Raw genomic sequence first — 72,089 nt, forward strand, 5'->3', positions numbered from 1 at the left:
GCTCATGGATACGTGCGGGGTGGAGTGAAATGTCTTGGTGAATCCAACCGAGGATACGGCCACTGGAGCGGCTGCCACTACGGCATGGCCGTAGCCACTATGGTCCCCGTAGCCGCCATGTCCATAGCCATGGCCATGTCCGTAGCCGCCATGGCCGTGTCCATAGGCACCGTGGCCATGTCCGTAGCCGCCGTGGCCGTGTCCATGGGCACCGTGGCCGTGTCCGTAGCCACCGTGACCGTGTCCTCCGTATCCAACATGGCCAATGACCACGGGGACTGAAGCGTAGCCGGCGTATGTGGCGACGACGAGACCGCAGAAGGCGATGACTGTCTGAAAACGACACACAGATTATTGCCGCGTTTTTTGTGAACGCACGTTTTATGTACCATGAGTTGTGAACAGTTTCGGTTTAAGTGCGTAGCTCTAGACAGTCTTAATACAAAATACCATGCTCATAAACCAGAATATGAAACTAAGCGCTCGTGTGCATTGTTAAATAGGAACTAGATAATATAAACCACTGTAGGAAATAGGGAATGTAAAGAAGTGATAATGGACAACTGCTTCTAAGACGGTTCCGTGAAGCATTCAAGTTTCTTAAGCACTTGATCCTATGCTGCCGTGGATGGGCCATTATTTCATTTTTAAATATTTCCAAGGAAAATTATATTACAACAAAATTGTTACTATACTTTTACTATTTAGACTATTTTAAGCCAACTAATGTTTTTGGATAATAAAAAACGTCTTCTTCTTTGACATTTTTGTTATAAGAAAGGTTTACATTTCATAATACTCAGTATAAAGTATGTTTGATAACAATTAACGTTGCAAAGTATCTACGTGGACTTCATATTAACAAAACGAGGATTGAGCTCGACTTGATCTTAAAAGTAGGGACAATTTAAGAACGCCAGTCTTTAAATTCCAATTCATTGCTGCGTTCGTCACGTAGACTCGATTACTCACAGCGACGGTCACGTGCTATGTATGCAAGAAACATGTGCAGATAGTAACTTTTCTTCAGACTCTCATTAATACTTTATCATCTAGACATTGTCAATCGCAGTAGCGGTTGTCTGCTAACCGGCATTTTCAATAGTGTTTGATTGGTTACGCTGTGATCTTATTTGATGCGCGATATCAATGGGAAGATTGAGGCTGTAGTAACTCAAATTTCGTGAAAGAATATGCAGCTGACTATGTTCGAGCCCCTTGCTTCATGATTTGGTTTTGGCGTTGCGGTGGATGTGCTATAGACCTGTAGCTCTCAAGTACTGAGCAGCGCCCCTGGCGAAGAAAATCGGATACTTAAGGTCGCGCTTGCGTTGTGCGTTGCGATGCACCCTTTCAAACGCTCTCTGTTAGTGCCCGTGGACGGACACGGAGGGACGCTGACAGACGTTACTTGGGAATTCTATTAGACCGTTTTTCTCCTCCGCTACGGTATCCGTGAAGAAAACGCCGCAGCTGCGCATGCGCGTTGCCAGCCTTCTTTGTATAGTTCAAGGTCTTGTGGCGGATTACGGAGCACTATCCAGGTGCTTAGCGGGCTGCGGAAACGGTCTACTACAATTCCCCAATAAACGTTCGTGGTTCGTACATAAGGGGACGCAAGAACGCTACTTTACATCTGCATTGAGTGGTGGCGTCTGACGGACGCTGGCGGTGACGCTACCATTGAGTGGTAGCGTCACATGAACGCTACAACGCCCCTTGGCCAATAAAAAAAGAGACACATGGCGTCTATCTCAATGACTGCGCACTGATGGTAAGATGCTGGGAGATTCCCATGCCCTTCGTTACTTAACCTGCCAGTTACTGTAACATTGACAATGGATGACTCAGCATTATCTTTAAATCTTATAAAACGCTCTTTCAACCGGTCTGAAGACAGAAACAAGAAATATTAAAACAAACGACGGGCCTGACCAACTCACTAGAGCGTTCATGGTGTGGCTGATGGATTCCCGAGGAGACAGGTTTTTGGCGTCTTAAGAAGCTGAGAGGCTAGTTTATATACTCTCGTATCGCATGCAGACGAGGGTCTTTATAAAATTGCACCCCCCTCTCCTTTCCCAATCCGGGCGAAATTTCGCGTTTCTTCGTGCTCGCGGGAGAGAGGAGACCGGAAGAATTCTTGCGGTATTTGTGGGTCATTCTATTCATGGTCCAGAGTTGCTCTTCGGAATGTACCGTCAGGCGTGAGTTTCAAATCGGTCGCACCGTCGCGGGACTCTCTTCATTCAGTCTAGTCTACTGAGGTGTGAACGGAAAGTAAACTTTAAGTTTCGTTGTAATAAGATAACGTGGATTTATTTGAACTTTAGTTCCTGATCAGAATTATAGTACGCGGTTTCCATGGTATTTCTTTCTTTTCACGACGTGGCCAAAATTAAACGTGAAAGCAGTGTATATAAAATACGTAATTCATGTCCTAATATAAAATAAGTGATACGATATAAAACCTTGAGATGCAATACAAGACTCTACTGACTGCAAAACTCCGTTGCTGAAGCTGTCTTAAGAACAACGTCCTTTTACTCTGATCACTGGCAACAACAATCAATTTTCATTTTTAACCATAGAATTAATTAAATATTTGATCTTTGCTGCAGTGCTTATTCTTATGCTACTACAGTGTAATTCAAAAATAAAAATAACGTGCAATGCGCGTTGGTAAGTTTGTAGAAATGGCAAATAATTAAATATCCCTTTAGCAGGAATAAATAGCTAAACATAATACACCCGAATAAAGTCGTCGAGAATATTAAATTACTAAAGATATAGCTTTCCACCAATTGACGGTTATTAAACGCTTAACTTTCAGGCTCCCTACAATACGTGCTGGAAATGGCAGCTCTTCTATTGCCGTTGCAATTCGACACAACACCTATATTTTACAAAACAATTTTAAATATTTAGGTACACGAAATTAGCAAACAAACAGGCAACTGTGTTGTGTAATAAAGCAAACCGCTGTTCACAAAAATCAACGTGAACGTGGCGTGATTCCACGAGAAAGTATTTAGGGGATTACGCCTTTGTGCTCATATCTTCGAAGATAGCACGCACTTGAATGACCTTTTCCTACAATATGGGCCAGCACGTGAATAACGCCACGCCGATGGATGCGGCTCTACTGTGGACAGGAAACATCCGCAGACGGCTCACCCACTTCAGTCTTTCTTTTTTTCGCACGCGCAGTGCCCATACCTGGTGTGGGCGAACGCCGCCATGTTTGTAAGCAGCACGTTGGTCTACACATTTCGTCATAAGTCAGAGTGCAGTCAAAGCCAAGGGTACACGCATACGGGACACGGGACACGCATACTAAAACACACCTCACGCCAGTCTGGTTCAGCTCACATCAATCTGGTTTTTGCGCAGGGCGCTGTGCCCCCACCTGGCGTTTAAAAACGCAGGCTTGTTTGTAGGCAGCAAGTTGGTCTACACTTTTCGTCATGAGTGAGAGGGCAGTCAAATTCGAGAATGAACACAAATGCGACACGCATACTAAAACTCACCTAACGTCAGTCTTATTCTTGCGCAGACGCAGTGTCCACATCTGGTGTGGGCAAACGTCTCCGTGTTTGTAAGCAGCACGTTGTCTACATGTTTTTCATAAGTCAGAGCGCTGTCAATGGCAATGGTACACGCATACCTTACACGCATACTGTAAGATATTTCACGCCAGTTTGGCTCAGCTCACATCAGTGTGGTTCCTGGGCAGGGCGCAGTGCCCACACCTGTTGTGGGAAAACGCCGGCTTGTTCGAAGGCAGCACATTGGTCTACACGTTTCGTCTTAAGTCAGAAGGCAGTGAAATGCGAGAATGCACACAAACGCGACACGCATACTAAAACTCACCTAACGTCAGTTTTATTCTTGCGGACACGCAGTGCCCATACCTGGTGTGGACAAACGCCTCCGTGTTTGTAAGCAGCACGTTGGTCTACATGTTTTTCATAAATCAGAGCGCTGTCAAAGGCAATGGTGCACGCATACCTTACACGCATACTCAAAGATACCTCACGCCAGTTTGGCTCAGCTCACATCAGTGTGGTTCTTGGGCAAAGCGCAGTGCACACACCTGTCGTGGAAAAACGCCGGCTTGTTTGAAGGCAGCACGTTGGTCTACACGTTTCGTTATAAGTCAGAAGGCAGTGAAATGCGAGAATGCACACAAACGCGACATGCATACTAAAACTCACCTAACGTCAGTCTTGTTTTTGCGCACACGCAGTGCCCACACCTGGTCTGGACAAATGCCTCCATGTTTGTAAGCAGCACGTTGGTCTACATGTTTCTTCATAAGTCAGAGTGCAGTAAAAGGCAAGGGTACACCCATACATGACACGTATACTGAAACATACCTCACGCCAGTTTGGCTCAGCTCACATCAGTGTGGTTCTTGGGCAGGGCGCAGTGCCCACACCTGTCGTGGAAAAGCGCCGCCTTGTTTGAAGGCAGCACGTTGGTCTACACGTTTCGTTATAAGTCAGAAGGCAGTGAAATGCGAGAATGCACACAAACGCGACACGCATACTAAAACTCACCTAACGTCAGTCTTGTTTTTGCGCACACGCAGTGCCCACACCTCGTCTGGACAAATGCCTCCATCTTTGTAAGCAGCACGTTGGTCTACATGTTTCTTCATAAGTCAGAGTGCAGTAAAAGGCAAGGGTACACCCATACATGACACGCATACTGAAACATACCTCACGCCAGTTTGGCTCAGCTCACATCAGTGTGGTTCTTGGGCAGGGCGCAGTGCCCACACCTGTCGTGGAAAAACGCCGGCTTGCTTGAAGGCAGCTCGTTGGTCTACACGTTTCGTAATAAGTCAGAAGGCAGTGAAATGCAAGAATGCACACAAACGCGAGACGCATACGAAAACTGGCCTAACGTCAGTCTTGTTTTTGCGCACACGCAGTGCCCACATCTGGTCTGGACCAACGCCGCCATGTTTGTGAGCAGCACGTTGGGCTACATGTTTCGTCATAACTCAGAGCGCGGTCAAAGGCCAGGATACACACGAAGGAGAGAACTCGCACGAAATTAACATGCGTAAATAAAGCGCCATCTGGCAGCGTCCGATAGGATACGAACGTCCGACTAAATTTTCTTTTACGTTTTAGGCTGAGCTCGTACCCCGTAATAATATAGCAATATAAAAAAGAAAAAAATCCTTTATTTTTTTTATTTACGCTTACATAAAAAAACAATTACAGACAACAAAATCTGTTGTCTCTGCTCTCTCACAAAGCACTTTGGAAGGCCAATAGCTGCAATCTACAGAGGACGCTTGGCGAATGACAAAAATGAATGAATGAATGAACTAATCAATGAATGAATAAATAAATGAATGTTTATTATTTTTAATAAATAATAATCTTTCCATCAAAAACCGAGCAAAAGAACTGTGATCGCTATGACGGGGGTCACGGTGAAATGTATGCTCAATGCCACACTAGAGAGTTGTTTTTGCGTAGTTACTACGTGTTTGTCAAAGTCGCGAGTCGATATCGCTAACACTAGATTATGGAAAGGACATCAGTTGACGTCGGGTGACATGACTTCAATTTGGCCATTAAATTTACGGGGAACTAAATGTGTGTATAGTTCACGTGACGTGAGGTCACATGACATTATTTCTTCTGCCAAATTTAGCCGAGAAAACGAAGGGGCATGTAGGTAACATGACGCCAAGTCACATAAGGTCAGGCCAATTTCCTCGCTAACTTTTGCGGGGAAACTGATTTGGTCTATAGATCCTGAGATGTCTGGTCACGGGACTTCGCGTATGCCCTATCCACGGGCATTCACCTCTTGCGCAACCACTAACGTTATGCGGCGCGAGCTCGTCCAGCTGCCTGAAACAACACGCATGGGACCAGTGAACGAGGCGCGGCTTCTCATACATCACACAGTCTCATTGCCTGAGCCACCCACAGGTAATTTTATGGACACTTATGCAGCATTGTGCAGCTATTCACCGCCCAATTTTTTTGTTTCATTTTTAAACAAAATTATCATCCCCGTCAGTCGCCAAGATCTCTGCGCAGAGTGTGACGATTGGCTCTGCCACTTTTTTGCGTGAAAGCAGACGCTACATATTACTGAGACCGATAGGTATAAGGACGTGTGACATGCCATGTCTACTACGAGCTGCATTTAATTATATTAAAAGGTGCGAACGTCCTGCAAGATTTACTCATTGCGTTCTATACTATAGCTGCTCACTGTTAAGTGAGCAGCTATAGTGTTTCGAGCACAGAATAGCTTATTATTCTGTGCTCGAAAGTCGCTGCACCGTACGCCGGCAACACCGCGCGAAAGTTGCATGCTGGGAACTATAGTTGGCAAGGGGCGGGCGAAGTGGCGGACCGTATGGTTTTGGTCTGGGTCAGCGCATCGACGCGTGCGGCGCTGACGGTAAACCGTGCACAACCTGCCGATTATATCGAGTGCTGATTCACAAAGTACCCCTTTAAGTACTCAAAACCAAGCTGTGCTGCGTGACTTCTCTGACAACCACGTGGTTACGCCGTTTCAGTTGTTTCAATACTAAATTCAAAGACAAAGTCTGTCCGGAACCTATCGAAATCGTCGTTTCACGAGGGAATCAGCGCATTTAGCGTTTGTACGCATACATGGCAACAACGTACACTTGTGTGAAAGTGTTTCTCTTTGACGAAATTATCATGCAAGCTGCAGCGGAGATATATATATATATATATATATATATATATATATATATATATATATATATATATATATATATATATTGTAAAACATAGGTTGACACTATAGCAGCCGCTTTTGATCTTTCAAGTAGTGTGAAAACAGCCGTGATTGATAGGATGGTTCGCACACAATCGTGTTTCCTGTTGCATTTCAAACCTCTATATGAACCTCGTTGTGCTAGCACGGAATAGTGAGTTCCAGATCGTTTTCAGAGGCCCCTTATCGCTCCGGCGCGCCTCCGGGCAGCGCGACCTCCCGCTACACATAGTGTTGCCTGAAAACACAATCCACGAAAACTTCCTCTCATGCATTGTGAATTTATACTTCGTAACGTGGATAAGCGCAAAGTCTACTAGCGCGAGCTCGTAGCCTTTGCGATGCGACGAAAAACCGTACCCATACGACGCGACGACGCCAACGACTCCACACAGCCCCACCGCCCCACTGGTACAGCGATCGAAACCAAAACTCCACGGCCAACTAGTTCCCTGCATGCAATGCGTGGACTTGGCCCCAGTGAACTGCTTCATGTTTGGGAAGAAGTCTATTTATTAGCTTGCGGCTTGAGGCGGTACGAGCAGCGAAGAACGAAACACGAACTAAGAGGTGTGAACATGGCAGGTAGCGCCCTGTTCATCCTAAGCTCTCATTGATTATGATTTGGAAGAAGAATATTTGCCCTAAAACTAACGGTGCCTTTCTGTTGGGGATCTTAAGCCTAATCCTGCATTGATATAGCTCTTAAGAGGCCATCCGGTGCCTTATTGGTGCACAGCGAAATACGATCGCAGCTTGATGCGGATAGAGCCTATACGGAATGCAAGTCGTCTGGTTCTTGAGCAGGAGTTGAGGTGACGTCCGAATGACACAGAGCTCTGATTGGCTTTCATTGAGAGGATAGTGGGTAGACCTTAATGCTAGATGCCTTAAGGTCTATCATCTGTTTTCTTTTTCAGTGAGTCAATAGGAACGCGGTGTTCTGATATCATCGCAACCCGTGTGCAAGAAGCAGGCGAACTTCCGCTCAGCATACTTGGTTCACCTTTGCCTTGACAGGGCGGTGGGAGCTGCATGCTCGCCGGAACGACCAACAGCCTTCCTTGTGTCATCGGAGACCAGATTTCCGAAACTTTCTTGGGAAAAAAAATTTATTAAATTTATCTTACGACAAAGTTACGAACTTTCGAGCATTCAAGAAGCAAAATGTTCGCAAGGTTTGCGTACGTTACGACAAAATCCTACGAGCGGGGTGATTTCGTCTTAACTTACGCAAAACTTAAGAACATTTTTCTTCGGAAATACTCAAAAGTTCGTAACTTTGTCGTAAGATAAATTTACGAACTTTTTTGTCGTAAGAAAGTTTCGGAAATCTGGCCTCTGGCTCTTAAGTGAAGTCGGGGTCCTTATTTTAGTTACAACATGTTGGAAGAAATCTGTTTGACTGAATATTTGAGACGATCAAACATTATGCTCAGTGATCGATCAGTTTCTTCATTATTGGGAAAGGGTGTTTGGTGGGCAACGTAACTGCACATACCTTTCCAGCGTTTATCATGCATGAAACAAAATTCCGTATGACTAGGCCATGCACTCATACGCGTCACGTGATAGCCCGCAGAATAATTGTACTCCGCATGCTGAGAATGCGTTCCACAGTCCAGGAGGCAAATATGGCCGCGAGGATTATGGGAATTGTCTCTGAAGCGCCTTTGTCAGTTGGTGTGATTTTCTCCGAGTATCTTACTTTCACGGAGAGCACTGAGCGACTGAAAAGATTGAATGATAATATCATTGAGTCAATACCAAAGTTAATTCGCATGGTTCTGTGTGTATGTGTATGCGCCAGGGTTTGTAAGCAAAAATGACTGACGGATAACAGGCTTTTGTTGTATAAGATAAATATAAATAAATAAAAAATAGCCAAACATACCTTTTTCGATGTGTATGTTGTTCAATTGCATTTACGTTTATTTTGTTTGTTCTGACTGCAGATTTCGCTGTTTTTTATATTCTAAACTTTGGAGCCTCTAAGATCTTTGCAGAACATTATGGGAAAAAAGTGAGATTCAGTTAGACTATACCCACTTCAATACCTGAGGAGGAATAAAAACTGTAGGACATTTTATATTGCTTCTTCAACGCAGCAGTTTAAAGATCTGCTGTAGGGCGCGTGCGTGGGTGGCAGCTTCCTAAATCACGCTTTCATGCACATCCATGGAAATATTAAGTCGACGAAAGACTCTAAGAAAATCCTGCGAGTCCACGTTTCCGCAGAACGCGGAGACAGCCGATCCCCGGCGCAGACTAGAAGTGTCCCAACCAATGGGCAAGACTAAAGACTTGGAGGGTACTTAAGCCTCGCCTTTAAGAGTGGACGTTATCGGGCCCCGTTTGCAAAGTCTTCTCATATAAACCTCCGCTCGTTCCCATGCCGACAAGCGTAGTACATATGTGCGTGGCCTACTCGGTAGCGTCACGTGTCACGTGTGACGTCACACGTGAGCGTTGTGGGTGGTTTGAAATTCCCGCTTAAAGTCACGTTCGTGACGTCACACATGTTTGTGACATCATGACTCTATCGACCAGTCAGGATTTTCCAGTCCCACCGACGCCGACGCCGACGCCGAATTTCCTGCGACAGGAGCTCGTTAGGGCTGTCGCGTTAAAATTAGACTGGACCTGAAAGGTGCGCTGTGCGTTGAGGCAGTGTTGAATTTTCAATGCTCAAAGTTCAGTGTTTATTTGTCACGTGCTTATCAACAGCTCGAAGGCCTTCGCTACAAAACACAAAACACAAGATACATTTTCGCCACAAATGTACGTGCTTACAAGTCATACACAAGCTTAAACCCTTACACATGTACTTTTATTCGAAAAGTAAAAAACAAATGTGTACGATTCTAAGCTTGTATGTGACTTTTAGGCACGCACATTTTTAGTGTATATGGATCTTATGTTTAGTGCTTTACAGCGAAAGCCTTCGAGCTGTTGGTAAGCACGTGAAAAATAAACTTTGGACCTTGAACAAGGGGCACATTTTTACAAGAAATATCAATCTGCAGCGAGCATGACGTTTCACTTGCTTATTGTCCCTAGTCTTCTCCTTAGTTGTCCCTAGTGTTAGTGTGTTCGTATTTCATGCTTCGTAATAAGTCCTTGGACGTTGTTATCAGCTAGCATCAGTACCTCATTAAGAACAATTATCGGATGCAAGGAGCCCTCCGCGCACCGTGTTTCTTTAGGTGTCCTTGACTGTAGCATGCAGAGCACAATCATTTCTAGTTTTGTATCCTAATTACGTACCTCTTTTTACGATAGACGGATAGTGCAGAATCGCGAGAAACAAAATCATGCTAAAGGTGTTATGGATATTTAGCACAATGTCAGAGACGGATTGAACATGTACGAGGTATCGATGACACACACTATTTAGGTAGGTACAGTGGTACAGCACACATTTCAATTTGTTTTTGGTTTCAGTGTCAGAGACGCTGAGCAATACAGACTGTTTTTAGGCCACCATTTTGTTTATGGAGGTGACACCAGCATTCAGTGCTGCTCCTTTAGTATTGTCTACCATATCTGCCCATTTGTGGCATAGTGATTTCTGGTGATAAAGATACAAATCGCACCGGTATATTTTAGGAAAGCCGAAGTGAAGTATACTAGCGAAAAAAAGTTTTCTGCGGTCACATATAAAGGAGGATGAAAAAAGGCTTTGGTCAGAGTTAATATTACCTTCTTCACAAATGACTCACTGAAGTTGAACTCGCTTTAGATGAAAAAGTTAAAATCAACCAATGTTTATACCAGACCCCCCCCCCCCCCCCCCCCCTTCAAGGCAAAAAATATTTTACAGGGAAGCCGTATACGACTCGTTCGGGTTATTCGCGTTCGTCGACAGAACGGAAGTCAACAGGATAGTCTACAGCAAAAGCACCGTGCTCACCTTATCGCCGCTCGCGCGCCCTTTATCCCTTATTGGGTGGTTTTGACACTTGTTTCAATAAGAAAACCACAAAACAACTGTCAAAGCCACGTGATAGATGATAAGCACGTAGCGCGCCCCGCATGCGTTTCACGGTAATGATTGCGGTTCCATAAGCTGCCGCGGCAACTGTAACGTCTTTCATATAAAACAAAAAACAATTTGGTACAGTGCATTTATTTTTGTTTCGACAATTACTTGGTACAGACCCTTTGCTGTTTGCAAACATGAAGTGCCGCTTGCGTCACGATAAATGTCCGGTCGCACCGTCTTTGCAAATGTGTTGAGCTTGCTTATGTCACCAGTGCTAGAAAGCATAAATGCTACACGGACAACGAAGTTGGAGATTAAACGAGGGCCTTCGGCTGTACATTATTGTACCTTAGAGGAGGCAAGCTAATTTACAAGAATAGTCGAAAAATTTTAACAGATATCGCACTCCTTCGTTCTTTTGGCGTTCACCTTAAGAATTGGTGGTTAAACGTTTCATGGTACATTTCAAGCAGCGGTGCTAAGGTGGCCTTCGTTCATTCTATTTATCAACCGGAAGTTCTCTGGGACGTCAAGGACTGGAGCACCACCTGGTGGCGTTTGCCATAAGAAGGGTCTGTATAGTGCAGTAGGCAGTCGTTGTAGGTGATACCACAGCTTCGCAGTCCAACCACCTCCACAGCGTGGATTCCAGCCTTAATCTTTTCTATAGGCGGATGCTTAATATTACTTATTGTTGAATGTTATTTTTCGCGTCGTTAAACTAGAGACCGACAAGGTGGACAACTCTCATTCTGCCTCTTAACACTAAATTAGATTAACGCTCTTTAAGAAATAGATTGCGCACATAGGCATCCGACATAGAAGGGTACCATAATCGCATATATAGATATATATGTTTAGATTGAAAAGAAACCTACCTTAACATTTTTACATTATAGAAAGAGCATGTTCCAAGCACCTAGTCAAATATACTATTTCAATGAAGCGCAATGTGTGCACTATACGAAGTATATTGTGTTATTCAAAAATTCCAAGCATGTTTATAGCTCAAGATTGACCTTTCTGGGTTTCTTATATTCCGCGACAACTTTTCTTGGCAATGCAGTGGAAGGTACAGGCCCGCGTCCCCTCTCCCATTTTGAGTGTGCGCGGGCTCTCCTCCTCTCCCTGGAAATGGGGGAGGAGGAGAGCCTGCGTACACTCAAAATGGGCGAGGGTTCGCGGTCCTGTACCTTCCACTGCATTGCCAAGAAAAGTTGTCGCGGAGTATAGTTATAACTCGTAAGCCTTTGTCGTCCGTGACCCAGAAAGAGGTCGATTTGTCGGTATTGTACACGGCACTTTAGTGATCTGGAATTTTTGTATTGTTTTCCTTTCCTCGACGTTTGGTGGCATCAAGGTCTTCAAGAAAGAATGGGACACAAAGTTTAAAAAAAAAGCATGATTTCTTGTTTTGTTTTTTATTAGTTTGTGCGCATTGAGATGCCGTCCCCAGAAGAGTAACTAGAAAGCTAAGTTTGAGTTTGTTTTTGGGTAGAAATGTAGATTAACTGTCACAGTCCTTATTAGCAGTGACATTCCTCTTTTTTTGTTTGAATAAAAATGTAAGTATCGACACGTCTGACTCGTCGATGCGGAATCGCAAGTTTGTTCTTTGCCATCTTTACGAAAATTGGCACGATCCCTGATGCAGTTAAGTCGGATGTTTTTTTTTTGTTTGTTCTAAAAGTAGCAGTAACAAAATGTATCAGAAGAGAGAGATGACGCAGACGTGTTCAGTAAACAAAAAAAACTTTTATTTCTGTCATATCTTACGAACACTTGGCGTTCGCGCAGAAGACGTCCTCCAATGAATGATGTTCTTCAACTTCCTGAAATAGGAAGTACAAGCAATGCAGTCACGTTTGAGCACTGTTTGCCACAGAGTTAACAAGTGTGAAAAAACACCGACATCAAAACTAAGTAAAATGCTTCTTAGCTGTCAGAAAAAAAAATATTATTGACTGTAACAGTCAAGTTGTTTATTGCAGCAAATTACATACCTGTTCGAAAGTCAGCCCAGCAATTTGAGTTTTTTTTTTAGCTTTATCGGCGTAAAAATACATCCCTATTACGAATTTAAGTTCAGGGTTGAAAACAAAATGTTAACGTCTTCTCAGCGAACTCGATTGGAATCGATGTATCTATCGTAATTAATTTTCAATCCTTTTTTTTTTTGTATAAATGTAATATTGCATTGAAGTTTGGTTCCGAAACAATCATTGAGTTTTAAGAACCATAAGTTGAAGTCACGATACAAATAAAAATATTACTGTTGATCAGAGATTGCTGAAAAGAGAAGAATCAGCTATGCTGGTACGGAGATGTCGGAAAACAAATTGGAGATCATGCATGCTTTGTTTTGTCATGTCCATTCTAATCATTGACCCTTCCTAAAATACTTTAGTACAGAGCAAGGCTTGCAGTACTTCATGCCCGTATAAGATAAGACGTAAGGCAAACCAACTATTCCCAAAACATACACTGCTCAAGGATCGTAGCCATGTCCATGTCCATAGCCGTGCCCGTAGCCTCCAACCAATTCAACACCCTTGACGACAAGACCGTGACCAGCGCCGTGACCAGCGCCATGACCAGCGCCGTGACCAGCGCCGTGACCAGCGCCGTGACCGTAACCAAGGCCACCGTGACCAAGGCCGTGCCCGTATCCATGGCCGTGACCATAGCCATGACCGTGCCCAACCCCATGCCCATAGCTCAGGGCTACGTGTGGGGTGGCTTGAATTGTCTTGGTGAATTCAACGGAGGAGACAGCGACCGGGGGTGGGGCCACCACCACAGCGTGTCCGTAGCCACCATGACCCCCGTGGCCATGTCCGCCATGACCATAGCCATGGCCGTGCCCGCCATGACCATAGCCATGACCGTGTCCGCCATGACCATAGCCGTGGCCATGTCCGCCATGACCATAGCCATGACCATACCCGTAGCCGCCATGAAGAAAGCCGTGACCATATCCGTAGCCGTCATGACCATGTCCGCCATGGCCAACATGGCCAATGGCTACGGGGATTGAGGCGTAACCTCCGTAGGCGGCGGCGATAAGCCCGAAGAACGAGGCGGCGGCCTGAAAATAATAAAAGAAGACATTTATTATAATTTTATGTACACTCAAAACAAAAGTTGTTTTAGTTTACTGGGACCAGGAGTATGATTCTTCACTAGATCATGTTCCCTGCAGGCATCGCATTTTTTAGATATCATCGCATTGTTAGCTTTGCCATTCGCTTGCATTCTAACAATGTTTGCGTGATTATTTTTCTTTCTGTTCTGCAGAAAAGTGTACTCAAATATTTTTAGAATACACATAGTTTCACGAATTATGTAATCAGAGCAACTTAGCATATCCTGCCAGCAGCGCGTAGTTCTACCTCACGTTTTTAAAACTTACACTGACATTATAGCTAACGCCGAAGGCTTACATAATAATAGTTTTGATTTGATTTCGTAAACCAGACTACACTAATTAAATCGGCACAAAGATGTGTAGCCCTTGCAATGGTTTTCTAAAACGCCCTGTTCGGCCTGTTCCCACCACTTTACTTGTGATCCAATATTGGGGTCTTCTTTATCTTCTTGAATTATAAATGGCAGAATATCATGTCGACATTCACTTCTCGGATATGTCTGAACTTCTAAATGATAAATTAAGATACCAAGCAAAACTTAAGGTATCTAAAATAAAACCAATGAGTTATAACTCGAGTTCGTTCAAGCTTATATAAATATAACTACTGACGTCCATAAAATTATTATTTTTTTGCAATTAAACCGTTCGAACAAAATTAAAGATGTCTTAAAATAATTCCCACTTTGTAAACGTACATAATTTATCTGAAAGTGCTTACCCTAATAAATAGTAATATAGGAATCAATTTAAGCACTTGAGCATGGATAGAGCAAACTTTTCTAAACGTGTCTCCTACCTTAATCAAGGCTCTAGTATTACTCTTTACCTTTTACTCCAGCTATTAGTAACAACATCAAACGCTATTACGGGTCTCAGCACTCTCCCCAAAGAAACCAAGACCATCGTTTCGAGTGGGTCCGAGAAACAAACGTCAGACTAAGAGGAAAAACGAGGATGCGAAACTTACGAGTACGTTCATGGTGCGGCTGATGGGCACTGGAGGTAAAGAAGCGTTTGACGGCTCGAGCAGTCTCGAGCAGACGATTATATACCTGCTCATAGCACCAGAGGCCGGCCATTGTAAAGTAGATCCCTCCCACCAACCACGAATGGTTGTTTTTTTTTGGTTGGTTTTATTCTCGCCAAGGAGAACGAAGACGCCGGAAGAACCATCGCGTATATGTGGGTCAATCCTCATATTTCTAAAAAAATGTTCTTTGCGGGACGCTTTTGGGCGATGAAATCTAAAATAGGCCACACGGCGGGCGGACCATCATTACAGCGTTTCTAGTATACTCACCGAAAGTCCAAGATGAACAGGGAATGGCAAGTCCCCTGCAACTGGCCGTCGCTTCGCAGTCGATTAGATGATGAGAACGCCGGAAGGACTAATCTCGAGGCAAGAGTCAAGAGCACATTAAGCCACGTCCTGTGTTGCTGGAGTTCTCAATATCTGTACTCATTATCGCCTTAAGTACGAACGCAGGCGACGCTACCACTTAATAGAGTAAATCAAACAGCCACAAACGTGCATGTGACAGCAAGTGCCGTCTTTGCTGGGTTTGCAATCATCGGCTCTGCAGTACCACGCCGAAGAAAGAGGCAGGATCGCAGCGGATTCACCGTGCGTGATCGGTTAACTCGGGGATAGGCAACGTACAAGTTCAATGGGCGCCGTGACGAAGCACTTTTTTTTTTTGTTTTGCGCTGCGTGATTGGCTCCGTCCGGTCAAAAGTTTGGCTGTGGACGGACTTAAAGTGAAACAGAGTTGATTGATCGGACGTACGCAGAACGCGTTACATGTAACGCCGTTGCAAGTAAACATCGTCGCTCGTAACTGCTTGCTCTTGAATGTATACATCTGTTAAAAATATCTTCCTTGTTGTGAGGTAGGAGGAGTCCCGCACGCTCGTGTATTTCGCGGTAATTAATAAGTAATCTTGAATGAGTACTTGGTCTTTTTTTAGTTCGTGGGGTCTACCTCTCTTTAGAAAAGACGAACCAGAATAAATGTCTCGGATATGGACTCCAGCTTTTTCAGAGGTCCGACATTTTATGAGAAACACCAAGATTGGACACATTAGATGCGTCGTCTCTTAGGATCGCTGTAACAATCAGTCCAACGTTTCTTTTCATGTCGCTTTTTCTTTCAGACTAAGCAATAAGGAAGACAATTTTTTTACAGGAGTTCATTTACTTTTGTTTTTAACAAAAATATAACACTTTGACTTTGTAGTTTTCTCATTATATCTAATTGTATGAAGTTGCTGGCCACTGTAACTGATACTGCCCCATTTGTTATAATTATTTTTGAAGGTATGCTAGTTCAGGTTCCTTTTCCAGACCAAAAAACGACGAATAACCGTTACTGTTGTATCTTGAGCAGCCATGCTTGATATCAATAACCTCATACTCTTAGTGAGGGTCATTAAGATAAAAGTAACATTATACCAATTTATGAGCAAGAAGTAACTAAAATATTTCCATGTGACAAGGCTTCCACGAAATGAAGCTCAAAATACGAAGACTAAAAAGTATCATGAACATCTCTCTGGCCAATCACGTGCTTGAGCGCATTACGCGTTGTTTAGGCACGCAAATGACTTAGCCGTACTGTTCTTTCTGAGAAATGAATACTGGAGTGTATACATTCATCACTCTAGATAGCTTGAGGACTTTAATTTTTTTTTTTTCTTGTGTCCTATATATCTTCTTAAGATTCAAAGTATTTCTAGAGCACAGCTCTTAGGCGCCCGTTTCCGGCTTAAGCGGCGTCGCCGTCCCCGTCGGTGTAACCGCGCGTTGCATTTCGGGACGTTTTGCCATAATAACGACACACGTGACGTCACGCGTTACGTTACGAGGGTCACGAGTGACGTCAAGTGTGACGTCATTATGGGAGGCTGCATTATTTTACGTTTCCCATAATGACGTCACACGTCATTGCAAAAAATGCAAAAACATTAATTTCATGAAAATGCGCGATGTTGTCTTTTTGTTTGCAGCCCCTTGAACGTTTTTTTAAAAGTCCCTTCTGGAAAAACAAGGAGTTGTGGCAGTAAGATTGCAAAAAGTGCCAAAATTTATTTTGTGGCATATCAATGCAGTTCTTAGTCGAATGGCAGCGTCCCAATGCCGTGGATTGACGAAATGCATATTTCATTCCAAGAGAGAATTGAATTATATGAAGCTGTTTATACATTTATTTTTTGTATCTTGTTTTGGTTCGGTTTTGGAATTTATGCCAAACAACATTTTATATGTTCTAATCGCGTGATCAGAATAGATATCTTTTGTTCTAAATAATTCACCCAACGTACTTGCCCAGGAAAGGTTGTGAATTAATAAATGTCTTTCGCTAAAAACATCAAAAGTCGACCTTCGTTCTCTAAATACGGAGAAAATGTGACATAAAACTTATTAACCAATTTTATTATTTTATAATTATCTATATATTTGGCATTCTCCCGACTAAATAATTAGATAGGTTCCCATATTAGTTCATACCGCACAATCTACCACTCTCAATCGCAATCTCAAGAATATAAAAATTGGTGATTGGCTCGACATGGTGTACTAAACGCTCCGTGAAAATAATTTATAAACACAGATTTTTCTGTTGAACTTTATTCACCTCTCTTCACTCAGTGTATGCAGCACCACCAAACCCAACGTTGAAAACGAAATCAGTCTTAGTTTCGTTCGCATTCCGCAACATACTTTTCGATGGTCTATGCCGGCTTCCTTGTCATTGTCTTTTTTGCAATATTGTTCCTGGTTCGTGACAGCAGGGTTGATGATGCCTTGTTGGCCCATCCGCGTGATTTCCGGCAGCGCAAGCTTTAGCGAAAGAAAAAGCGAAAGAGATGTACGTTCGTGATTAGAAAAAAAAAAAAAAAAGTCAGCGAGCAACACAGTTTATTGTTGTGCGCCTCAAACCGAGACGAAGTATTTGCGCATTTTTAGCTGAGACCTCTCTCGTATTCTGAACTCCGGAAAACGATTAAAGGGGTTAATGCTGCTCTCCTCTTTTGCTGCGCTCGGGTATGGCACCGAGCCGTTAATGGTTTTCGGTATGCAAAAGACGCACTGATGGCGCCACAAGCCTTTAACAGGTTATACCATATTTATCGCTTATCGCAGCTCTACACCACATGCAGGAAAGTTTCATTGATCATATCTTGATAGTTTCTACTTTCTGTTGGTTCGTTTTTTTGTAAATATTGGAAGTACTGCACTCTCGCGAATAAAGTCCGCACTGAGTATATCGTGCGGATAAGCGATTGTTGGCAAAAAGAGGCTTTTCCTCTGGTGACTTAACCAAGTGTATATTCCGGACAGAGGCATGCTGCCTGAGATTGTTAACCAACCCCTGCTGAGAACTATTTTTCAAGCTTCGGTAAGGCTGGTGTAATGTGCCTTGTTTTCGTTTGTTCCGAAACTCGCTTTACAAGTTCTACACTTGTCGACATCCTCGCACTCTTCTGGTCAATATCCAAGTTCTTGGTAGCTAAGTGGTTTTCCTTTCGCTCTTCATTGCATGCCGCGGACGCTTTCTTGGACACTATAGAGGTATGTAAGTTTGCTTTTCTGCAGAACACTGAGATAGCCGATCACGGTGAACAATAGATGGTTCACAGCCAATGACGGAGCTCAGTATACGATTGGATTCGTATTTAAAATGAGACACGCGCCGGCACTACATGCAAGTGAAACGCCATGCTCATGTTCATGCCACAAACGTGGCGCCACCCCCCTCCCCCCTCCCCGCGTCTAGGCGCATTCTGAGTTTCGTCATTCGCTGCAATTCTTCGATTGTTCGCCGTGATTGGTTGCCTTCGTGTTCCGCGAGAAACCGACTTCGTTGACTTCTCTTAGAGTGTGGTTTGTTGAGGCATCGCGACAGAAGATTCTGAAAGACTCCGCCGTCACTTATTTTTTGGTAGAGTCGCCGACAGCCTCGGAAGGGCAGGGTGTGGATCATTGTGTACACGCACCTTGTCGTGTGATTGCTTGTTCGGCTCTCATATCACCTCTCATTGGCTGCTGAGCGATGACGTCATGGTTGGTACTCTGCACGCCCTGCGTTTCTTAAACAACCTCCTAACTGCCGTTAGGGGTGCCCGGAACGCGTCCCCATTTGGTGTGTTCACCGCGTCCAAAAGAGTGGGCCCTCGATTCCCGCCTGATGACGTCGTAGAAGTGTCATCCTGTCGCCGACCTCAATCCTGTGTCGGTGTTCAGAGAAGCGGTGGTGGACGCGGCTGGTGCCTGTTCTGCTGCAGGTCTCCTCCCCAGCTTGACAGCCAACGGAAGCTAAAGCAGCCAGGAGTTGAAACACCGCGATGACAGTGACACTCGCGTTCTCCTCGCGCTTTTTGTTTTTCTCCAAAACGTCTACCCCCAACCACCAGGATCACAATATCCGAGAGCACGACACACCGGTCTTTGCGGCGTCGTTTGGTGCCACCTCAGGACCTCTTCCGACGCATAGAAAAAATAAGTCTGTGAACCATAGCCTCTTATATACTGACAAAGCCTGTCAGATCGCCACGAGAAATGGCCGCCGAAACGGAAAGGTGGAGCGGCAGACAACGGATGAGAGAAGAACCACGTGACTGGCGCCCCGCTGCGGCGAGACGTTGAAACACGCTTCTCTCGAGCGAAAAGTGTGTTTCGGGTCCTCGGCGGGGGCAAATGCTGTGCGCTGGCGTCCAGGTTCCCCGAGAAATATATCTTTGATGCTCTGTGCTACCAGATCCTCGCGCTCCAAATCTGCGACTGGGCACTCTATGGCTTTGCCGTCGAACATCCGGGCTTTGTGACTGTAGAGGAGGCTATGACTGAAGTCGCCACCCGGAGACGAGTTCCAGGCACTGAAATTATAGTAATCTTTTCAACAACCAAAGGCAGGCGTGGCTTTTTTTTTCCCATGTTATCATCCCATCAGAAGCATTTGCTTCAAGATGAAGTTTACCCACGGCTTGAAGGGGCAGACACCTCGATGCATGTCACCCTCGAGGGCATGTACGGAGAAGTCAACACATTAACCGCCTGACCCTCTATCATTGACGAGTGTCCAGTGTGCAATGGCGAGACCAATATTTCGTTTCACTTCTAGTCTGATCACAGACGACGCTGGAACCTAGAGACAGTCGAGCAAAGTGTTGCCAAATGTGCATGCTCTCAACGCTCACCATCCTTCTGGGTTTGCTTTTGCAAATTAAACAAATCACGCGAGTAAAAAAAAAAACAGAAATAAAAGGATCGCTGCGCACTAACTAAGAGTCATAGATTTAGTCAGTGATAAAAAAAAGCACAAAGGAGATAAGCGTAGTGACGATGCACCTCATGCACTACTTGATTTTCTCCGTCGGATTGTAGCACTGGCTGCGTTCGGATTTAAAATATAATGAAGTTGAAGCAACTCCGCTGGGCATGGCTAACGATCGCTAACAAGTTGTGGGAAAAAAGAGTGACTTGGACCTTTATCGCTCAACCACTAGAGGCATATGACGCGCTATTTAGGAAGCGATGTCCATTACATTTGTTATCGAAACACAAAAAACAAATCGTTTTGGGCATTTTGGAGCAGTCGCGTCAGGCAGCTAATATTGGCTGTAAAATTTAATTGGTGTTTAGATTACGTGACGCGAATTTTTCCGCCAAATTTAGCGGAGGAATGTGTAGGCGAACGAACACAATTCTGGGATCAGAACAGTTTCGTTAAAATACATTACGTGGTTTCAAAATCCTCGCATAATCCGCGTCTCCACATTGTCTAAATTGTGTTGAATATTGCTTTTTTGAAACATTTATAATCCGCAAACACGGTATATTTAAAGTGAACTCGCCTGTAGGTAGTTAAAGCGTAAACGAATAGCGACTTAGACAGGTTATCGAGTGATTTAGCTAGCTGTCCTACTCTTTATATATTTGTTCTGTACATTCATTTGTTCATTTGCTACAGGTCAAAGTCAGTAAGTTGCGTGACATACTGTATTTTTGCTCTTCTTTTTTCCAGAACCAGAAAATGTGTGTCCTCGACCAAATTCTCAATTTATTTCAATAATTTTAAACATATGCGATTAAAAGCGCGTTGCTCCCAGTTACACTCGTTGACTTAGTAGCCACAACAAGGATCCTCAGTGTACCCAAGACGATACAATATTTTCTAAGCTGAAGACAATATAAAGATCGGCAGACAAATACATTCCGCGAACCGTAGATACGAGAAATCATTAGTAGTGCGTGGTATCTCACTATCGTGTTCTTGTTAACTTTGGCATTCCCTTAGTACACGAGCGTCTGGTCCCAACACTTGCTGGCTGACCGAAATGTGTAGTCACTGACTGCATAAGAAACACGCAGGGCATGGAGAGACCCGAAGCTTCTTTTCGCCCCTCAATCAATATGACTGCAGTATTTGCTGATCAAAACACCAGGGAGCCGATCACGAAGCGAGACGTTCAACACAACTAGTCACGTCCTGCGCTTATTAGGCTCTCAGCGACTACGAGGCAATATACTAGTTTGTGAGATTTGGCAGTCAAGGCGGCATGGTTTAGGTAGTGTTTTGTGATCATTCTGAACTAAGACCAATTGATAGAACGGCACTCTAATCGTTTGAACAGGTATTTACAGTTTACAACGCCATCGCCTCTTTTTTAAGAAGCTGACGGCTTGAGCCGCATAAGTGCCGAAGTACCAGACTTGAGTGAAGGATACCGCATATCAACCAAACAACCAGCAGTGAGGACTAGCTGCTGGACTTGTTTGACGATTTATGGCCGACGATGCTTGATGAAAGAAAATCTACTAGTAGCAAAGACTGACTCTCACGAGACTTGTTTGGCGAGTTAGGCCTAAAATATTCACAGGCTTGACGCAAAAAAAAAAGAAAAAGAAAGGTCAAGTTCAGTTTTCGATTGGCGTCTTCGGGCGTTTTAAGGAACAACGCACAAATAACTTAGACGAGGAAGGTGTAGACCAGCCAAACGCTAAATCTCAACTAAAATTACATATATATATATACATATATATATATATATATATATATATTTAATACAACTTAATATAATATTCTTTTGAAGTCTAGTGCTTGTCAAGTCTACAGATTAATCGTCTTTGTTATTTAAGCGTGGTTTCTAGTGGTATCATGAACCAACTCACCTCCATCGCTACTTTGATTCTCTTTAAGGTCCTGAGTTCCAAGACAAACATTTTGTCCCAAAAACCTATGCTACCTGCGGAGCGTTCTCCGTGCACTACAAACAAATAATTTTGAATGTGAGCGGAGGTATTTTTGTTAATTTCTTTTTTATCTTATTGCTCATACAATCAGCTCGATACCTTGAGGTGTCTATTGACTTTAGCATGAAATGGCCCCAAAATAACAAGGAGTTCACTCTTATTATTTTTCACACATATAAAAAGCAACTGTAGACAGCAACGTGGTTGGTGACCTTGTATTGTATCGACCGTATTATTTGAGTGAACCCGAAACAATCAAATGTACCACATATATCTTCAACAATAAATAAACAACTTTATTTGTTTGCACATCGGTACAACGCTTGTTTGCTTTTGGCACAGACGTTGACGCCAGTGCTTTGACGCATTCTCTCCAGAGCCCTGCGAAGACAAAAGACGCAAACATATAATAAGGCACAACTCAAACGCATGAAAAAGGGAACATTATACTTCCAAATGGCCAGCGCAATAAAAGTATTATACAGGCATCCGGCATGTCGATAAAAAAAGAAGTCCTTAGAACTGAGATCCGTCCTAACGTCTTAATGAATTCTCCGAATGTGCATATTGCGCCCACTTTTGGTGCCTTAATATTATGTGATCATTGTGTTATTAAAAATCTTGCGAAACTTGTTGTAGGGATAATACAGAATATATACTTTAAGTCGACATATACTTTAAGTCAAAATACACTGGTAAAAAAAGTTCGTCAGGAGGAGAAAAAAGTTTGTCATTTGTGAAATAAGCTTTTCTCATTGAGACACTCTTAAAAAAACCTTTCAAGTCTGTTACAGTTTACGGCGTGGCAGTGGTTTTACAGAGTATGTCTTCGAGTCGCCATTGAATTCTTTTTTTTTTGTGGGCTATGCTTGATGCCAATTTTGAGACACACAATTACAACACCCGTATGGACTTTACAGAATGTTTGGTGGCTCAGGAAATTTTAAAATATATCTCGGTCAATGTAAGTTCACATATACAGGAGCCTATTGAGGAGTGGTGATAATAACCAATTAAAAAAAAAACCTTCAACCCCACTACTACGGTGTTTGTGGAGAATAACCAGCACGCTCCATTTCCACAAACCCACTACTACTTTTTTTTTTCTGTCAAGAGACGCAGAGCAAAAATTAATTTTAAACAGGCAGTTCGCATTAATATAAGACAAACAAAAAACAGTCATTTGAGTTCAGGTGTTGTATCTTAGCTTTAAAGTGGGATTTCTGGTCTGAGTAACGCTGACTTGCTGACGCCGTAGTTGATGGAATTGCAGGATTCGCATCGTTTTGATCACTCCTGTCACTGTCCATCAGATCATAGTCTAATTCTCAAAAATCAAAAAGACAGAAGGATTGGTCGTCCCAAATGCCTAAACAATAACAACTGTCAAAACAAATTTTGTTTTGTATTTTTTTGTTGGCTAAAGTGAACCTGCGCGCCAAAGCTACGTTATTTTAGCGCGAACGATAACAAAAGACAGTTTTTTTTTCTTGGTTACCTGGAGCACTGTTTTTTCTGTCAAGTAGCAATACAAACGAGCAAACAACCCAAGGTAACTGGAGTAAAAGGGGTGGTTTTGTCTTCTGCCGGAGAGCGCTCTTAAGATTCGCCCAAAACCGAAACACGAGTTACGGTTGTGGTCGGATTTTATACCATTAAGGGGTGGTTCGAATGACACTCTTGATTATTAGGAGGCAAAGCGTTAAACCATGATATTCTAAAATTAACGGGGAAGCCAATATCGAATAAAACGTGAACATAATTACCTTTCATACGTTTACAGCTTAACCGTGATAGCCATAGCCTCCATGGCCATAGCCGCCGTGGCCGTAGCCGCCGACGACACCGACAGCCTTGACGACACCGACACCGTAGCCGACTCCGTGACCGTAGCCAAGGCCGTGTCCGTAGCCGCCATATCCGCCATATCCTCCGTAGCCACCGTGGCCGTAGCCGCCATAGCCGCCGTAGCCGCCGTAGCCGCCATAGCCGAGCCCGTGTCCGTAGCCGACAGCGACAGCAGGAGCGGCGTGGACGGTCTTGGTGACAGCGACAGACGCGACTGGAGCAGCGGCGACGATTCCGTGACCGTAGCCGCCGTATCCACCGTATCCTCCGTAGCCGCCGTGGCCGTAGCCTCCGTAGCCTCCGTAGCCGCCGTAGCCGCCATAGCCACCGTGGCCGTAGCCGACGGCTACCGCCGGGGCGGCGACGTAGCCAGAGTAGGCGATGGCGACGAGGCCGAAGAAGGCGAGAACGGTCTGCACCAGAAAACAAATTGATTAATGCTAATGGAGCAAGCAACACTGCACGCGGCCGAATTTCGGGCATCGCTTCCTGGGTACAGTTGCGACTGAATCCGAGCTCACGGCGAGCACCGTCGCAGCACTCGTGTTCAATGTACGCTCAAAGACCGTGCCGAAAATATGGCGGTCTCGGAGCCGCTAATGGAGGGCGCGTACTTTCGAGAAGAACGCATTGTGAGTTCATAAGGTAAACAGTATACGTAAGCAAATAGTTTGAATGACCACTTGCTAAGTAGAGGGCGCTTCTTAGCGTCGCTGTTAATCTGCCGTGACATCATAAATGCTAGCTTTTGTTTTTATATTGTGGATATGGAAATTCGGGCGACCATGCCACAGGAAGCATTTTTAAAAGTGCTGTATATCTAAAATATGCAAAATAAGACAGAAATAGGGTTAGGGACGAATGAGAATAGTTTCTGCACCCACTGACAGCTAAACAAACGAAGAGCGAATTACCAATGACATTGCGCCATTAGGCGATTAAGGTGCCGCAGATCAAACTATTAAGTAACAGCAACCTAATAAGTCAAGGCCTGCGTTTCTTAATAAGTCTGTAGCGTAAACTAAAGCATTTAAATTTGGAAAAAAATTGATATCAGCTTTTAAGATATAATAGCATTAAAAACGATATAAATATTTAGATGCTGCGAGAGCTTAATTTGGTTTTTAAACTGATCGTACTTGCTACAAAACACTGTATTCGACGGGCTGTTCTTAAGAAAATGCCGGACTTGATAGGGATCCAATTAAACCTGTTAGTCAGTTGGAAATGATCCTAGTGCTTACCTGCAAGTTTTAAAACACTGCTAATCTTATTTCAAATAAACAAGTTTGCATAACATAAGAACATTACTCAACGTACTCCGTTCCCATTGGGGTATACTTGATTATCTGGCATTCATAGCACTGTAAAATGCATTAATTACTCTATTCAAATCTCCAGATATTGTTAATTACTTACACCAACTAAGTTCGTTGCTTCGACCGTTTCACGAGAATAAATACCCCCGAAACGAGATCTGACGCCTATGTAGATCCATGGAGAAGTGATAATAGATTGCTTCAACCTTGCTTGTGAAAAATCTAGTCGAACGAACAGTTACCTCCTGAGCGCAACAGAGGCACGGATTGGCACTAATCCAGGTTTTGTGCAATCTACTTCCCCTTGTCTCACTTTGATCGTTTACGGTATATAGGCTCCCTCGATGCCCCCGGCAATCCCTGAGACGTAGAATCGGTTCTATAATTCCTGCCGGCGCACTTTTGCGTGGCGTGTCCCTTAAACGCGTCTCTTTAGCGCTCGATCCCGACTCGCGATTACTTCCCCGACTTCGATCTACATAACGGAGGGGAGTGCATCTCCAAACTCACAAGAGAGTTCATGATGCTGCTGATGTACAGTCGGAAGACGTGTTCCCCCAGTGTCTTCACTAGCGTCCAGAACCGGGCTTATATACTCGGACGAGACTGCAGGGGCGGGGCTTGGGTACAAAGAGCCCTTCCGTGATCGCATACACGGGGAGACTCCAAATTTGCCTTTCTTTCACGTGCACAGAGAAAGGGGAAAGAGAAAGTTGTCCGCACGCGAAGGCACGGCAGTCCAATTTGTAGGTCATTCTCTATTCACCGGTCACTGCCGCCGCCACAACGTGTGGGCCACGGGGCGTTTCCGCTTGTACGTTAAAGCCGTAAGACGCTGCGAAAAAGAAAAACCAGGATAGAACGGAGAGGCAACGAAGTAGGAAAGACTCCAGTGTGGTAATCCAAAAAACAGAAGCGAAAAAAGAAACAAAACAAAAACTCTGAACGGGTCAGTCTAACGTGCGTTTCTTGTTTCTTTCAAGGTTGCCTGAGTTGAGTTCCCGCGCCGCCAACGACGTGTCCCGCACACAGCGTTGCCAACATCGTTCGACCTTCCCCGCTAAGTGAGAGCTTCCTTTGTTTAGGTTTCTGCTCCCTTTCCTTAATTGTTGTTATTTTACTCGTAGAGTCGTAGACGTTCTAGCTGCATGTAATCATACCGGGGCGTGACGTTGAACGTTGCTCTATCGTTAGTTTTCTTTGCGCTTTGTTTGTTGGGAGCCGCTCGCGGGATGGCGGGAACAAGCGATCGGTTTTCAGCCGAACAGAAATAACGGCCCTCTGCTGCTCTGTCCTTGTAAGGTCGTTGCTAATTGCGACAAGTTGGACGGGGCGCCGTTGTGGTTTGCTCGGGGCGTCGTGCATATATCGACGTTTCGTGTTCTGGAGTAGCGACTAATACCCGCGCTGACTTGTTTACGACGCTAGGCGCTTCTGGGACCGTGTTGTTTTGGGAGCAAGGATTGTCATAGCGCGAAGTGCACGCTGAGTTGCGGCGGTGGAGTGCGAAGCTATCGCAGTGTTAATCGCCTGGTATTTCAACGTGGCGTAACTCGGTGATCGTTTGGTTTTCCGGGAAGGAGTGCGGTTCCTGGCTTGTTGGGGGACATTCTTTCGAGGAAAGGGCCCGAGTGGAAGGTTACATTCATTACGGCATGGGTTCGTAACGGCACTAGGTCAGGGAGAGGCATAACCCTTTAGCGAGTCACGTTAAAGGTCTGGCAGAACACGCCCAAAGTGCATTTAAATGTTCCGAGACCTGACGAGTTGCTTGCTTTCATGTTCAGGTTATGTAGGCACCGTTAACAAAGCACCGGCCTCTTTAACGACGATATCTATACATAAATATAAACAAAAAGTTTTCTAAAAGTGTCTTTTATAAAATCACTTACATGACTGAGAAACACTAAACCCTTGCTTCAATGTACAAGGCTCGTTCAAGGGTCGTTTGTTCATAAGAAATCACTGAATCTGTGCAACATAACGTATATTGGGAAGGAAGTTAACCTAATTATATTTTAATATCGTGTGCCCGGAAGCACGTTTGAAGTATCAGCAAGAGTTCCAGCTGTGAAGGTGGCGGGCAATATGTCAGTTGCTGGGGATCTAAGGCACGTACATAATTAGAGTTCTGCTAAAGGAAAATGTTAAACCAGATGAAATTAAACAAAGAAGAACTGCAATTAAGGTTGAAAGCTGGGCTAGTTGGTGATCGTTGTACATAATGGAATAAAACAGCGTGAAGATAGAAATAGGAAGAGATACACCAGACAGGACAGAGCGCTGACTCGCAACTACGGCTTCTTTACTCAACGAAAAAGAGAAAGACAAAGAGAAAGAAAAACGATAAAAATATACAGGAAAAGAAGAAGAAAAAGACATTACTGTACGCAATCACACGCGCACCTTTCACCCATAATAGCTGACTACGGCAGGTGCTGGACCCTCATTGTCAACTTCAGGAATTTCAGCTCCTTGGCTGACAACGCCACTGAAGCTGCGCTGATACACTTTTTTCCTCTACTCTGAATGTGGAAGGCCTCCAGCACCTCGCGTGTCACTTTCTCCCTGTATCGTCCCAAGATGGTGGTGGCACTAAAAAACGGCTCTCACAGGCACTCTTTGCAGTGAACCGATAGGTGTCCTCCCACTGTCGCTCCGAGGGAGTACCTGTGCTCGCGGAGCCTTTCATTCAGGCACCGTCCCGTTTGTCCCACGTAGGTGGAGCCGCACGAGAGGGGGATATTGTAGACTACTCCCGTGGCACATGGGACGAACGGCCTGGCGTGCTTCTTGCTACACTTGTTTCTGGCGATACCGTCTGCCTTCGCATGAACTCTGGGGCAGATCTGGCTCATTTTTTCTGGTGCGGAGAAAACCACTGGGATTCCATATCGTTTTCCAACATTTTTTTAAATTGTGAGAGATCCTGTGTAAGTACGGGATAACTACAGGTCGCTTGCGTTCCACATCCCGTTGTGTGGACTGGCTACCTTTTACTTTCTTTAGCAGTTTGCTTGCGACGTCTGAACTTAGTGTCATCGGATAGCCAGCTTTCCTCAGTCTGTCTGTCTGTAGCCTAAAGCTCTCTCCCAGAGTGTGGAGGCAAGATTTTTTGAGCGCTGAGCTCAGACAAGACAAGACAAGAACTGCAAGCACGATTTGGGGAACAGACGATATCACGGAGAGGAGTATGCAAATGTTGTCATCAGTTTGGCGAATGACAAGACCCAGTGACAACTGAGCCACACTTACGCGTTCGTCTGAACGCATACACGGAGCTCTGTTTGTTCTACGCCAAGGAAATCAGATAGCTGCCAATACAATGAAAGCCATGCCTGATGTGCACGGGAAATATATTGATGAAGAAGAAAGAAAGAAATGCTGGGGCATTGTTTCGCGTTTGTCGAACGTTTCATTATCTTGGTTGTAAGAAAAGATACGATCAACCTTGCACTACCCTTCTAAATAAAAATTTTAAAAACAGGCCTCTGTCGTTTCACGTATACAACATCCCACAAAAAAAGTGCAAGTTATGCAATAAATATTTTATTTTCCTGCAGGACAGCAAATCTTGTGACCGATTCACGGTTCTTCTGTAGATATATCCTGCAACAATAATGTAGAAAATAAATACCGTCAGACACGGAGTTCAAATACTACACCAAACAAATGGCAAACCCCGCTAGCAAACTTTTTCAAAATAATGAAAACAAATTTACACATTTCTTATTTCGTAATTTGTCGTTATAACACTCAGAACTACGCTGAAGAAAAAAAGAATTAAATAACGGACATAAGAATGTTTCAAACGTTTAGCTACATTGGCTTCCGAAGAAGCACAGCTTCGTAGAAGAAATGAGCTTAATGATATACCAGAATCCGCCATAAACTAAAGACGTGCTTGATGCTACCCTGTTGCCTTCTACTCACGTACTTTTCAGCCGTGATAGCCATAGCCATGGCCATATCCGTGTCCATGGGCAAGGCCAACGGCCCTGACAGTGTAGCCACCAACGCCGTGACCGCCGTGACCAAGATGACCACCGAAGCCAAAGCCGTGTCCAACGCCATGCGCCAGCCCGTAGCCATGACCGTAGCCGTGACCGTAGCCATTGCCGTAGCTCACTACGTGGCCGTGTCCGTAGCCATGACCATGTCCGAAACCGTGTCCATATCCGTGCGTGTGAGCAAGACCGACAGCTCTAACGGTGCCGACTGCATGAAGACCATGTCCATGATGACCGCCATGCCCAAGATGGCTTCCATATCCAAGATGGCCGCCGAAAGCAAGGTGGCCGCCGTAACCATGACCATATCCGTATCCGAGACCATGGCCGTGACCATGGCCGTGGACATGAGCAAGACCGACCGCCCTCACGGTGTAGCCGCCCACTCCATGACCTCCGAGATGGCCTCCGTAGCCATGACCATGTCCGTAGCCGATGAGGCCTCCGGCGAAGGCTGTGGCTGCGAGGCCGACGAAGACGCAGAGTGCCTGAAAGGTGAGTAGTTTTGCATAAACTTTTTTTATTCCCTTCTCAGGTGTGCTGTTAATGAAAAGCTGAAGTAAGTTTTAAATTATGTAACCTTTCACGGAAAAAAATACTTCGTGTGCAGGTGCGATGGAGGGGAAAGGGGGGTTCGCATAATTTAAATTCCAGATCAATAAGTAGTTCCTTTCTGTTTTGTCTGCCTTTTCTGCTTCTTGAACCTTCGCCTTTCCTAGTTCAGCCTACGGTTAACTCAAAGTAAGTATTTTTTACTTAGTTTCAGAACCGTCAAGATTGCAGTACCGCAACAAAAATATAAGAACATTGATATTATGCAAGAGCGTCTAACAAAGAAATAGCGCAGACGGAATGTCAATTTATTTTGTATCCGAACCTTATCTTTTTGAATTCTTATTGTCGCAACTGCAGTACAGGTCTTCAAAGAGACCTTTTTATATTTGATTTCGATCTTCCCAGGCAACGACCATTCCGCAGGAATATAACGGGCGTTAATAAAACGAACCAGTCGCCCGTACAATATGCAAAGTATAATGAGAAGTCCACAGGAGAAATAACTAACAACATCGAAAAGAAGAAATGCGCAGGAGTACTATCTGAAAATCCTAAAGTCGTCCAAGGAAGAAGAAGGAACACATATTTTTATTAAGTCTGCTCTTTGCTTTGATCATTATTAAAATCTGCTGTTTCTTCGCTGTTTAATATTTTCATTGCTTTTTTTCAGTTTTCTTTTGAACTAAATAGAAAAATATCCCCACTTTGCTCGTTTGTTTATGACCCCGAGGATTCTCTTAGATGCATGCAGAAAGGGTGGGTTGTTACTACAAAAACGTTAAGGTGCCTAAACTGAAAATATGAACGCAAAACAATACAAAATTCAATCCCCTAAAAGAAGGAAACAAGGACAAATATGATGGGTTTAACGAGCTTGTTAGGTTAGTCTCGGCTCCTTGCTCGGTGTTCTGCTTTCTTCGTATTAAGGACAAACATATTTATCATAAACCTGGTACACGACAATTTGGAGCTCTTGCTTAAATACTGTCTTACCAAAAATACTCACGACGGTCATATTGTGAAATAGAGAGGAGAGAGGAGCGGAAAAAGACGACAAGCCGGCGCCCGAGGTCGAGATATCAATTTGACAACCGCCGCGACAACATATTCCATATTCCGGTTTGAAACCAGTGGCAATACACGAACAAAGAAAGTACAAAAAAAGAAATGGTAGTCTTCACTTTTGGCTGCAAGATTCGCATTTGCTATAGCTTCAGAGTGAAGAAGATGACACTCTGAAGCGAATAACTGAACAAATTTTAAACATTCAGAATTATTCCCAGCGAAAAGGCAGTGACGAGTAGAATAATCTTTTTTTACCATATTAAAACCAAATAAAAAAAACGTAATAATTTTTCTTTTATGTTTTAGCGCTTTCACTTCATGTACAATGCATGAGATGTCCACAATTATAAATTTATTTTTTACTAACTGTAAATAGTTCAGCACTCTTTAAAAGAGCATAAAATAAGACTCACCAGGGAGTTCATGACCGGTCAGTTCTAGTTCCTTTCTTTCGATATACTGGAAAGGTTCCGTGGAAAGAGCTCCTTATATGCATGTCCTCCTATTACTGCACGCAGATCTGGAAACACCGTCTGTCATATCACTGCAAGGTCAGAAATCGGCGACAACAAAAGGGTGCCAAAAGTTTTCGAGGTATTCAAGATCAAGTCAACACGATTGCTGGTTCTCTGAAGGGCGCGATCAGGGCCCAAGGTTTGTAAGGCAACCGGCCCCTTTTTCGTGCAAGAGTAATTACTTGACCTCCACCACAAAGAGACAGGTTTTTTTGGCGTTAGGGTTTTCGTGGGCCCTTCGGCGACGTTGCATAATTGGTACACAAAAAAGTTCATAGGCAATCACTTCTGTAAGCTTCATCTTGACTTTAGCGAGGGGACCTACTACGAACAATAATACACATATACTCATAGAACCAAAGCTATCTTCTGTATATTTGTAGCGATAGATGTTATAGACTCTTTTCCCAACTTGAAACGATGATATTTTTTTGTGATTGGTACCACAAAATACTTAAAAAAAAGAACGCCGCGGCTTTTTTTTTATTTAATTTCTTTTCATTGAATGTGAAACGAACGCGCCACCACGAAACTACCCTAGATTTCATTTATTTACTGTCGCGCAACTTGAACCGCTACAACGCGCTGCGCAGAATAATAAATTATCTCAATTAAAGGGCCCCTGAAAAGAAAAACAAAATGTTTTTACTTTTTAAACAGTGTGGTTGAAACACGCTTGTCAAAAATAAATTTTTGCGCGAAAAAAGAATTTAGAGCAATATTGACGGCTAGAGGTTTTTTGGAATTCTGCGCTCAAAGTACATGACGTCACGGGATGGTCATTCGCTCAGTGAGGTGGTCATTCGCTCTTTCCACCTCAACGTGAAGGCGAAGCCGATCCACATCTCCTCCACGCGCCCGAAATGCCGAGAGAGAAAACAAGTGGAAAGGAGGTGACTGCCGGCTAAATCGCGTCTCGCTCCGTCAATATTACTTTCAAATTTTGTTTCGCGTTAAATTAATTTTTTTTGACACGTGTGTCACTACCAGACTCTTAAAAACAAAATTTTCCCTTTCAGGAGTTTTAAAATGGTACCTGTGCCTGAGACACGTGTAGCGCCTGCTAGATGGCCCAAGTTGCGGGAACGTGGCATCCTGTCACCTGAGTCTAATGCTGTGTCCTTTAGAGAGCTTTTGTGATTGTAAAATAAATAAGTTCGTCTTTCTTTGAGCCGACATTGGCTATGGCTACTCCACGCATGGTGCCGACCGCGGCAGAAGAGGGGAAGTGCATCATCACACCGACACCTTTAGGTTATCACAGGTTTAAATTTTGCTACAAGATACATAAGGATGGGTTAGGGTTCGATAACGTGAAACAGCTACCACTGCTCAAGTACAATGAATTTCAGTCCCTGTGGTTCCTAGACTTCACGGTACTTAATAAATATTTTCCTTATTGGTTATCGCGTTCAGTCGCCAGTAGTCGACGCAAGAGTTAAAGGCTGGCTTACACACTTGTCACAACTTTCGACCGGGAAGGCTTGCAACCGGGTTCAAATCTCTTGTGGCTGCTTAAGACCGCTGTGCAAACAGTGATACACAGTGACAGGAGGCTTAAATACCGGTCGTAGTCCAACCGGTCGTAGTGAAACATAAGTGTGTGAACCATGCAGCCCTGCCATTTTAAGATTCCCATTGACCAGTACCTCTGGAGTGACCCATGGATTGATCAAAGGCAGGACGATATCGTGGCTAAGCCTTCCTCGTACCGGTTGTTTAAGTTGCTCAAGAAGCTCGTGCCTTTGTTGTGAAGAAAGTTGAAGTGGCGCAGTTCTTTCCCTCTCTCTGACACGTGTGTTCATTAGAGTGGAAGATCTCCAACGTTCTTAGGGGTGCTTTTTACATGGATAATGTTACGGCGCTGTTTCGCGATCAAAGTAACACTTCACCGACGTACAGTTCGCGTGTACTCATGAAGTCACGTGGTCTCGTGACGTCGCGTGACTCGACGTTCAGTTTGAGTGTCATGTCATATCATGATGACACGTGACATTATGACGTCACGCAATGTCAGCTACGTAACCTGAGTCGTCAAGGAATATCAAAGTCACGTGACGCAATTACTTCACGTGACGTCACGATGTCGCATCACCGGGTCGCCTCACGTCACACAAAGACATACACAGAATGTGTCCGTTACAGTCGTAGCACATTATGACCGTCTCCTAGTTTATCCGACATAATTAGGGCTACGTGATTTCGGTAAATACCGATAAACCCCAAAACATGATCTCCGAGCCGTTTGATTTAAATCTGGGGAGGGACCCGAATGGGAGCTGTGTTCGAATAATAATAAAAACGCTGTCCTCCGTAAACTCTCTGCGATGCTTCCTCTTCCTTAGGAACCGAAGATTTATTTTTCGATAAGTGTTTTTATCTGTACACGGCAGTTTTCTAACTATTCGTCCCACTCGCTGATTCCCTGGAATTTGGGGACTCCCATTCCCGTGTCATTATTTCTTTAACATTAGCCGAGATGATCACAGACTAACCCCGAACCTGTTTGAAAAAATAAAATAAACACCGATAAAACATATCTGAGCTTAAAGAAAAATTAACCCCGAAACCATGGAACCCTAGATATAATCGAGCCATGCCGCATTTTATTTTTTACCGGTCTTTGCAAACACCACTTTCAGGCGTGGCGGCGCTTAGCTTTCAGACGAGACAGTGGGACAGGCTCTCTCTGTGGGTCAACAGGGAGGCAAAGCTGAACTTTGTGCTATGACGGCGAACAGGACCCCCGCAGGGAGATGACACCGGAGATGACAAACGTCGCAGATGCTCGTCGATATTCCGTGGTCAGTCGCCCTACCTCAGAGCTGAGGCGTTTCGCTGGAAGTCCAGAAGACTGAGTGACGGCAGGGTGCAGCACGATGGACGAGGCCGGCCTTCCACAATGAAATCACGGCGGACGTCGATCGTTCGCTGGTCCCACGTCCATCTTCTCTGGCCCGCACTGATCCACGTGGAAGTACTATACGCCCGTTCTTTCCGACGTCGGGCTATTCGAGACGTTTGGAATATTACGTCGAGGTGGAGGCGAATGCTGTTGGGTGCTAGTGGCCCAAGTGCATTCGAGCCATCATATCATCGGCGTCTAACACTTTATATAGATGGAAAGTTTAAGTAGCACACGGCATTTCTTAAGCGTGAAATAATAAGCCTTAATCTGCCTCTTTTAAGCCTTCAGTCAGTCAATCAAAGGGAGCAAAAAAAACAACCCAGCGGATGACGAAACTCGGGATTACGATGATGAAAAAACAAATGCAGTGAGCGCACGGGAAGCGAGCGAAACGCTTCAGATCCTCGTTGTCTTTTTGCACATCGTATTTGTTTCACAGCTAATCTTATTGTAAGCTTCTTCGTTCGTTAGGATAATTTCATTGTTTCTCGTGATTGAATGTCTCAGTGTTCTCCAATAAAGTGAATTCACAATTTTGTATTTTTTTTTTTTTTTTTTAGAGTGAAAGATGCTTTAACTTGGAAGATTCATCCTCAAGAAATGAGACAGAAGCCGTGCGATCGATTGCGTGTAGCGTCGTCCCGAGTTGTACCTCGACGATGTCCCTGGCATGATGATGCGAAGATTCTCGGCAAATGCCTCCGGGTGGACAGAGTTGCTGTTCTAGAAATTTGACATCGCCGACTCTGTAACAGTGTGTGGCGTTGGCGTGCAGAACTTGCGCGATATTCACCGGTTCGCTTATAAGCGCTTTTTTCAGTAACAGTGTATTCGGACACCGGAAGGGCTTTTCCCCACCGTGGGCGTTTAAACCAAGATGTGCTCTCCGACGGTATGCAACCATCATTCCACCACCTGCCGCGGAGTCAGGTGGTTTAGGTTGTCCGTCTCAAACTGCACTGCGCCCGAAAGGCCACTACTCAATTAAGTTTAGGGCTTGTGATTTTCTCTTTTTTTTTTTTCAGGCTTCTTTGTTGCTTATTTTTGCATATGAATATTGCCTGGTGTGGTTTGACCAGAACTGTACAGTTCTTGGGTACATAACGCATCAGGACGTTGCACCTTTAGAGTGAGCGTAATATACGGCTTGCGTTGCCCAGTTTGAAGCGCATGCACTTTGCTTTCATCTTGAGTCACCAAGTATAATTTCTTGACCGGCTTCTTTTTTTGTTGTTGAAATATTGGGGCATCTGAACGGTCTCGAACCAAAACGTGTGTTCTGTCCTCGAGGTTTCTTGACACTGGATCATGTATTAAATGTGTTGGCGTTTACTGCACGAAGTCAGTCTTTCACCAGTTTGCGTTCGTGTTGTCATGTCTACATCGGCAACCGCAACGTTTGTTATTGTGCCTTTTTGCTCTCAGGCATAAGGTCGCCTCAATGAACGTTTCGTTATATTGGCATTTTTGCTCTTTGTCAATATTGGCAACATATAACAATGGCACAATTTACTGTGTAAAATAATATAATAATACTGTTTATGATAATAAGGAAGCAAGAATCAAGTATCAGCCATATTTGGGGCCCAGGAACGTCCGTCCGGCCGCGGTGCTGGCACTGCCATAAACTAAAAGATATTTAAAAAAAAAAAACGCACTGGACCCAATACAACATAACGCTTAATACCAAATTACAGTAAAGCAAAACATTCAAAACACGCATCTAGAAAAATAGAACGTGCATAATGAAAAGGCGTCAGTGGATGAGGCACAACAGAAGTGAACACACACACTGAAAGTCAGCACAAAACAAAGAACGTTGAAAATGACATAAAGAAAATTAATCAGGCTTCCTTACAGGCTACCATAAAGCACACAGAGAGATTTTATAAAGCTTTCCTTATGTTCACAAAATATGTCCAGGTTGCTGGACATTGTGCGTTTTCGCCATGCGAAACAGAGGGTCATGATTGTCTGAAGTGCGTGGTACATAAAAATGCATCGTCACATCTGTCGCGGTGGGTGGGATTCGTAGATATATGTTCGCGAGCAGACTAGGACAGTGAATAATACCGTGAAGTATTTCACACAAGAACAAAAATCTGCTTTTTCCCGGCGTTGATTTAAGCTGGATAAGTGTAGAGCACTCATTAAAACACTACTGTGCACTAAAGGTAGTCTATCACGAAAGTCGATATCTATAGATTGACAGAAATGTATATTGAACTCTCTCCAGCTTAAAAGAGTCGCTCTCACTGATGCCGTTCCACACAACGGACGCATATTCCATATGAGATCGTGGTAATGCAGAGTACTGGACAAGTAACGTCTTGGATTCGAAAACCCTCTTGACATTCTGGAGGCCATTCCCAGTGTACGATATGTGGGCAAAGTTATTTGAGTTACGTGAGCGTCGAAGCTGGGGCCAGAGTCGAATAACACTCCTAGATTTTGAACCTCATTAACGCGACATAAAACCTCCGAATGAACTTAAACAATCGGAAAAAAATAAACACAAATTCGAGACAAAAACAAACGCATACAACTCTTTCAGGTCTCAACGACATTTTGTCGTTGAGAGTTGAAAGAGTTTATGCGTTGAGAGTTGAGAGGTGAAAGAGTTGTATGCGTCTGTTTTCGTCCCGAATTTGTGTTTATTCTTTCCGATTGTTTCAGTATATTTACACACACGCTCGTTTTTAATGTTATTTCTCCGAATGAATTCTGTATGCGAAACATATACTGTGAGCCTTTCGTGTGTAACTGATTACTTTCGTTTTTCTCTTTTTTAAGAGTAGACCATTTGTCAAGCACCAATTATCAAATGCGCACACCTCTCTCTGAAGCATCTCGAAATCTCTATTACTGAGTATCTCTCGAAATAGTTGTCTCGTCCGCATATTGTAGAACCAAAGAATGAGGCACGACCAAAGCCACATCATTCACAAAAACTAAGAAAAGAAGTGGTCCCAGCACTTACCCCTTAGGAACTCTGGAAATGGCCTCAAATCTCAGTGAACATTCCCCGTTCACATGAACAAGACACCCTCTGCCCAAAGGTAATCTTGCAGCCAATTGGGCAGTGACCCACAAACACCATATCCGGAAAGTTTTGACAACAAAATGGACTGGTCCACTACATCAAAAGACTTGCTAAGATCAAAGTTCATCAACATCAATCTCTCCTCTCTTGCAAACCGCTTTAGAAGCCGCATTCATAAAAGAAACCAAGTTTGTAGTGGTTGATCGTCCTGACATGAACTAATAATAATAAAATAATAATAATAATAATAGTAATATTTATTCATGAGAAAAGAATTACCAAGTTCAGTTTCGGACCTGGTCAAAGCCGGCAAGCGCTTGTGGGACGTACCAGATCCAGCAAGAGAAGAATCAAAGGGCGAGCTCGCATATTCATAGACAATTGTAATAATAATAATAATAATAATAATAATAATAATAATAATAATGTTCATTTACGCATGTAGTTCACTTGATAGAAAAGCGTCCCCACACACGTAAAATTCCAAGCTCAACTTATTTCCCTTATACGCTGGGATACAAACGATGATGCTCACACAGACACATGCACATACACAGCGCAGTCAGAGTTGGACTATTACATCGGAGCACTTGCTTAAAATGTTTTGTGCGCCCACAGTGTAAATGTCGTCCGGTAGGCCATTAAATATAGAGAGAACACGAAATTCTGAAATATTTTCCCGTACTTGGGCACAACAAACGGCATTTCGTGGCGCTCGGTGTGCAGAAGCGACCTAGACACGACATGGGGTACTTTGAAGTTATAACACCAGAAGTGTTTCAATATAACGGTCTGAACCAATTAAGAGTTGAACAATGGCAATCCCAAGAGTGCTATTATTTCTGCTTCAGTTTGCGATACTGACCGATAAACAAAGCTTTTAAATACTCCTTTTAAGATCGAGTCAATGTTATGACTCCATCGTCCTCGGTTGTGACCGAGAATAAATATTTGCTTAACGCAAAACACTCTATGCCAAAGTGTCTTTTTCGTTGAATAAGGTATAAAAGACCTGGTATTATACAGTAAACAAGATACATTCCCCCCCCCCCCCCCCTCAAGCTTCGTCCGGCATGTCGATGACGGAGACGTTGTGGGCGTCAGGGGGTGGATGGCGCTGTTGGGCGGACTGACGTTGTAAGTCCGGCCGGCGCCTGCTGGACGAGCGCGGCGGCTGCTGACGAGCGCGGCGGCTCGGTCAGCTCCAGCTTGTCGCTTGTTCGGGATCAGGGCTCCACCAAATGGCTGCTTTGCACGTGGTCCTTGATCCTAGCCAGCTGCTGCTCCGTCCTGTAGAGGGTGGCCGCGGTCCACGATGAGACCGGCCGCCGTGTCGTTCAGATGGCGGGTGTGGCGACGGTTTTGTCCATGAGTCAGCTTCGTAGAAAACATGGAAGCAGACGACATGGGACTCAGTTGAGGGCTGAGCCTGACGTTATCTTCGGACCCCTTCCAGAAAGTTTGAAATAACGGATCTGAGGTGGGCACACAATCTTCTCCCCCCTCTCTTGAAAAGGGGGCAGATCCGTGGAAGTAGAAAACTACCCCCAAAATGCGAGAGAGGCAAAGCCAAGGAGACAAAAAAAAAAAAAAAGGTTCCCCTCTTTTTGGTGTCACCGACGTCGCAGGTTATAACGCCGCCTTGGTGGAGACAAGGGGGTTTTCGGAACGGGACTGCCGTCAGTGTCGTTCCGGTCCTGCGAGGAATCTTCGTCTTCTGCTTGGAAAAATCGTTTAAGGTCGGTGACATGAACAGGTCCGGTTTCCTCACTAGACTCATAGTTAACTAGTTTGTAAGTGAGTGGTGAGCACTTTTCACGCACGCGAAACGGACCTTCCCACCTGTTGGCGAGGGAGGCTGCGAAGCCTCGAGCGGCGTCACTCAGTGAGTACGCCGGAGTACAAAATCTCCCACCTCGAACTGCAAGTCACGTCGCCCCTGGTTGTACTGTTCTGCCTGCTGTACTCGGGCGACGTCGAGATTTTCTCGGGCTTCTCAAAGGTTATCGGAAAAGCGCTTTCGCAGGTCTTCTGCGAACTTCACGTAGGGGCGAAGCCTTCCCCCCGACTCTGCAGAAAGGAGACTGTTAAAAAGCGGGAACGCAAGCTCCTTGCCGAAATTCAATTGACCAGGAGTGAGACCCGTTGACCGATTAGTGGTTGTACGGGTTGCGAATTCCAGCTCGGGCAGTTTCGCGTCCCAGTCCTCGTGGCGCTCGGTGTAAGCCACTAGCATCATCTTAAGGTTCCGATTTACCCTTTCCGTGATGTTTGCTTGCGGGTGGTACGGGGAAGTTATTGTTTGCTTGATTCCCAGCACCGCGCATGCGTCCACAAACACCTTACTCGTGAGATAGGAGGCATCTTTGCTTACAAGCTGTGCAGGAAAGCCAAACCTAGCGAATGTCTCGAGTAGACACTCCCAGATTTTTTGGGAATCTAGCTTCCGCAAAGGGAATAACTCGACCCACTTCGTGAAGTGGTCGGTTACCACGAATAAGTACTGATTACCACAGGTACTACGTGGGAAGGGGCCCATGACGTCCCAGCAACAAATCTGCCAAGGGCTCTGACTCGAGATTGGTTACATGAGACCGGGGGGCTGACCACAACGTGGTTTTGCCTTCTGGCACACCGAGCAGCTACGAGCATATCGGAGCACATCCTGCCTCATGCCTGGCCAGGAAGCAATTCGGGATAACCTTTCGTAAGTCTTGCTCCCACTGCAAGTCCTGCCAAGGCAGAGTCATGCATGTATCGGATCGGGTCGGGTATGCAGCAAGGCAAACCGACCACAATGGCCCCACGTTGGGCGCCATTGTGGTCGGTTTGCCTTGCTGCATACCCGACCCGGAGGAATAACACGGAGCCAACGGTTTCAACAACAAGAAACTACATTTAATTGAACATGGACAAGACGATTAACATTACTACCGGCGCTGCCGGAGTCCAGGCCAAGACTCCCCGTGCGCCGCCTCTGATCTGCCTTATCAAGGCGGCGCATCCGATGTGCGCGTGGCTGGCGTGACGTCGCCGCCACGCGGGAAAAGTTCGGCTTGAGCCTCGCAGTCGGGCAACTTGGCTTGGGAGCCGCCAGGGTGCCCACACACTCAAGCCTCGTAATTAATTTATCAAACTCCAAGTCTCTGAAATATTTCATCTTGCTTTAAAATATTTATCTCGAAAGTATTTTCTTTTTGCTGATCGAACCAACGGGGTTAGACAATTTCGCATACTACGGAAGTATTTTTTTAAGTTGGTATTGGTTGGAGGTCGCCGACATCCACCCCAAAGAACAACTTTATAGCGAAAAGCTGCCATAATAAAACTCTTTAACTGTTCTAGTTCACATCGACGCCGCCTCAGAATTATAACCTTTTTAGTTTGGTCCTTGAAGTAGTCAAATTGATCTCTAAACTTACAACAGACTTTATCAAAGTATTGAAAAGAAAGTAAACTATTCCGATTATAGGTTTTAACTAACTTATCAAATGTTATTCTGTCACGTAAATCCAGTGTTTTTGTTATCGCTATTGTTGATTTCATCGTGAGTTGGGATGCAAGCTGAGAAGCTACAAAGTAATGATCGGCTAATTTTTGCCTTAGTATGGCCCATTTTGCAACAACATTTGGAGCGCCCATGCTTATATAGTCCAGCCACGAAGCCACAAGATTATAATCCAAAAGTTCTTCTCGAGTTGGTGCTCAAATCAGTTCCTCGAAACCGAAATGCGCTAAAAGATTGAGATAGTCACAAACAATAGACTTGGCGGGTTAAAGAGTATCAGCGTTGAAATTACCTGCTAAACAGATGTGGATAGGCAGAAATTTTCCAGGTGTATTCTTGAGTTCTTCTAAAAATCTTAAAGGATTAACTGAAGGAGGAGGTCTGTAAAAAGCTAATACAATCATGATCACTTTGTATTCCATATCCTCATGGACAAAGACTTGCAAAGCAAAACTCTGAATCAAGTTTTTTTTTCAATACGCCAGAAGTCTTTAACAAATATTGCAATTGCTCCTCCTCGACCAAACGGCCGTGTAAGAAAAAATGTTTTATACCCCGGTATCCAGAACTCACCCCAAAAATCTTCTATAACCTTGATCTCTGTTGGCCCAAAAAAATCAAATAGTGATGACCTATTGTCTACAGTTATAACAAACTGGTCCCAACATTTACGCATAATAATAATAACAACCTTCGTCGCCGTCGTCATCGTGATCATAATCTTTATTTGTGTGTGCCCAAAAGCAACACGAAGATCTTAACTTGGGTGCACAAATACCGAGGAGACGCCAAATGAACACCAAACAAACAAAACACGCCTAACATATAGGTAGCGATCCCTTGAAATTGCTCGCGGCAAACAAAAAAAGTCACTGAATATTAATAGCAACTTTTTTTTTATTTTAGAACTGTATTGTGTAGTGTATTATTTAATCCGTTTATTTTAAAAAGTCAAGATCAGTTATAGAAAAAATCGTAAGGGTGCAGGCGAGCTGGTGAATATTAACCATGCGAAATTAATCTGACATAAAAGGGATTCCCTGCTTCTTCTACGTTTTGATGTTTCTTCTCTACCCCAGTCTCAGGTTAATTCAACATGGTCAAGTTTAGCCGTTTTTTTTCTATTTTATTGGTTTAACACATTTTGGAATCGTCTTAGCTGATACATCTGCCTCTTGATTCTTCTAAGCAACAAAATGAACATAACAACATAAAACACGAAAACAATACTTGCAATTTTTTGCAATAAATATTTTATTCAGATCACTCAGGAGGTGGGTAGCAATTTCTTCAACCTTTTTCGCATACTTGTGTCTGTAAATACAAAAACGCAAGGTAACACGTTAATAAACTTCAAAATATCGAATTAATAAAAAGTCGCCTTGCATAAGTAAACTTGGGTACCTATAAATTAGTTTTAGGGTGTAACTAACTCATTTTTAAGAATATATATATATTTGCAAAATGAACTATTTAAAACTAAAAGCTACAAAAGGCTCGGTTTCTTTAATGGGACTATTGCATTGTAGAATCTGACACCTTTAAATTGTATATTTTATCTTTTGTTATGGTAACCAACATAAAAATTCTGCGTATACAGCGTTATTTTTGTTTTCACAATATATTTTAGAAGATATTTTCACTTGCTGATAGTTTTTTCATATAGATGGATTATTTTTAAGGTTGGTTCGCTATCTTAAGTACTTACTAGGTAGGTTTTCCTGTTTGCTGAATTTGTGGTTTTACAGTTTATTATACCACTGGAATTAAAGTATCAGAAATGTTCACAATATACTTTAGTTCAGAAAGGCCAAAAAAATTATTCGTATCTTTAGAAGGTTAGTATTCAGCTTATAATTGGGGAATTCTCGATCATGGCATACTTATAAGTTTGATTATTTATATAAATGAGAGATTATTAACCACAACTCGGCGCCATACAGCATAATCCATTAATATAGTAGTCAAACTATATAATATTTATCGTTGCAGGAGTGATAAAATAGTTAAAAAAAATAATTTTTGTGTTTGAATATGAATTTACGTGCATAAAATTCTACTGAGTCTAATTAGCAGTATCCCAACCTTACCCGCGCCACAAGAAAGAGCAGCAAATATCCTTATCAGTCGTTTGAAGTAGAACCCATACTTGTTTTGATATAGGAAGCACTGTAGTAATTCATTAGAAATATCATCGACGTACCTTCATACGTGACGCTCGTAAACAGTGGCACTAGGCTTTTGATAGAGATTCTCATAAATAAAAAACAAAATAAAAAAAATTATTAATAATAACATGAAAATATATCTCGCAATTTCTAATATAAATATCTCGAAACCTATATCATAAATAGCATATATTTTAATATAAAAATATTTGGTTTATATTTACCTTTTCTAGCACTCCCTTTAACCATGGTAGCCATAGCCATGTCCATAGCCATGTCCAAAGCCATGACCAAAACCATGACCATATCCGTGTCCGTGTCCAAGACCAACAGCCCTCACAGCGTACCCGCCGTGACCATAGCCAAGCCCATGGCCGTAGGCCTGACCGTAGCCGACCGCGTGACCGAAGCCATGACCCAGACCATAGCCGAATCCATGGCCGAGACCGTAGCCAAATCCATGGCCGTATCCATGTCCGTATCCATGAGTGAAAACAGGAGCGTGAGCGACGCCAATCGCCCTCACGGCATAGCCGCCGGCACCATGGCCGCCGTATCCGAAGTGTCCAGCATGGCCAGTGTACCCGGGAAAGCCTGGAACGTTTGCTAGGACAGCAGCGACAAGGCCGACGAACACAAGGATAACCTAAAAAGCAAAAAAAAAAAGTCTTTTTGTACGATTCTTTTGTTTAATCGTTATAAGGTTGCAGTTCGCTTTTGGCTATGGTGGTTACGGAATACCGCTTAGCTCTTCATTTATCAGACTTATGTGACTGTGACACTTATAGACCAACACGCGGCTCCAGCGTTACGCCGCAGTGGTGACGCTGTTGTCGCCACAGCGCATGCGCAGACGCTATACTTGTTAGTATATGCACCACCACATTCTCGGAAACTATTTTGCAAGAAACACCAAGTGCTTCACTCGAAATGTTAATAATTGAACTTCTTGACAACATTATGTTTCCCGATGCAGAAGGCTAAGATATAGTACACGGAAGTGGTTATATAGTTAAAGTGGCACAAAGGGTAGACGCTTTTTTACCACTAGAACAGCATCACCAAAAAGTAGAATGATAGATATTTTTTATTACACCGAGAATAGATTTATAAAAGAGCTCCAAGTACCTCAAGACTTCGTAGAGTTTAGTTGGATACACGCTGAACCTTATAAAACTGTGAGCTTGAATTTAAGTTTGTTGTGTCCTTGCCAATTCTCAGAATGGCGCTCGGGTTATCAAGGAGCCGCGTTTTTTTATATTTGCCATTTGTGTGTGTATCATATATAAAAACTTAGTCGGGCAACGTTAATACTTGGGAGGCCAATATCGGTTTATAGATAAGAGTAATACAAATGATGCCTTAAATAAAACAAGATTAATCTAAAATACATATTTTGTGTATTGCCGATTGAGCGCAAAAGTTTAGAGGCCTTGAAAACCAGCTCGATCATCGAGATATTTTCTTTAAATTAACAAGTTGCGTCACTAAATATTTGGTGATCGATGAAGGCTAACAAACTCTGGTCTCCTGTGTATCGGGAAACACACTTCGCCCTTACTCTAAGTAAGCTGAAGAGTCTAACTTCCCTCGAAGCCGCCACAAGAGGGAATCGCCGCAATCTACTGTGAGAGGTGGTCGAATGGCGAGAATGAGAACATGTTTAGACCGAAACAACTCTATGAGCTTGTTCACTGTGCTTGTAGTTGCACTCTGGTCACTGTAACAGCGCATGCTGTCTTTTAGCCCTTGATGTAGATTGCCGGAGATTGCAACGATTGGATTTCCCAACTGTTTCGTGAGGATGTATACCCCTCAAATTGCTTTGAGTGCGCAGGAATAAAAAGAAAAGAAAATCTCGTGGAGGTGAACATACCAAGGAGTTCATCTTGTCTTAATGGATCGGCAGAAGGTTTCCACTGACAAAGCTACCAGAAGAATCTCCTTATATAGGCAGATATCCATAGCCCCAATTGGCCCGGGGATCCATGCATTCACGCACAAGAAAAGGGGCAAGGCCGGGCCAGGGTTTTAAACAAAACAAAAGCACGAAGTTTGTACAAGCATACAACAATCGCTGCTTTCCCCAAGGTTAATTTGATTTGCGAGGGTGTGGTTTTTTCTCGTATTGATTGATCAACAATTACTTCGCAGCCAACGGCACCAAACATTTTCATACAAAAAAGGACTATGGTCATTTATAGAAAATTCTATGGCAGGCTATCGCCTCCTATAGCGCCCTATGGTCGGCCATAGAAATTCATAAATACCGCTACAGCCATCTATAGAAAAGTATTCGGCCCTGTGTCTAAAAGCTCGGAACCTTTAAATTTTATTTACCCGCCTAAGAAACATTTCATGGCCCGGATCTACAAACTGGGCACCAATAAGCTGTTTTTACCCCCCCCATAGAGCATTTTGTGGCCCTGAGTCTAAAGACTAGTAACTAATACATTTTCTTTACCGCATATAAAAATATGTTGTGCTACCGTGTGTAAAGGCACAAAACCAGTAAGTGTTCTCTGGCCTGCTATAGAAAATCGGATGTCTCCTCACCGTAAAAAATCAAGGTCAATTATACTTGTCTTTCCCTCTTCAAAAAAAAAAAAAACGGGCATGCTTATCATTTCAAAACACAAGCTTGCCCTCATTATTTATTTGCCGCGAGAGCCGAGCCTTCCAGAAAAGCGAAGTCCCAGGAGTGCAAGCATGTGCAGATGACTCAGAGTAGCTTTGTCGCGAAAGAAAGAACTGCTTCCTCAAAATAAGCATTGTCTAATGAAATCGGATAGTGGTGGGAACATCGATGTTAACGGCGTTAAACATTGGTTAAATGGAAGAAATGAAAATGAAAATGTGGGAGCGAGGGGGGGGGGGGGGGGGGAGGGGGAGAAATATAAGGAAATGAAATGGGTATAGGTCTTGCATAAACAATATTTCCAGAAGGAAAGTCACTGATACTGCATATACGTGTATCATAAATATGATTTTATGCGACCACGTAAAAAGTCCAAAATTTTATGCCCATGTAAGCAATCTGCGTATCTAAAACGTTATAGTATTCCTATTTACAATGTAATTATAATATTGATGGTATGCAATGCCGACGAAGAAGAAAAAAAAAGACATGCGTGTTTCTCTTTTTTATTAGAACTCGATAAAAGCCTACGATACGTTATGTGAGTATATGTTTTAAACTTACTAAATTCTACGAAGCTCCGTCGCGACCTTACACTCAAGCCGCATATAGGCTAATGTAGAAATTCATATTTATATGTGTAAGGTTTTTGACGAAATAAAAAAAAATATCTGAATAAGCTAGGAAAATATCCAAATAAGACATGTTGAGGTTGATTTCTAAATTGAGATAGCGTCTACGATCACTGACAGTTTAAGAAAGTAGGGCGAGGTGACTCCCTTGGATCGTATAGTCACGGTTCAACACCATAATCCCGAATCCCAATCCACCCTGCGCCCGTTCTTCTTTCACCTCGTTATATGCGTCACATTCCAACAATATTATCCCCTTGAAATGTGAATATAACAATTTCAAAGTTCAGTCCCCGTGGCAGGCCACCAGCTGATCCGCACGAGCCATGCCGGCTGGCCGTCCACTTTGGCTGTCCCAAAGGAGGTATTCAGTGTAGCCGATTTTCGGCATGATCACATATGATCCCGACCTTCGCGCTCCCAGCTTCCCTAAGACTCCTTTGGTTCCATGTTTTACGTAGATCGCGCAACACCAAATCGCCACCCTGGTGCTCCACGGGTATCCTTTTTATGTTATATGTTTACGCTGGAGCTCTTATTATTTACACTGATGCTTCAGTGCGAAGTCGCGTTCATGTTGCAACCTTGCGAATAAATCATTTTGAAAAGCTGGACTGGAATCGCACGAGCTTGCTCCAATGACTTGCTCCACGTGGGATTCACAAGCATAAACATTCATCACCCACTGCACGTGATTCCTGAAGTAAATTTGTTGTGACGCTTTTTCAAGTCCACCTGGCGATTGCCACCTCTAGAATTGTTAGGTCACAATCCTTGTGCTCATGAGAGTAGGCCATGAGGCGCTGCTTCAAAGCAGCAGTGTGGCGTTGTAGCGTTCAACCAGCTGTCCTGCCGGTCAGTATTGTACCCTATCTGTGCTTGATTTCGATATGTTTCATGATGGCCTTCCAGGAATTACTCGCGAACACTTTGCCGTTGTCGCTTGAAATACATTTCGGGAACATATCGCAACAGGAGCATTCGATTTAATATAACATAATATTGCTGGAAGGAGAGCGCAAAAGGTGCACATCAACAAACTTGGAGTATCCCAAGTTCTGGAGTATCCCAAGTGGCCGTTTAAGGGATAGTCGGTGTAAAGCTAAAGCATCGTCGGACGCAACCGCACTAAAATTCATACAAGCGCCTATCTCCGGTCGCTTGGTGAAACCGCCTTTCTGGTTAGAGCTCACTCTCCTCAGCTATGGATCGTATCTAATGGGCGTCTGCACGATTGTGTGGAAGTTTTCCCCCTTCCAAGCGATTGATAACCTTGGCAGGCACTGGGTCTCTTCCTTGTTCTTTGGCCAGTTTACCCACATAGTGCAGCTGGTTGAAGTTCAAATCTTGTACCATAGCAGTTTCTTCAAACGAATTTGTTGGTCGGGCACCAGCACGTCGATTGAGAAGCATTCCTCCGCCCCGTCCATACACTCAGGAACGCCTGTTGCAGCCAAAAACTGTTGGAGTCACAGAGAACACGAATATTCATGCTCAGAGCACCTGCGGGAATATTTGCTTCCTTTCACCGGTGTTTGATGACACAGTTGAACCACTGAAGCCTTAGAACCAAACGGCCTATATGGCTGGATGGCTGTTTTAATCATAAACATCCACTTCAAGAGAGCGTGGTCGGTGTGAGTTTCAAACTGAGCATGTTCCAGGTACGGCCTGAACTTGTCTACCACCCACACCACGGCCAAACACTCCCATTCTTGGAATGTGCAGTTTAGATATGCCTCGTTTAGAGTCCTGCTGGTGAATGAAACCGGTTAAGGTTGACCACCAGTGTCCTGCGGAACGGCTGCAATTTCCAAAGCGCTTACATCTGAATCGACCCGAAAAGACCCGTTAAATTGTAACTGCAAAGAAAAAAAACGTGTTTTTTTTTTAACAGCATAATTGGGAAAAGCACCTCACAAAAGAAATCTTGCGCGAAAACAATTTCTTTAGCGATATTTACGCCACAGAACGTAAATTATTCGGAGTCACATCCTCTCCACATTTGAAACTCCCGCTCTTTCGACCCGCCCCTCACTCTTGGATTCTTTTGGATTGATCAAGCGTCAGAGTAGGCAGCGTCTTTAATTTCCGGCCGCGGAAGGGGCGGGGGAGGGGGGGGGGGGGGGGGGGCGACGCCTTTTTCGGAGGTCGATACGGGGAAGAGCAAGAGCACAGACTAGTAGTTTGATGTCTGTGAAGGCATGTCCGGTTTTTGTTAAAATAGAGCTAATTGTACCTATTTTGCACTCCGGAGCATACTCCCAGCTCGTTCCTTTGGAGTAGTTGGTAAAAGAGGGCCGTGTCCCGTAAATGGAAACAAATCGGCGCGGCGTTTTTTTTTTCGGCTTCGGAGATGCAGGAGAGAGCCGACGTTAAAAAAGAAACGTTTCAACTACGCGAGCAACTAGACTGTAAGCAAGTGCTACGTAAATACGTGTGCACACTCGGAGCGGACGCGCGCGTTTGATCGCTGGTCGGAGTACCTCCTAGGCCTAAATTCTGCCGAGCTCCCTCGGTCGGTGTCATCGTTGCCGTTGTAGCTTTTCCCGGGTGTATGTGGAAGCAGCGTTCGTGTTCGTCGTGGCCGGTTACGAGTACTTCCTTCTTTTTTCTTGCTGCTTGAAATCGGGACCCGCGAGAGGAGCACGTAGAAAAATAAATGTCCGTTGGTCGTGGCGACCAAGTAACTGAGCGACGTTATCGGTCATGTTGATTTGATCGTAGAAAGAAGGCTCCGGAACTGTTGTCGTACGTACATTTTTGGCGTAAGATCGTCCTGTAAATCTGGCCTCTATTCTTTATCTCTTTCACTGCAACAATACGCGCCACAACCGCCAACTCTTTCGCCCCAACAATAGACACAACAACTTGCAACAGACTCTCCACAAAACAAAAAAATAAAAAAAAAGAATTATTTTTTCTTGGTGCTACGTTTTCAGCAGTGACGTCACGGACGTCACTGCCTTGTATTGACCTCCGAAAAAGGCGTCCCGAAGGGGGGGGGGGGGGGGGGGGGGAGGTGCCAAGCTGGTTTGCTTCTGTTGTATTTGTTTGGTCTGTGAAAATCTTGTAACAACGCGCGTTCAACATGGCGCTGGTATTGTTTTGGTTTGACGGGACGAGAGAAGCCTCCGCGGTTTGCGAGCTTATGTATCGAAGACGTGATTTGAGCAGTGCCCCTGAGATGTTCCCGGAAGACGGAAAGTATCCTTCGTAATCTTCGTGTGTACTTTGAAAGCGAGGGGAGTCGCGGGGACCACGAGTGCGCAACCACAAGCCAACGTTCACGACAGCGCTGCGTTGACGTTGGCGATCTCGTTCTGTTTAGTGCGACGCCTCGATGCGACAAAGAACTGGAACGTTCATTGTGTGGTGCGGGGCTTGGAAGTAGAAACCCACACTAACACGGAGCGCAAATTGGTTGTTGTGGGATTGACGTTCAACGGGTTCAGTCCCGCAGTCGACAGCTGATCCTGTCCAGCTGGTCGGAACCTGCCCACAGATGCATGAACTGAGACCATGTTTTACGTAGTGAACATAGTGATTTTTCATTATTTTGGGAAGAAGCGTTGGTGCACTTATTATGGTACAAACACTTGAGAGTTCGGAAATTGGGGAGGGTGACCAAGCTTTCCGAACATTGTCTCTTTACTCTCTGGCACTGCTCCAACTTGCAGTTTCAGAAGGCATACCTACTAGCAGGTACAAACTGCTTTAAAGCAGGTAAACGACTGAGAAGTCAGGACGGTGCGGACTTCGTGTTTCGCAAGATGACTGCGGAAGTTCTTTTGCAGGGTATGCGGAATATGCAAACGATTTTGTTATGCCCGTCGTTTGCGTCTCTCCAGCAAAACGAATAGGATGATCTACAAAGGCGTAATCACAAGCCAAGATTTACGATAACAGTACACCATTCAATTTAAACAACTTTACGTAAGATGGTTCATAAGTCGAGAAAACAATAATAAAATATCTGTCGTCTAAAGCAGAATTCGGACGTCCGAAGGCTTCTGCGGACAGCTGTTACGTTATAACCTGGCTGTGCCAGGTTTTTTACGTAACAACTGTGTCTCAGTCGCAGACGTTCGGTGCACCTGGTGCGAATCTCGAAGGCCTCCGGAGCGAAATGACGAGAACATACCTGGACTCGTTTGCCTCTACGCGAACGCCCAATTGCCTGCAGCGAAATAACATTCAGCTTGTGATCTTTAGGGGCGACATGGCTGCTGGAAGACTCGCTGTCGCGATCACTCATTTTGCACCACTTAGCAACGGCGCCGCTTTACAGGAGCTAACATCTCCAAAAAGCCGGCATTTGCACTTGCAAGAAAAAAGAAAAAAAAAAAACACTAAGAAGGCAAAGGGGGGAACGAAAGTAACAAACCCCGCATCGCTTCCTATCACTAACACTGGTGACAGCTGCTAAACACACACTACTTGACTTCAGAAAGTCTCACTCAAGCGCCTGGTTCAACACGAATCACTGATCACTTCGGCGAAACGACTAGGCGAGACAGGCGGGAGCAGAGACATCGGCAGCCATTAAAGAATGGCGAAGCTTTTGTTTGTTAGGGTATGAATCCAAACGGAAGTGCCCGTCTTGTGAGCGTTTTGTAAAAATAATAACTCTCATTACATGGGTTATTCTTTAAACGTAAAAATATGCCGCTCAAAAGGAAATTATAACATATAACAAAGGTCTAACAAGCAAGATCTAAGCTGTCAATCAAGCTTTTAGCCAATGAGAACTACAGCAGCCAACTGGTGCCACACGTCACGGAACACCAACTTCGTGGTGCGCAATTTGAAACGAACGAAATAGCCGCAAACTAAGATCAGTCTCACGCAATAAATATTGATGTAAAAATTTCTCCCGGAAAATTTGTTTTTTGACATGCTTGTCCCAATTAGGCTGTTTAAAAAAAGAACTGTTTCTTTGCAGTTACCCTCTAAGGCCTAGAAGTGCCACCACGACATTATCGGTCAAGAGGTAACTAAGCTTGTAAAGGCATGTTGCTGAAAGTCTGTCCAGCTTCATCAGATATTCTTTTGGAGGAGAGAGGCAAGAGGCCACGCCACCTCCGAAAACCTGGGGTTGAAATTCCGGTAATAACCTGGCAATCTCAGCAATGCCTGCAACTCATTCTCTGTTTGAAGAATTGGGATCGGGAGGTGACAAAATACAGAGTACAACGGATCGTAGTCTGCTGTTCGACTGGTATCAGTAACGGCCACCGTTAGAAAGGCAGCAGCTTCATCTCCTGCGAGCTCGCTAGGTGTTGCAAGCAAGATGTCGCGAACATACCAGCAGTCACCTGCTCACGCTGCAGTACTGAACCGCCCGTCTGCTCCATACTGAACCGCATGAAGTCTGGTGGCACAAAAACCGGATGTTGAGACACCTTCTGTTGGACGAGCCACCACTTGTCACGGGTCACGCTGCTTTTACTCGGCCAACCTATGCAGGCACAAGTTCGACTGCTTCTTGCATGGGGTTGCGATGACGCCAGTAAGCCGAGCTCTTATTGGGTGATTTAAGAAATAATGGGTACACCTCGAGGTATCTAGCTTTGAGATCTACACACTACACTTTCTATCAAAGCCAATCAGAACTTGGCATCGCTCTGACGTCAGCGCAACTTCTGCGCAAAAAGCAGACGACTTGCTCTCCGCATACCTTCGCATCCCAGTCCGCGCACTCTAAAAAAAGTCTGTGCGTCTACTTTCACGCACAGCACTCGGAGAGCCAATCAGCGCAGCTTACACAGCCAGCTCAGCGAACGGCGATGCGGAAACATATGTTTAGACCCAAAAACGCATTCTGAGTTGTGACATTAAGCAATGCAAAACGTCACGCTTGCATTGCTTAATGTCACAACTCACACTGCGTTTTGGGTCTAAACATATGTTTCCGCATCGTCATTCGCTGAGCTGCCTTCTTGGCTTGCGGTGATTGGCTCCCCGAGTGTTGTGCGGGAAAGTAGACGCACAGACTTTTTTTAGAGTGCGCTGCACCCGTTCTTTTTCGTTCCCGTTATGTGTGAAGCAGCCGACGTAATGGCTCCTCCAGATACTAATATTATAATTGCTCGGAGCTAATCAGATTGCGCTATTATCCGATAGAAGCTACAAATAATTAACCACAACGCATAAAGAGGGAACATAGCTATGCACGCCCGGCATCATAACTACAATCGTCGATAAGATAAGCGATAATACCATGTCATAATGCATAAATAAACCGAGGTCTTGTCATTCTATGACTACGGAGATGGAACTAACCGTAGCGTAAAAACACGACTCAGGTAAATGTTTTCATCTTGTGTATTTAAATAGTGTAGATTACATATTGTGAAAGGCAACGCTAACCTCAAGCTATTTTTTCTCTCAAGATTTAAATAATGTTGGTCGTGTGTTAACAGCCGGGTTTAATTATATTTAATATGTAAGTTTATACATTTAGAAGTTGTTTTTGTTCTGAGGAACTTAAAGTTTTCGTACTTAGCATAAAGATGGCATATAGAATAAACAGCGGAAACAAGTCAAGCCGACTGTGTAAGCCGATTGTGGTGTATCAAATTCCACTTTCATGTGGCAAGATATATATTGGCCAGCCAGGCAGATGCTTAAATGTACGGCTAAGAGAACACTACCAGAAAGTGAACGGGGTTCCGGATGGGGCATCTGTCGTGTCACTGTCATGACTGTGGGTGCAAACCATTATTTGCTTTTTGCACTGTTCTCGCTAGGCACAAAGATAAGACTGTTAGAGAGATAATTGAAGCGGACGCCATAAATAATTCCGGCACGTGTTGCGTCAGTGTGGCTTCAATTGACTTGGTGGAAAAAGAGTTAGTGTACGTGCGGTCCGTGGCGGGGCCACGGATTGGTTCAGGCGTGGTGCGGTGACGCAGTGTATATCTACTCTGAGGCTCTTGAATTAAATAAGTTGAAAGTAGCGCTCTGGTGGTGTCTGTTCTTCCTCTGTCCTTGTCTTAAAGCGCAATCATGTTTTCTCACGTACAATACCAACTCGCCCAACAAGCAGCACTGTCGACTGTATAAATGTGTCATATTTCGATGCCATATGAAACATAAAAAACACGTTATTGTTTATTCAACAACACATATAAGAACTGAGAATGATGGGCCGCCCGCCGATGAAACCTAGAAAAAAAAGTAGAAAAGATATTAAGCAGAAAATCTTGCTTTTATTTTGAACAATACTTTAATACGCATAAATTTATATTTCGTAAAAGCGGTTAACAGGAGCACAACAGAAACATTAAAAACTGCCTAAGTGAAGTGTGTCATAGGACATGAAAGTTCAAACTGATTTTACATTGGCCAAATCAATTAATAATAATTTTAAACGTCGCAACCTTCAAAATCACTTAAAGTGCCAAATGCCATGTAATTTATTGCAGTGATCGCAAAAATGAAATTGAAACTGCCATATAGGTTATTTACCTGGCGGTTCTGGAATTCTGCAAAAAAAGAAGTCGTGTTGATATCGATTTACACACAACTTTATTGACTCAATAGAGAACAGAACTTTTCTCAGTTATAGGAAGGCCGGTTCTTTGATTCATCTGTGAACGGACATCATAGACACAAGAGCCACAGTTGATATTGCGTTACAGTTGTGCCTTATATAAATGTGGCTGAAAATCGCCAGTTTGAAATGTAAAGATCCGGAAGCTGTTACCGGAAGATGATTCGTAGATAATTATAATAAGCCTATATAATCACGATACTAAACATCTAATCGGCTCTCTGACAGTCAATGCAATGGTTCAGTCTCAGCGTTGCCTCTGAGATCGCATTTGCAAATCAATACATTTTCCTGGTGTTCCACTTGGCAAGCTTCAACACTGTCCAGATTGATTTATCGAGTATATTATATAAAAGTCATGCGAAATTACTTTTATTACGTCGAAGCACATGAACGTACCCTTCATTAGCCGTGGTACCCATGCCCATGGGATATACCAACACCGTAGCCGTAAGCCCGATGCGCGTAGCCAAATCCATGACCAATTCCAGGGCCATGGGCGTACCCCAAGACTGGATACACAGGCGCCGGGTGTATGGTCTTGGAGTAGGATGCGGAGACAGCTACGGGAGCCAGAACTGGAGCTACGGCGACTGGAGCAGCAACGATCGCTGCTGGACCGTAGCCATAGCCATGCCCATGACCGTATCCGGATCCATGTCCGAGGTAGCCGGCGTATGCGATGGCCAAAAGCCCCAAAAGGTTTGCAAAAATCTGCGAGAAAATGCATGTGACGGGGAAGCTTTATATCCCATCCAAGCCAATGCAGCTGGCTCGTAATTTCCAGTTTTGGGTAAAATTTTCGTTTGGCAATTTATAACAGGGGTTGTAGCATACCGGCAGGCTATAAATTATCAAGTGCTAACTTGGCTTGGTCAGCGGACCTTATAAAAGTAAACAGAGTCTCTTGGTGCTGAACCGAAATCTGGATTCCACAAAACACGTGGCAGAAGCTCGCAGCGGGATGCTACAAACACCAAAACATAACTCATACAGCGATATCTCGAACGGAGGACCGTACTTGTCAAGAAAAGGAGGCACATTTGACAGAAATGTTCACGTCATGTTTTTCCGAGAAGGAGAGGGAACGGCCTCGCATCTTCTCCGCCTCGCCGCCTTGAGGGAGCGGAGCGAAGAGAGGAGGAAACGAGATATTTTGACGTCACGCGCCTCGTCGGCCTGGTTCGATCTCGACCTCTTTCCCAAAATACGGCCGTCCATTCCAGATATCGCCTTATGAGTAGTGTTGTAGGGAATGTAGCGTCCCGCCTGCATCTCCTGTATTTTTTTTTTTTTTTTCTGAAATCCAAATTTCGGTTCACCATCCCTTAAGGTAAAATAATTTGAATGCCGATTAAACAGTTTGGCAGAGTACTCCTTACCAACTTATGACGGCTTTTATTTCCCAGGCTGTAAGTTAAAGTTGGAAAATTGAGAATTCCCACGCAGCATATTTTGCGAATTTATATTGCTATATTTTACGATTGGCCTAAATGAAAAGAAAGAGCTCTTGATAATTTTTTCCTGGAAATATCCTAACAAACATGAGCAACGCTTTTAAGAAAGAAATACTGTAATATTCCTAACGATATAGATTTATTGACAAATCATTCGCTCGCCAACTTCGATCCTCATGCGCTTGAGTATGCAAAAAAGCATGACGGTTTGCGTACGAGAGCTATAGTTTTATGTTTTACTTTTCAAATTAAGTACCGTTCTTAGGACTGCTTGTTTTAGCGACACGACTACAAATCGATCGCCTCAGTTTAATTTTTTATAGTTCACGGTAATTTGCGACTGTGATTTAACCATTACTCTTAAATTAGCTTCAAGAAACAAACACTATATTACAATCATTGACCTATTATGCAAAATTTCTTGATTTAAAGCATACCCTTTATCCCTAAAACAGAAAGCGAATATAACGAACTTCCTAAAGTTGTCATCAGTTAAGGGCGACTAACTATTCTTAACTACACGCTACTTTAACATATATTTGACGAGTAGTGGCCTGCATAACTTTGCTGTCATTTGTCTTGTTTTTGTTGTATGTATTTTCTGCCTTGGCATTTGCACAGAATGTTGTTAGTATAGTTAAATGAATACATAAAAAAACAGGCGTGTGAGTTCATATATTTTTTATGAGTTAATTACTTTTATGCGCTGAAATATCTGTCGGCGAAAGTAGCAGACCCCGATGCAGATGATCTAACCTTATACGCATGCTGTTCTAAAACAAGGCGCTTTCTGAGTTCAACACTAAGATTAAGCCAACCACTCGTCAGTGTCAATAGATCAATGCGACACTTCCGAGGGATGAGTGTCATAAAAAAAGAAAAAGAAAGCTTACTTCTAAATTCGTTAATAATTAAAATATTTACGAACAAAAAAAAGATATTCTGGTTTAGAGAATGACGAAGAATCTACCACCAAGAAACTAATTACGGCGCATGTTCATCGACGCGCAATCGTAAAGAGCAGAATAATTTCGGGACCAACATTATTCTCCCCAACCTCTGTCAACCCGCCTCAATAAATTAATAACGAAGCAATAAAAAATACTAGTGATGTAACTACACCCATTACTGCTACACCATAAATACAAAAGGGAAAAAGAACTCACCAAAACCTTCATGTCAGTCATGCGCTGAACTTCAACGGAACTGCAGGGTCTCGTTTGTCTCGTTGAATGCGTCGACACAACGTCGTTTTATACGTTTAGGAGTAAAAGCGAAAGGGAGGATTTGCGAGGGCGACGAATAAGAAACTGGTCCCATGTCTATATCTTACCGTATGTTCAGTCGGTGCCTTACACGAAGAGACTGCGCAGAAATGCCTTTTGTTCGAAGCGGCCGGAAGTGCTCTCCCTGTTGTGCCGTTCGGACATTCGGGCTTGACGTGGGCGCGGTGCGCGCCCCACCTTCTGCCGTAACGCCGCGAGCCGCCATTTTGTAGCAATTGGTACGCGTAGCCTTAATCGGATAGCCCAGTTTTCCGGTGAACTTTTTTTTTTTTTTTTTTTTTTTTTTTTTTCGGCTAAAGTACACTCGGCTCAAACACTGGACGTCAAATACTACGTTTCGCCTCAGACGGACCGCAGCAGGCGCTACAAGCAATCCCAGCCAATCCAAGACTGCGAACATCTTATGTGAGTACAGGCCCCACCCTCTCTGCAACCCTCCCAAAGGTCGTGTGCCACTGGCGTGGCATTGGATTGGCTTTGATGGCTTGTAACGTCATGAGCGGTTCATCGTAAGGCGAAACGGAGTGTGGCCACAGGTTTAGAAACGCAAGGCCGACAAATTTTGAGAATTTTGTTTATTGTTCCATAGGCAATGCTATTGCATTGTTAGCCGATAAGAACGTCGAAGGTTCAATTACAAAGCAAGAAGCGCCCACACCTTGTGTTTATAAGCTGTTTTCAACACTGATCTTCGTTCAGGTAATTCGCGCGTTTATATGTATAAAAAATTAATCTACATGAGTAGGCAAAACACTAACAATATGACTATGGAAGGTCTTAAATTAATGAACACAAAGGCGCTGCGTTTTGGGGTTTCAAAGCGCTTTTCAATGCTTCTTTTTGTACTTCTATTTTGGCAAAGCGGCTCCCTTCATTGAATTCAGATATAAAATGTCTCATTGCAATTCAAAATCATGAATTCGAACCCAATAAACAATGACTTCAGACTCGAAATTGAAGCGTATGTATTATCAGCGACAGCGTGAAAGGACCGCGCAGTAATACTGATTTGGAATTATTCTAATTACTAGTGGGACACAAATATATTCGCACGCAACACTGCTGACCACGAAACTCATATGAAGAGGTGTAATTTCTAGTATAAAATCGACTTTTTTTCGTTTCAGTTTCTCCTTCGCAAACTTTGATCAGTAGCTATTGGGATTTCACACGATGACGAGATAACTTCAAGCGGCTCCCAAATTGAGCACGATCATTGCGTGAGCATTCCGTTGGACCTCTCGACAATAAGTGCCTCGACAATCATTTCAGCCACATCTGGTGTCCAACCGCGGCAACGACGAGTATAGCCGAGTTCTAACAATGTGTAGAACTCATGGCGTACCCTGCTGTGCTTGTCGAGGACAGCGGTGCGCGAGTACGATGAACAATGGTGGCGTCTTATCCGCACCTGATCACACAGCCGCTTGCTTTGACTGTGAATTGAGGGGGTGAAGGCTATTCGTATTTCATCTAATTTTTCTTGCGACTAGCGCTATATGGGGGAAAAAAAAGTAGCTCGTGTATTCGAGGTTTTCTACGAAAGAAATTAATTCTAAGGATAATTTACTGGAAGTATTAAAATCGTTGCACCACCCTTATAACAAAGCGCAGTGCGTTTGTGCCCGTAGCGCTTTTATTACCATTCCGCAGTTAACAAGGGCGCCAAAGCGGTGCTAGCAGATAAGAAGGTCAAAGAACGAATGGCGAAGTGAGCGGCGTGGACATAAGCCACGCCTCTCATTTATTGAGCTGTAAGTGGCAATAGTTGCCGCAAATAATGTGCGACCTGTTGGCGCTGTTGAGGAACTCTAGAACCGAGCCTCATTCCAGAGGTAATCGAATATTTGCGTGCACCGCATTTTTTCGCCTCTCTTTTCCAACCCAGCAAGGACGGCATCCCAGAAGGTCGCGTGAATACTGCTTGTCTGCGAGCCTCGCTGCAAGCCCAAGGGTTGGTAATTTATCATTGGGGAAAACAAAAGGCACTGAGCTTTGTCGATAATACTGATGTAGCCCACGCATATGTAAACTGTAAGCAGGAGACGAAGTTTAAGGGGAACGTCGCCGAGGATAAACTTGAACTTGCCCCCTGCAAATGAAGGACAGAGTAATTAGTTTAAGAATAACGAACGAGGTTATAAATTGCTGCTCGGTTCATTCGTAACGATAGCGAGCTCATTTCCTCCCGGCGATCTGTTTGCCCATAGTAATTAGTCATGGGGAGCGACCAGCTGGAACGCGAACAACCGAAAACAGTCCTCGCAAGAAGATGGGTGGTGGTATTGGTTCTAAATGTATTGGTTTTATGTAACCCTGAGAGTAGCTGATCACTCTCATTTCATAAAAACGTCAACCATGCCTCTCTCCCGACCTTGAATTTATTATACTGGATGTGAGAAACGACGTGGATATTACCAACCCGTGTATACTGCAGATAGCATACCTTGGTCGACGCGTGTCGACGACATGCAAATATCGGAAGAGCGAACTGAAAACCATTACCTTTAGATGTTAACTGAACCGACGGATGTGTGATGAATGAAAAGGAAATTGCATAAATAAGTGCAAATGGGATCTGAATGTAAATATAAACTGTCACAAGAAACTCGATTGGTTATACTCAATGATCGCTTAAGAATACCAGGCGTTTGGGTACTCTGTTCACTTATCTCTTTTCGCGATAAGTTCATCGGCGTACGTAACACCTAATAGCGCAATTTCATTGGCTGCAGAGCGCAATGTCGCTAGGAACTCGACGCAACCGGCGTTTGGTAAGTCATCAGTGACTAAACGTTGTTCACTCAGAGCTAAGTAAAACAAATATTTAATTCCCTATCAGGAAAACAAATAATAGAGGGTGCTTAAGCTTCGCCTTTAAGAGTGTAGATTTAAGATAGCTAAATGTCAATCTCGCTTGTAGCCTGCAGCGTTTGAACCCTGTCTGCGTGGCCCAGTCGGTAACATGTATCAACTCGCAACCGAAGGTTCGTGGGTTCGAATCCCGCCCGAATTAAAATTCTCTAAAAGCTTTCCTTAAAGAAAATGAATTACTTCTTAAAGGGGATTAACTTGAGAAAGGCGCGAGGTCAGGTGGCCGTGACGTCATGACCTTATCAACAATTTAGGATTTGCCCGTTTGACGCCAACCAGAATTATGCGATACGGGCTCCTAAGTTGTCGCTTTAAAACACAACATTAATTCCGCTATATGCAGGTGACTTACACAAATTAAATAAGTTGATATACCTTTTTGTCACTCTTTATGACACGTATTCTTCAATATTTTACTTGGGCTACCCTTGCAACGTTCATTGACCGATGGACACACAAATGATGATAGTAACATATTTGCTCTCCTTTTAAATTGTTGCAGGATGACACCTTATCAACATAAAACAGAAAAAAAAACTTTTACTCCCACAAATGATTTAATAATCAATTATAAACTAAGGAATTATTAACTTTAAGTAATAATTTAATTAATGAGACAATGAGTTGAAATGGCAGTGACAGGTACACCACTTGATAGGAACCTGGTGATATAAAAATAAAAACTTTCTGTTGCAGTGCACCAAAAGCATAGTGCGTCAATAAGAAGAAGTTGCATAAATATTCCATTTTCACTGTTCACATTCATAGATTATTGAAAAAAGTATGAGCGGATTTATTATTTAAACGCTATACTTTTGTGCAACTTTCAGTGACCAAGGTCACCTTGTTCATTTTTACCCTCTTCGCCACGAAAAAGACGGCAGAATGTTGTTTAAAAAAACTAAACTAAAATGAGACTGGCATAAAATATTGAGAAATAAACGCCTAATGGTCGTAAGTAGAACACTCTAATTTTGTCATGGTAAACTGAATGTCAAAAATAATGAATTAACTTGATAAATGATCTCAATATGAAAAATTAGAAGATATCCACACTAAGGAACAAAGAATAATGGAGCGATGTTTCTTTGTTGTTGTTTTTTTCAATATTGTGTGCGGCACACCTCAATTAAGATTCAAGTACTAATCAATAACGAAGCTTTTGCATTTCCGGGACATCGACGATGGCAATAATCAGAAATGAGCAGATTATCATGGCAACATTTGCAAATGTTGCATAGAAAGTAGGCAGAAAGCTTTTGCTGCAGGTTGCTTCCTCGGTGACAGACGTAGACTCTCACCTTCGAAGCACCTTTGGGCGGTGCACAGTTTCGTCGGAAATTTGAACAAGCAGCATTCACCAGGTTGTTCATGGGGATAACGTTTCATGCCTTCGTCGCCAGTTGTCCCTCCTGAAACCGCAAGCAAGTCTATAACCATGCTTGAGAAGTGTACCCGCGCGGCCGAAGAAGGTACATCTATCACGGTGCCGCTCAAGGACGTCCTGAAGGCTCTTCGAGTCTTTGGCATTGGACCTCTCACCCCGCGGAAGCTAGAATCTCGGATCAAACAAGAGCCGAGCCAGGATCTTACAAGTCATCAGATTCGATACAATCAGTTAGCCTGGGTCATCATGCACATCTGGATCGTCCGGCTACTGCTGAGACTTGGTCAGGTGTTTCTCGGCAAAGGAAAGGTTGGTGAGGCAGCCGTGGAACTCCTTAGAGGGTTAGCATCGTCTGTATCGCTCAACCGTATCATCCTTTACCGACGACGAGTGTGCCATTTCTTCTGGAGCGTCGATCATGTTACCGATCGAAGCCTTAGTTATGGCAAGCTCTCCAGTTTTACGTCAGTTTACACGATTGGCATCTGGTTCTATATTCTCGTTCGACTGATCTTAGACGTCGCCAATCTTTTCACAACAGTTGGATTCAAAGGCTACATGGAGCAGTGGTTACTCGTGGACACCATTCCAGGGTCACTTACCTTTGCGGTCTACATCATAGCCGTCCCAGATACCGTCATCAGAAGGTTGATTCTTTCTGGTCCAACAATCTTCATGATCTCTTTTTATAGCCAGCTCATGTGGGTGATTGTATCACAGTTTAATTCGTTCCACTGCACTCTGAAGAGGAAGTGTACCGGTTCGAGGAACTTCGGAAGTGATCGTTTACGCCAGCTCAGAATCCGACATGCCGACTTGTGTCTTCTAGTTCAAGACGTGGACGACATCATGTCGCCCCTGGCTTTCCTCTGGCATGCCATGATGGTTCTGGGAGCTTGCGCCGAAGCAACGCACCTTCTTCAACTCAAGATTTCGGAAGATGCATGGGCCATAGTGCATATTTCTCTTGATTTAGCTTATATGTTGGTTTTTTTCGGCATTGTGTCCTTCTCATCGGCTGCTGTGTGTCAAGCATACAATGCGACTTTGAATTATGTCAACTTAATGTCAGCTAGAATGTCGCAAGTCGATGACGCTGAGTTCACTCGTCAAGCGTTGTTGCTCATGTCGCAGATGCAGTCGATCAGCGTTTCGGTAACGGCCTGGAAGTTTTATGACATGAACCGCGCTGCCCTTATTACAACACTCGGTGCAGTCGTCACTTATGTTGTGGTTGTTTTTCAGATGGCTCCAAAACTTCTTCAAGGGCCGTCTGAGTGAAATCTGCTTTTTGAAAATGATTTTTTTTTCAGTTGTAATAAGCGCAGATAAATAGAGGTAGCTTATTGGTGGGTATCATCTAAGCTTACATTCAGGTTTTAAACTGCTATTCAGTAGGTAATGGTTAAGAACGCAAGCTAAGATGATTCTCCGTAGCAAGTGAGCAGAGTCCTTGTAGGCTGCATTAGAGGTTACGCACGTCGAAGACACATTGAAATAGCATATAACTATATGTAGAACGACGCGAGTGACCTTCTCATAAATAACCAACTGATACTATTATGGTCCGCTTTGCCGTTAGACACTGTTGGTGCTGCTTAGTTGAATGCCCACGTTCAAGTCTTCAAGCCATTGACCGTGTGTTTTCATATTATCAGCTAAGTGTGCTCAGATATATTTTATGGAATGCACATGAAGTTTACTCTACGTTAATGGCCTTCTTAGAGTTGTCCTCCACTGCTCAAACGCTCGTATGAAAGTTCGGTGGTTTGGAAGCTGTCACTTATGAGTTGTTGATGATTGCAATCGAAGATGCCCTGATCACTCTATCTGGCAACCCCTGTACCTTGATATGAGTATCCCTGGTATAGACATAATATTTCGTAGAGCACACGTTGCAAATGTGCAGATGTAGAAATGCTGGTAAATGTAAAACTTCAAAATAATCTTCTGAAAACAGTTACTTGAGGAAAGACCCAACCTTATGGTCACTCAGTTTCCACGTACGTATGACTGCTTATTTCAGCACTTTTCTTAAGTGGTTCAGTCTCAGTCATTTTTCAGTCATGTAAAGTGACCCTGTCATTCAACCTCGGCTTCGGGCATAATAAACCGGCTACTTGGCGGTGATGTTTAATTTTAAAAAATTGTTTATCTGCATTTTTATCAAACGTAGACACACAGAATTGCGAAGCTGTTCTATTGACACAACGATTGTTGCGACCGGTGGCAAGTAAACCAAAGGTTCTTGTTCTTGAAAAATCTGTTCACCCAGATAATAGAAATGTGACATTTTTAATAGCGATAGCATTCTTATTTTTAGTACTGAAGTGATTATTCCGCGTGTTTTGTAAACGATACATGACGCGGAAGCAACAATTTATAGGCCCGCTTTTTAAGAATTTTAAGTGCAATCGTGTTGTCAAAAATATGCACTCGTTAGTATAAAAGCGGGTTATGCCTTAAAATACGATACATTTCTAAAACAATTATGTACCAGATTGCGACCCTACTGGCGCTAGTCTTGGTAAACATTGTTAATCCACAATTTTTCCTTCACAAAAAAAAAAAAAAAAAAAAAAAACAGTTACGAGGTAGCTGCAGTTATCAGCTTTCCCTAATTCAACACTATCTTCATGGCCGTGCAATTGAAAGGAAAACACTTTTTCACTTTCTTTGTCTAATAAAAATACCCAAACATACGTACTGTGCAAAGGACGTACACACTTTTAATTTTTTTTAAATTTATTTTCATATGTTTATTTGGCACAAGCACACATTTTTTTATTTAAGATGAAATTTGTTATGTTATTGCGCTAACGTTTTTATATTAAATACTGAGTAAAATACATATCATTGGTTTATTTGTTTCAAAAATGACGATAAAGTTGCCGCATTATATTGAAGCCCATAATTAAATGGCATTATTAGAATGACAATTGATTTTAATCATGACGACGTTGGTCACCTAGTAATTGACTTGAATGTTTCCACCAGCAATGTATCTACCAAATAGGCTGCGTTGTTGCAATGGAATCTGTTTTCTGGCCCGGTCTTGGCGTGTATTGTGTTACCAGTGACGCGAAGCGTTTTTAGTGAATGGTTGTTTTGTGACATTCGAAACTCCTGATCTCAAATTTCTTTTTTAAGCAGGGCATCATACGCTTGAGAAATGGCGATCGTATTTTAGGCCGCAGTGGTGGTTTCTTAAATTGCAACGAAAATTGTGTATAATTCTACCCCGATAGTCTGTGTAGAAGTGTTTAATGATTATTATATTTTTTTAAAGTTTATATTGAGGTGCACTCCCCCTGAAATGAGGGTATTTGTTGTGTGGCACCCAAAGACGGATAAAAGTAGTACGTTTGAAGAAAAAACAAACACAAATAAAACATCTGTCTTTATGCATTTAGTGTTTGTTCATGTACGCCCCTCCTACCACTGAGCAAGTACCACTGTCCACAACTGGAGCAGCGCGCGTGTCGATAAAACAGAGTTATTAATTTCATCCATTACGATTGAAGATATCGCATTCGATAGAAACGTGATGTGACTCTTGAATGATCTGAAATCAGGGGTGGCCGTTTCTACGGCGCGCTCCTGGTTTTCGTAGCGCTTTGCTTCATATCTAAGACATCAGTCATGGTATACACAGAAAAACGCTTTGATTATTGCCACGACAACCTCAAGGGCTCGAGTGAAAGCCTTGAGATCGATGCTGAAAACTGGCACCACACGTTTTCTTAATTGTGCAACCTTCGGGGAGAAAAAAACAACTGCTTTATTATCTGAAGACATTATTCATGATTCCGATATATGAAATTAATATTTCCTTCCTGGTATTACCAAACAAAAATTGTCTTTTTTTACTTTAACGTTTGCAGTTTTTTTTTTTAAGTTCGATAAAGTTCTGGAAAAGTTTATTCACTGAAATTTATAACTCAGCTAGCATTTTCATTGATCTCACACCAAGTCTATTTGAGGAAAATGCAGTAAGTGTGAAGGCGAGCTGGTTGATGTTGATTATGTTAAGAATTACCCGAGACTGGTGGTAAAATAAATGAAAAACTTAGTAGAAGAAAAGGACACAGGAAAACGGTAATCTCAAAAGACAATCCTTTTTCTGAGTCTTTTTTGTGTCCATTAAGATTCCCATCTTTTACCACAGTCTTATGTTATTTTCAGCATGATTGACGTTTTAGAGTCAGGGAGTAAAAAGACATAATATATCCTGACACATGGTTATCATCTTGTAGTTCTTTAGAAACTGCTGGAGCGTCTAGTTATCTCCGGATTTCAATGATATATTTTTCTTAACTACAGAAAGACGCAAAAAACGAGGTTGTATACGCGTTTTCACCAAAACTCGTAGCCTGTTATATGACTATGGACATAAAATTGATAGGCTGACATCACGCTTTGTGTCGACTTGTAGACTGTCACCGCAGGAGCAACGGCTCACATGATGAAAGCAGCCCCCGACACTAAAATCTCGCTCCCCTAGTCATAAGCCCGTGTTAAATATTCGTAGTGCTGAAACCCTGCTCACTCTATACAGAAGCACTGGGGAATCACAACAGCTAGGGCTTGCTAAAATAATGAGTAAGCAAATGAAACATTCTTCAGATTAGTTATAGCTTGTGAGCCTAAACACCGAGATTTAACTACCTAACATATACCTAACTGTTCATTTCACAACCACCGGCTAGTTAGAGCTTGGGGAGACACATGGATTTCAAATTTGCCTTCCCAACTTGTTTGCACATAGTGCACGTACTTGCACACACGGGAAACTATCGGAACATTTAAATGGCAGCTAAGGCGAAATCCCCAGTATTAGTGGAGCAATTCTAATGAGCATAGGTAAATGTGGGCTTCGTTTGGGACAATCGATTTTGACGAGTTTGTTTCTTACGGCAACGCCGCCCTTGCGCAATCAGTCCCGAGGCCTTAGTCGTAAAAAGGGCGTCTGCGTTCGAGCCAATCTTCATTTCGCATCATTAGGACGCAATGCCCTGCACGCGATAAATTAGAAGAACAATGAGGTCGTTCCCTGCGCCACTGACGGAACCCGCGAACAGGCTCCACCACGCGCACGGCACATACAATTTGCATGAGGGAACGAAAACAAAAACCAAGCCACAAACAAATCAGAGTACAAAGCGACACCGAGATAAACCCTATGCTCCGCTTTTTGTTCCATCCGGGCGAATCGAGTCAGTCCTGTAGACTCGGCCTTGGAGAGAAGAAAAGCGCCTGTGCTGTTTAAGAACTTTTTTTTTTATCTGGTTGTCTTTTGTTTTTTTTAGGTGCCCCCGACGGTGTAGTTGAATTTGTTTTTTGTTTTTTTCTAGACTAGCCCGGGAAGATATTAGTAAAAAGCAATCCTTTGAGTGAGAAAGGCATTACATCTTGATGCTCGGACTCGACGACACGAGGCCTCTCTCAATTCCCATCAACTTTGGCACTTACATCTCTCTCCCTGCATCGGCACACGCGCCCGTCTTTGTATCAGACCACTGACTACCTTAGCGGTTTCACCAGAAGTTTTTCGCATGCTCTTCTTCACGTATAGTCACATCGTTACCGCCATTTGTAAACTTATTCCAGTTTTATTTCTAACATAACGTTATTCTTCCTATTTTATTTCTACTTGCATTTGTCCTCAGGAGGTTGACTAGTCCTTGCGTGCGGGTTATATACCTACACGCTAGCGGTGCACGCCTCCTGCGTTCTTCTTTTTTCTTTCGTGCATATAAAATAGTAATTGATTGACTGATTGAGGGATTGATTCGGCCGTTTTTATGTATTGGTATTCTAATAATAAGCATAAATAGCGCGACTGGCAGAAGGTACATGAACACGAAGTTAGTATTAGCTCTAACTCCCAGCTGTCGTTTCAATGCAATTACAAGGGAAGAAAGAAGTGCGAGTAGCCGAAATCAAAACCCACTGGCTCACCCCAATAAATTATTAAGGATTATTTTTTTATGGCTAAAGTTTTTCATGTATATTTTCCTGGATTATAAGTCCGAGCTGGGCCAAAGGCAAGATGCAACACCAAGAGAAAAGTTCTTAACTAAACCCGCACTAATGTGACGACACATTCCTCGCGTCGTGACATTGTAGCGGTAACAGACGCATAGAAAGATACACCATATGCTGTGATCTATAGCGCTTTCCCAGACGCTTCAATGACACGATTTGCTCATAGCGTTGATAGTGCTCGGAAAATCTGTAACTTGCATTAAGATGGGCCATGCTAAAATGAACTATACAATTTTAGTAATTTCTTTGTCGGAGATTGGCATCTAGGCTTTATATTCTTCGCTGGGTGGTCTTTCCCACACTCAGTCTAACCCTATATTTCTTTTTCAAGGCACCACAAATGATAATCATTTCCATCTCAAGGCAGGCATTGACCCGGAAAGCTGCGTCAAGCAACTTGTGCAATTGCGCACGCACAAATAAATGGCACGTTTGAAACGTAGCGAACTCATCGGGCTCTATTTGCCCAAACCGTTAGACCTCAAACGCAGACACCGAAAAAATATAGCAATGACGTCGCTTTGTTTGCTTAATCCTAATCTCGACTGCAGTTCACGTTAAAATAAATCCACACTATAGATCTCGCACTGAAACAATGCATTATAAACCTCCCCGTAACGTGCTTAAAGTACTTGGGTTTTATTCTCACCCTTCTTTTCAAAAGGTGTTCCATTGCTGTCAGAAAGCAAGGCTGCGCCCTTGGTGGTTTGCGAGTCTATATGAATCCTGTAACCCCACCCCATTTCCAAATTTCCAACCCTTGCAATTCAATTACGTTCATAACCTAGTCTCCTCTAAGAAGCTTGTTGGGGTAGTGTGTACGTTTGACCCTGGCGTTTCACATTTAGAGGTGCCCCTGTTTTGACAGGCCTGATTGAATGCGGGAGAAAAGGTCTAGTTCTTTTATTGTTGGTAAATAGTGGAGTTTTTTATTGTTTGCCTTCTGTTTCTCTTAAGTGTGTGATTTATTAGCAATGTTTTAGGAAACGGCCTTCGCAACTTCCTGTTGTTTTATTTTTTATTGTAAAGGTCTCGTCAGCTCAGAATTCAAGAATGTGACTGACATTTCTGTTCGACGCCTGCGTGTGGCCTCCGTGCGTAAGAGACGTCTTTGATAAAAAAAAAAAGAAAGCTTAAAATGCACGAGTGAGAACACAACCATATATACATGACTCACCCGGACTGAATACAGCAAGCTACACAAAGTATCTCGCAACTTGCAGCTTGCAGCATGCTGTTTCTGGTTCGAATTATACTTTTTCTGTCTTATTTTCTGGTTTCTATATCTCAATCACGTCCATCGGCTCTCACGCACCTTGTTGGAATGCGAAACCTGTGAGTCTCCATCACGAAAAGCTCCCATGTTATTTCTACGTTACATTAATGATTTGCCTAATTGTATTAACTCAACTTTAAAATTGTTTGCTGATGAATGCGTTGTGTATACAAGAACTACTAATATAGCAGACTGTATTTCCTTGCAAGATGACCTTTTTAGCATTGAGTCTTGGTTTCGGAAATGGCAGATGGAAATTAACGTTCACAAAACTAAGTTCATGGTATTCAGCACTAAACAAGTTCCCTCTGTATTCAATTACACTTTATTTATCGCTAGTGTAGAAAAAGTTGTGAATTATAAATACCTAGGAGTTTTTCTAACCAGTAGCCTCTCTTGGGAATGTCATATCAATCATATAGCCGCAAAAGCTAACAAATATCTTGGGTTTCTGCGTCGTACTCTATATCTCGCATCTGAAGAAACTATTCTTGTAGCTTATAACGCCTTAATACACCCCATTTTAGAGTATGCTACTGCAATTTGGAACCCCCACCAAGTCTTCCTTGAAAAAGAGTTAGAATCCATCCGAAATAAAGCTGCACGTTTCATCCTAAGGAATTATAACCACTCTGTAAGCGTTACCTCTTTGAAGTCAATTCTCAATCTTCCTCCTCTAAGTGAACGTAGAGCTGTATGCCAACTAAAACTGCTTCATAAACCTTTCTATCACTCTCCATCTCGTAAGTCTATTTATGCATACCTGCCTCTTTCATTTCTCGCCGACTTGACCACTACTGAAAACTTCACCTAGACATTCCCAGGACTAATATTTACAAGTTTTCACCCTTGCAGCTCGCCATTAAAAATTGGAACATGTTACCAGAAGCCGTTGTCACGATAACGGACCCTCAAAAATTTGCCGAAGCTGTTATTGGTTACCAGCACCTGTGATGCGCCCATTGAATTCATTATTTTTATCTTGTGGCATTATTGTATTGTGTTTCTTGCCGATGTTTCCCCCTTTGTAATACCCCTCGTGGGTCTTAAGGGGAACTAATAAATGAAATGAAATGAAATGAAATATGGTTGAGTTCTAGAAGTCTCCTTAGCTTACTATTTGCACGAAAGCCGGCGTACTACACAACGCGATATTTTGTCTCCAAGTGGCAATATGGCGACGTAAAAGACGCCTTCACACCCTTTTCAAAAAAGTAAATTCGTGTTTAACCCCTCCCTTCTCCCTCACCCCTCATCAACCTAGTCTTGAACATCTGTCACGTAGCAACGTTTTTAAAGAGCGAATACCTAAAACCCAAAAAGACCTTTAGCAAAAAAAAAAAAAAGTATCCATGAGAAACCACAATGAACGACTCTACGAAACAGAACAATCGCAATACGTGCCGCGCATGTAGGCCTAAACACACGGCAGCACCGGCGAAAAATAAGACCCGGCTCACATGTTGTCCTTCGCTGAAAAAAAGGCCAAGACACCTCAACAAAAACAACCGGGCTGCTGTCCGATAACGCTGGCGTTGGAAATCGCCAGAGACCCCGTAGGTCCTCCGGGCTTATACCGCCTGCTATCCCGATTTCATCTCTGCCGCCGTTGCCGTCACGTCATTAGGCCTAGCGGCCTCACCGTTTCAATCACGTGATTAGGCCTAGCGGCACCGTTACCCGTTCTTAGGCCTAGCCGCCTCCTAAACCGTGAAGGCTGTCGATTTTAGAAGCCGCAGCAACTTACCGAGGCAGGGGCATAAAAGAGAGCCGGAGGTAAAGGCTATGGCGGTCAGGGATACTTCGGTAGGCCATGTTTTCGATGGCGGAAAGCGATTATTAGCTAATAAAACGCCCTTTATTAAAATTAGATTATGAGTCATTTTGAGTTCAAATGGCGCATAAACGGCGTTTTCAAGCGTGTGCACTAAACAACGATTGCCAGTGTGTCAGGGCGGCGGTGAAATGGAATTGAGTCTGTGCAGACTACCGGGTGTTAAGCTTCCTTTGGAGTAATTGCGCGAGATGTATCATGTTTTTTTGAACACTTTTTAGAATCACAATGTGTTGCTTTTCCATGTCGACAGATACTTTTACTTTGGCGTATAAAAGTTATCTTGCCAATAAAGTGAAGGTCCAATAAAATTACACCATGTCTAGTCTTTATTGTTTTTCTTGGTAGACATAGTTATCCAAATGGGCTTTACGAGTCATGTTTTATACATTAAACAACAACGCGTTAAAGATATCGACTACCACTGGACGTCACAGTTATATGAAGATTGTTACTTAACTTTACTCGATAACTTCAACATATTTTTTTATTTTATTCAGTTTTTGCGGCAACGCGTTGGCGTTACCGGTAAAGCGTTATTTTTAATGTAACATAGTAACTTACTCGTTACATTTTTCAAAGCAGTAACGGATAACGTACTTACGTTAATTATTCCGTGTAACCTTTAACGTAGTTAAGTTACTCCTGACGTTTCCTTACCCCGCTTAAAGAAAAATACACCTAAATTTTTTTGTGTCTTCGTAGATACTTTTTATACTCATCGCACATATCAATTCAAGATCAAAACCATACAAAATATCACGTATTTATGTTAATTTTTACGTGAACATATTCTCTCTTTAAGTATGACACGCGTTTACAAGTAACGTCAAAACAGAAAAACATTTTAATTAAAAAATAAGAAAGTGACGGAAAAGTAACGTGCCTTAACTTTTATGGATAACGATAAACGTAACGCGTTTCTTTTATTTGCAAGTAACGAGTAACGTATGTCATTACTTTTGTTCTTTAACGCATACGGCACTGCTTTCATTCAGAGCCAGGTGAGAGGAACTCACGACGTAACAAAGCAATAACACGATTAGCGGTCACTGTGGGAACGGTAGATAATCGTATCCGACTTTCACGTAGTTATATCCGTATGTCTTGGAACAAGAGCCGACCTGAGATTTGGCGAAAAACGTGACCGCACTCGGATCCTTCCAGATTCCGGCCGGCCGCCCCGCTTACCCTCGCAAATCGGGCCACCCTCAAGGTACAACTTTCGTTTCCTTCTGCATGGACGAAGGAGTCTGTCTTCCTTCTCCATCAGCTGTTAGGCACAGAATGCCCTGGGAAACGTTTGTTCTAAACAATAGGTGCTCCGCCTTAGCGAAAAAAAAAGAGCTCTTGTTATGCATGTGTGTGTGCGCTTGCCGTGAGCAACGCGCGCTTTAAAACGGCGTTCTCATTGACGCAAAGGGTGGGGATTTTGTTCCTACATTGTTCGCGTTATGTCTTGCGTACTCTATGCTTCGTCCCATTTGTGACCGGATTTATAAGCCGAAAGCTATGTACCCGCAACACCAGTCTGACGCGGTCGTACAGTCTAATAGGTTTGGGTCTTCGGATATATGTATAGGCACAGAAAGCGTAGTCGTGTGACTTGGAAACCAACGATTGTTTGGGGCAATCGGCAGTCGGCTTCAGCTCCACTATCAGCTTTCGGCATGTGCGAGGTTGCGTGTGATGTCGTTCCGCGGTGTACGAAAGACCAGTCCGCTACTCAAAGAGTTTAGATGCCTGCAAAGGTCGAATGGAAAGCGTGGGAACGAAAAAGAAACAAAAAAAAAAACGTTTAGAATTGGTAGTGAGGTCACGGTTTTGCAGCGAGCTGTTTAGCGGTCGGCAAAACAACGGCCGGTACGTGTGAGATATGAGCTCTAAACGGACCGTTTAAATGGTGGACAGCTTTGTTTTACTTATTTAATTCTTAAAAACATTTTTTTTATGATCGATGTCGTAACACCCGAAAGAGCCC

At 43.4% G+C, this 72,089-nt stretch overlaps 1 protein-coding gene across 1 annotated transcript; it reads right to left on the minus strand.

Annotated features, from left to right (window-relative positions):
• Window positions 1-23,963: 23,963 nt before the first annotated feature.
• Window positions 23,964-25,868, minus strand: LOC121047792 (cuticle protein 64-like). The gene is made up of 3 exons (XM_040503354.1): window positions 25,857-25,868; window positions 24,164-24,440; window positions 23,964-24,109 (listed from the first exon to the last, which is right to left on the minus strand). The coding sequence occupies exons 1-3, from the start codon at window positions 25,866-25,868 to the stop codon at window positions 23,964-23,966; spliced, it is 435 nt and encodes a 144-aa protein (XP_040359288.1).
• Window positions 25,869-72,089: the final 46,221 nt, after the last annotated feature.

The sequence above is a fragment of the Ixodes scapularis genome, unplaced genomic scaffold, assembly GCF_016920785.2.
Source record: "Ixodes scapularis isolate PalLabHiFi unplaced genomic scaffold, ASM1692078v2 PGA_scaffold6__148_contigs__length_123643588, whole genome shotgun sequence".
In the NCBI taxonomy this organism is placed as follows: domain Eukaryota; kingdom Metazoa; phylum Arthropoda; class Arachnida; order Ixodida; family Ixodidae; genus Ixodes; species Ixodes scapularis.

Bases quoted from the DNA above. Each gene is read 5' to 3' on its own strand.
- LOC121047792 (XM_040503354.1), bottom strand. The intron at 24,110-24,163 runs GCGGCTACGGCG...GTGGCTACGGAG, and splicing joins CGGACACGGGCTCGGCTATG to GATATGGCGGATATGGCGGC.